We start from the raw sequence: 72089 nt of genomic DNA, 5'->3' as shown, positions 1-72089 counted from the left end.
CTGCAACTTCTCACTGCCGCTGTGTAGTGAACTTATTCTTTAGACTGTTTGTGTCAAGTCTGTTGGTCCTTTGGGGGCCCCCTGCTGGCTTAGGCACCCCCAGCAGCTGCCTGTCTTGCCTAATGGCAAGCTGCACCACTGATCATGCATGTGTCGAGGCCCAAAACGGAATCTGGCCCAATTCAGAATCGGGCCGGTCCAGAATGGAATTCTATTCTAGGCCAGCCTAGAATGGAATCCTGCTGCTATAATGTTATTTTTATACCATGTTTAATGCAAATGATCTAAATTATTACAAAAATCAATACATGGAATTTGCAAATATGTGAAAAAAAAATGAAACAAACAACATTTTAATTGTAAACTATAATACACTTTATAGAACCTAGTGGTACTCCCCACCAATATATGGTACAGTGAAATCGACTGAAATTGACAACAGTTACTCAAGGTATGTAAGACTGAAAATGTAAAATTATGACAAATTATGGAATTATGGATCATTTGCATTAAACATGGTATAAAAATAACATTATAGCAGCAGGATTCCATTCTAGGCCGGCCTAGAATAGAATTCCATTCTGGGCCGGCCCAATTCTGAATCGGGCCAGATTCCGTTTTGGGCCTCGACACATGCATCACACTGCATACTAGGAAATGGGGGGGGGGTTAAGTGCCTTGCTCAAGGGCACATCAGCCAACAACTCTCCGCCAGTCCAGGAATCAAACTTGGCAACCCATTGGTCACAAGGTACCTCTCCAGCCATCTAGGCCACGGCTGCCCCCCCCCCCCCCCCCATTATTTTGCAGGAAGCAGCTTATCAACAGTGTGATATCATTTGGCCCATGACTGAACTACCACGGCTTCACCTTCGAGGACAAAACCGCCATTTTATACTCCTCACATGGCTTAAGTGTGAACGTTGAAAAAAAGTGAAAGCGAGAGAGAGAGAGAGAGAGAGAGAGAGAGGTAGAGGTGAAATCAAATCCCTTTAGCAAACAGCAAAAAGGTCAGTGCTGACGCAGACCCGGGAACAGGCTGCCCTCCCTCAAGACTATATTCTTAAGTGGCTAGCTTCTATTTGTAGCATTTTTACCTGTTTACTGACTCACCGACTCCAAAACCAGGAAGGTGGGCAAACAAACTTGTGTCATCACAGGGGGTGGGGGTGTGTGGGGGGGGGGGTACATTTCAACTGCCTGCACTGTGTTGTCAGACCACAAAATGTAATATCATGGCAAAATGACTGCTTGAATACAGTGGGATGAGGGTTCAGCGTCCTCATTTTAATCACATGTTCATTTTAATATTCACAGTCGATGGATGTGACCTCCCTCCTAAACAGAACAAGATAGCAGTGTTTTGTTTGGTTTGTGATTTCAGTGAGCGATGCCAGTGTGGGCGCATAATCCCCCCCAACCAAATAAATTTTCATTTTAGCTTTTCGTTAAATAATAAATCTGGTTCCTTGGTCAACACGCTCTTATAGTAGCATTGACGATCATATACAGTGCTTACCTTGTCCCCCCAAGTCCCTCATCTTTTTTTGGGACGTGCCCACTCTACATGCAGCGATGCCCAGAACCCCCCAGAGTATTTTTATTTATTTCATCTCCCACTCTGTCTCGCTCTCACTCACACATACTGTCTACAGCAGAGGTTTCAAACATGAGGTCCGGGGTCCAAATCCTGGACCGCCAAAAGGGTCCAAAAAGGATTAATATTTATTAGGTTGACTGTGACAATTTTTATTTTCTAATTGTAAGTGTCAGGGAGAACTGGAATCATTCAAGTAAAATGAAATATGTCATTTGTTTGATAAATAAACTGTGTGGGAAGAGTAAGTTGTATTATGTATTTTGCACAAACTGTATTTTACACCAATTATTTTAATGTGTTTCTTCAAGTTTGTTTCATTTGTGGGTTATTTTGTTCTTGTTGATTATTTTTTCATTTTTTTATGAATTTTGCTCATTTTATTAATTACTGAGGCTGTTCTGGTTCATTTTGTTGGCTATTTAATGAACTTTTCTTAATTTTTAGCTATTTTTTTTTGCATATTTTGTTTATTTTTCTACATTTTTTTTTTTTTTTACCTATTTGGTTTTTTTTCTTCAATTTGTTCAGTTTGTGTCTCATTTTGTTCAAGTTACTGATTATTTGGTTGATTTATAATTCATTTTATTCAGTTTATTTTTTACTTTGGCTGTTTTTGTTAATTTCGTTGCTTATGTTAATGTTTTTTTTTTAATTTCTATTCAGTTAATTTTTTTGCTCTTTTATCATTTTATACATTTTTTTTATTCATTTTTGTTTTTTTTAATTTATTTTTTGATATAAAAGCAAACGTCTAAAATGCAACTCCCAATGTCCAAATGGGTCGTATCTGATGACCATGAAAAGATGACAAACTGCATTTTACATCAATTATGTTAACGTGTTTCTTCAAGTTTGTTTAATTTGTGGCTTATTTTGTTCTTGTTGATTATTTTTTCATTTCTTATTTATTTTGTTCATTTTATTGACTACTTTGGCTTTTCTGGTTCATTTTGTTGGCTATTTAATGAACTTTTCTTAATTTTTAGCAACATTTTTTGCATATTTTGTTCATTTTTCAACATTTTTTTGCCTATTTTATTTTATTTTTTTCTTCATTTTGTTCAGTTTGTGTTTCATTTTGTTCATGTTACTTTAACTTTGGCTGTTTTTGTTTACTTCATTGCTTATTTTAATGTTTGTTTGTTTTTTAATTGATTTCTATTCAGTAATTTTTTTTGCTTATTTATTATTTTGTAAATTTTTTTTCATTTTTGTTGATTTTATTTATTTTTTCATATAAAAGCGTCTACAATCCAACCCCAAATGTCCAAATGGGTCATATCTGATGACCATGAAAAGATGACAAACTGTATTTTACACCAATTATTTACATGTATAGATCATATTACTAAGTCAACAGGTATTAAACATATTAGATGAGTCGATGGTTTTGTTGGACGGTGGGTGTTTGGGTCTTTGTGGGTTAATGAATTTCATATATATTCAGATTTAAATGGTCTTGTCATCGGTGTGTGTACTCAGCCTGCCATGAGCGACAGGAGGGCTCCAGGCGAGCGTGGCTACAAGTCAGACGACTATTTTTGGTACGAGCGGAAAATTTCCACGAGAATTCTACGGTGGAGGGACCAACAGCAGAGGTTTCGGGGGCTAAGAAGAAAGTCTGTGAATGTAGTGGGACTGTGGGAAATGGTGACCCTCTGCCACACTCTGCTGGCACTGGACATATGACTGTGGGTTACCAACAAAACAGGAGGGGAGGGAGCCATGCCAAACCAACATTTGGATAGGGGATCGGTCTGTGTGTGTGTGTGTGTGTGTGTGTGTGTGTGTGGTATGGTGGGTGGGAGGTGTGCAGGTCTGGTGAAGCCAAAATTCACGATCCAGAAAAAGCTTTTACACGAAAAAAAATAAGGGTGTTTTCATGAAACAAGTAGTGCACTCTAGAAAGGAGGAAATCAGTTTATTCTCCAGTGAAGGAATATTCTGTATGTATGAACACAAAACACTGATCCTATCACCAGAGAATAGAATAGAATAGAATAGAACAGAGTAGTGTAGAGTAGAACAGAGTAGAGTAGAGTAGAGTAGAGTAGAATAGAATAGAATAGAATAGAATAGAATAGAATAGAATAGAATAGAATTAACTACATTAGAATAGAATAGTATAGAATAGGGTAGAGTAGAATAGAATAGAATAGAATAGAACAGAGTAGAGTAGAGTAGAATAGAATAGAATAGAAGGGAAGGGAAGAGATAGAATAGAATAGAATAGAACAGAATAGAGAACAGTAGAATAGAACAGAATTAACTACATTAGAATAGAATAGTATAGAATAGGGTAGAGTAGAATAGAATAGAATAGAATAGAGGAGAACAGAACAGAACAGAATAGAATAGAATAGAATAGAATAGAATAGAATAGAATAGAATAGAATCAAGGTTATTATCGTTAACGAAAACTAACAAAATGACGAAAACTAGAATTGTGAAAACATTTTCATTAAAACTGAAATAAATAAAAACTATAATTAAAAGAAAAAAACGATAACTAACTGAAACTGTATTGTGTGCTTACAGAACTTACTAAAACGTATAAAAATTATGGATAAAATTCCCTTGGTTTTCGTCTTTCTCAATGTCAGATTGATATAAAATCGATTTATTTCCCTCAAGCAATTTTAGCTGCTGGCACCATATGATATTTAACGGTCCGTCACTTGTCGTCACTTGTGGTTTAGTCGTCTTCTGGTCCACACTCTACCTGGAAACATGGAGACTAAAGTTGGGAGAAAGCAGCAGAGTCCTGTCTGGGATTTATTTGAATACGACGTCAAAGAAGAGAAAAGATATAAAGACACTAAAACTACACTAAAAGTTAGCATTTAGAAAATAACGAAAACTAATAAAAACTAGCAAACCTGCTCTGAAAACTAATTAAAACTAACTGAATTAGAGAAAAAAAGTCAAAACTAAATAAAACTACAATGAAAAATCCAAAACTATAACCTTTAATAGAATAGAATAGAATAGAATAGAATAGAATACCTTTATTGTCAGTATACATATGTACAATGAAATTAAAAGAGAACACTCTCTTTTGGTTCAAAGTGCAAAACAGTTTTAAAGAAAAAAAGTGTAAATATGAATATACAGAATAAAAAGTATGTCAACCAACCAAGAAATTGTGCATATACATACATATATATATATATATATATATATATATATATATATATATATATATATATATATATATATATATACATATATATATATATATATATATATATTATAGATATATATATATATATATATTTATATATATATATATACACACAGTACAGGCCAAAAGTTTGGACACACCTTCTCATTCTTTGCATTTTCTTTATTTTCATGACTATTTACATTGTAGATTCTCACTGAAGGCATCAAAACTATGAATGAACACATGTGGAATTATGTACTTAACAAAAAAGTGTGAAATAACTGAAAACATCTCTTATATTCTAGTTTCTTCAAAGTAGCCACCCTTAGCTCTGATGACTGCTTTGCACACTCTTGCCATTCTCTTGATGAGCTTCCAGAGGTAGTCACCTGAAATGGTTTCCTAACAGTCTTGAAGAAGTTCCCAGAGATGCTTAGCACTTGTTGGTCCTTTGCCTTCACTCTGCGGTCCAGCTCACCCCAAACCATCTCGATTGGGTTCAGGTCCGGTGACTGTGGAGGCCAGGTCATCTGGCGCAGCACTCCATCACTCTCCTTCTTGGTCAAATATCCCTCACACAGCCTGGAGGTGTGTTTGGGGTCATTGTCCTGTTGAAACATAAATGATGGTCCAACTAAACGCAAACCGGATGGAATGGCATGTCACTTCAGGATGCTGTGGTAGCCATGCTGATTCAGGTTGCCTTCAATCTTGAATAAATCCCCAACAGCGTCACCAGCAAAGCACCCCCACACCATCACACCTCCCCCTCCATGCTTCACGGTGGGAACCAGGCATGTAGCATCCATCCGTTCACCTTTTCTGCGTCGCACAAAGACACGGCGGTTGGATCCAAAGATCTGAAATTTGGACTCATCAGACCAAAGCACAGATTTCCACTGGTCTAATGTCCATTCCTTGGGTTTCTTGGCCCAAATAAATCTCTTCTGTTTGTTGCCTCTCCTGAGCAGTGGTTTCCTAGCAGCTGTTTGACCATGAAGGCCTGATTCACGCAGTCTCCTCTTAACAGTTGTTGTAGAGACGTGTCTGCTGCTAGAGCTCTGTGTGGTATTCATCTGGTCTCTAATCTGAGCTGCTGTTAATTTGCGATTTCTGAGGCTGGTGACTCAGATGAACTTATCTTCAGCATCAGAGGTGACTCTTGGTCTTCCTTTCCTGGGGCGGTCCTCATGTGAGCCAGTTTCGTTGTAGCGCTTGATGGTTTTTGCGACTGCACTTGGGGACACATTCAAAGTTTTTGAAATTTTCTAGACTGACTGACCTTCATTTCTTAAAGTAATGATGGCCACTCGTTTGTCTTTACTTAGCTGATTGGTTCTCGCCATAATATGCATTCTAACAGTTGTCCAATAGGGCTGTCAGCTGTGCATCAACCTGACTTCTGCACAACACAACTGATGGTCCCAACCCCATCAATAGGCAAGAAATTCCACTAAGTAACCCTGATGAGGCACAGCTATGAAGTGAAAACCATTTCAGGTGACTACCTCTGGAAGCTCATCAAGAGAATGCCAAGGGTGTGCAAGGCAGTCATCAGAGCTAAGGGTGGCTACTTTGAAGAAACTAGAATATAAGAGATGTTTTCAGTTATTTCACACTTTTTTGTTAAGTACATAATTCCACATGTGTTCATTCATAGTTTTGATGCCTTCAGTGAGAATCTACAATGTAAATAGTCATGAAAATAAAGAAAATGCGAAGAATGAGAAGGTGTGTCCAAACTTTGGCCTGTACTGTATATATACACACACACAACATTTCTGCAAAATTAGCCAATACATGGACCTTAATTAGGCGAAGATTGTTAAGATACACTATATGGACAAAAGCTTGTTGGACACATGAATTCAGGTGTTTCTTTTCTAACACGGGTCTGGGATACAAACTATATAGTTGATAATATAGTTTTATATTGGGATGAATATCATTGTATTGGTTAGTTTGGTTTAAATTGTTAGTTTGTTTCTGAATGCCTCAGAGATGGTTTCAACTAATTTCTCTCAACATTTTTTTAAATCCATGACTATGATTTTAAATGTTCTTCCTCTAAATGTATAAAATATTTTTCATGCTCTGACTGTAAATAATAATTTTCTTCCACAACTAACCCTCTACTTTCTTCACATCTCACTGTGGAAGAAAAATCTCCCATTAAACTTGAAGGAAATATTATTGTTTTTTATCTCAAATGATCATGAACAGGACATCTGACAGCTGTAGATATGATGTGTCCCAATATGTTTGTCAATATATCAATATTTCCTTAAAGTTTAATGGAAATTTTTTCTTCCTAAGTGAGATGTGAAGAAAGTAGTCCTAAGTTGTGGTAGAAAATGATGTATGTCTGAACACAAAACGCTGATCCTGTCACCAAAGTATGAACATTTCTGCAAAATTAGGACTTAGAGTTGTAAGGTTTTAGGTTTTTATTTAGCCAATACATGCACCTTAATTAGGCAAAGATTGCTGTCTGTTATAGATACACTATATGGACCAAAGTATGTGGACACATTGAATTCAAGTATTTCTTTTCTAATGGGGGTCTGGGATACAAAACAATAATGATAAATGTCATAATATAGTTTTATATTGAGATAAATATCATTGCATTGGTTAGTTGGTTTAAATTGTTATCTTTGCTTCTAAAATGCCTCATAGATGGTTTTTACTTAATTTCTATCAACATGGATTTTGTTCTTTTGTTTGTTTTTTTATCCATGACTATGATTTTAAATGTTCTATATTTAAATTTCTAAATGTTTTTCATGCTCTGACTGTAAATAATATTTTTCTACCACAACTAACCATCTACTTTCATCACATCTCATTTAGGAAGAAAAGAATCCCATTAAACTTTAAGGAAATATTGATGTTTATAAACTATATGGACAAAAATATTAGGCCATATCATGTCTGCAGCTGGAAGATGTCCTGTTCATGATGATTTGAGCTAAAAAAATAAAAAATAAATAAAAAATATATATATATCCCACTATAAACTATATTATGACGTTTGCCATTATTGTCTTGAGCATTTTGTTTCTGCAATAGCAGATGGTGATTGAGGAAGCAGAGGACTGAGTTGTAAGAGATATTTAGACTAATATTATTTAGAACTTTGTCTGAAATGATGTTAAGTGTCAAACTAAGACTCTACTCACCTCCTCTCCACTTCCTGGTTGAATGGTGGCAGAAAGGTGAATCTCAACCAATCAGCTGCTGAAGAGCCAATGGACTGAACCATGTTACCGGGGGAATCGGAATGGATGGATGGACGGATGGATGGAATGCCTAAAAGCACTGTTTTTGTCAGTACAATGCCACAGATATTGATGTAAGAACTGAAGTGATTTTGGTTTTTATCAAGAAAACATGGAAAAGGATAGATATCAGCTCTGAAATGAAACTACTATGAGCTATTTTTGTTGTTATCATTATATTTGTCCAAACAAATGGACCTTTAGTTGTACCAGGCATTAAAATGAACAAGAAATTAAAGAAACAAGGGGTGGTCTAATAATTTTTTCCGTCACTGTACATGAACCTGGACTCTTACAATAGATGATCTTCGGACTTTTGAGAAGCTTCCAGACCTGCGTTGTGTCATGAGAAACTAGACCGAAGCGGGATGTAGTTATAAATACACCTCAACTGACAGAAAACCCCCAAATGGCCAGATGATTGCCACGTTTCCCCACCAAAAACACAGCTGCTAACTATGTTTAAAATAATAACAACGTCTAAATCTATGAGCGGTGGAAGGGCTGAGAGGCGGAAATCCAACCACACACTCCGACCCCAACGCACGCATGCACGCACACACACACACACACACACACACACACACGACTTTTACTCTGTCCGCAGTAATTGTCAGCCCACATGCATGGTGTGTGTCCACCCAGGAGTTAACCACCTGAGCAGCCCGCCAGAAAGCATGAGAGTGATTGCCTGAGTCATATTTAGAAAGCGCCTCATTTCTCTACACGCAGAACCACACATTCACTCCTGAAGGTGTGTTCGTATAGAAACAAACGCGCGCACACACACACACATATAGATGCACACCGGTGGCCAGCTGCGTCCAAATTTCAAACATATCTCAAAAACCCTCATAATTGCTACATCCATTTGACATTTCTGTATTTTTCTGACCAACACACACAATCAAAAAGATTTTATCGCTAAAACTGGCAACAGAGGAGTGTGTTGTTACAGTTACACAAACACCAGCCTTGACTATTTATTCATTTACTATGAAAAGGCTCCATTTGCAGCTAAATGTTAAGGATTAAGTTTTCTAGGCCTGTAACTAGTGTTATTTAAAGAACCATGAGATGACAGTTATGACTTTAACCCCTTAAAACCCAAAGCTCCACCGGCGACCCAAACCATCTACTGGAATTAAACCGTTTCATACCTGTCGATCTACTAATCTGATCAATACATGTAAATAATTGGTGTAAAATGTAGTTTGTCATTTTTTTCATGGTCGTCAGATATGATTCATTTCAGAGGCTCCGTAGTTACTGTGGCAACACCGCCATCTTCTACAGCTTTGATTCACCAGTAAAACCCATGGAGTTTGTTGTAGACACTTGTCTTGATCTAAATTTTTATTATACAGACCTGATCAAAATCTTAAGACCAGTTGAAAAATAGCTAGAATTTACTTTTTGCACATTTGGATCTTAATGAGGTTTTAAGTAGAGCTACAGTATACAAAAGCAAGAAGGGGGAGTGAGACAAAAAGCACTTTGAAAAAGTAATTTATTGAAAACAACAAGTAAACTGAAATAGGCTGTTTATCAACTGATCAAAAGTTTAAGACCGCAGGCTATAAAAGCCAAAATCTGCTCAAAATTCTTATTTTCTGTCGGGCATTCACACGGTCATGCCCTCCTGATGGCTAAAGCTAAGAAGCTTTCTCTTCTTGAACGTGGTCAGATCGTCGAGCTGCATAAGCGAGGCCTCTCGCAGCGTGCCATTGCTGCTGAGGTTGGACGCAGTAAGACAGTCATTCTAAATTTTTTGACAGATCCTGAGCATTATGGAACAAAAAAGTCAAGTGGTAGACCCAAAAAAATTACACCTGCGCTGAGCCGGAGGATCCGATTGACTGTCCGTCAAGACACAGGGCGGTCCTCGACCCAAATTAAGGCCCTTACTGGTGCCGACTGCAGCGCAATAACCATCAGACGGCATCTGCGGGAAAAGGGTTTCAAAAACAAAAAAACAATTCAAAGACCTCGTCTCCTACAACGCCACAAAACTGCCCGTTTAGACTTTGCCAGGGAGCATCAAACATGGGACACTGAAAGGTGGAAAAAAGTTTTATTCTCTGATGAGAAAAAATTGAACCTTGACGGTCCAGATGGCTTCCAACGTTACTGGCATGACAAGGAGATCCCACCTGAGATGTTTTCTACCCGGCACAGTGGAGGGGGGTCCATCATGATCTGCGGTGCTTTTTCATTCAGTGGAGCACTGGAGCTTCAGGTGGTGCAGGGTCGTCAAACGGCGGCCGGTTACGTGCAGATGTTGCAGCGGGCATCCCTCATGACTGAGGGCCCTGGTCTGTGTGGTAACAGCTGGGTTTAAAAACAGGACAACGCTGCAGTTCACAATGCTCGCTTGACCAAGGACTTCTTCAGGGAGAAGAACATCACTCTTTTGGACCATCCCACATGTTCCCCTGATTTAAATCCCATAGAGAACATTTGGGGATGGATGGCAAGGGAAGTTTATAAAAATAGCCATCAGTTCCAGACAGTTGATGCCCTTTGTGAAACCATCTTCACCACTTGGAGCAATGTTCCCACCAGCCTCCTGGAAACACTCGCATCAAGCATGCCCAAACGAATTTTTGAAGTGATTAACAAGAACGGTGGAGCTACTCATTACTGAGTCCTACTGAGAAAAATTTTTTGTTCTGGTTTGGAGAGTTTTTTGTAATTTTTGAGCGATGGTCTTAAACTTTTGATCAGCTGATAAACAGCCTATTTCAGTTTACTTGTTGTTTTCAATAAATTACTTTTTCAAAGTGCTTTTTGTCTCACTCCCCCTTCTTGCTTTTGTATATTGTAGCTCTACTTAAAACCTCATTAAAATCCAAATGTGCAAAAGGTAAATTCTAGCTATTTTTCAACTGGTCTTAAGATTTTGATCAGGTCTGTATATGTATTTTTTAAAGTCACTTTTTCTTTAGTTTTCTCTGTTTTTGTATAACCTCTGAATTTACGCTGAACTTTTATGAACATCTACATGATGTTACATGAGGATTTTAACAGAAAAACAAAACAAACAGAGGACAATACTGCAATAAATGATGATAAATCTCTTAGTAAAGGTGTAAATGTAAAGAAAACTAATTGTACACATGTATTAAAGTACCAAAAGATAACCGTCAAACACCCAAACATCCATCACCGACCAAAACCATCTACTGATATAAACGTTTCATACCTGTTGATCCACGGAATTCTATCAATACATGTAAATAATTGGTGTAAAATGCAGTTTGTCTTCTTTTCATGGTCGTCAGATTTGATTCATTTGGACGTTCAGAGGTTTCGTAGTTACTGTGGCAACACCGCCATCTTCTACAACATTGATTCATCAGTAAAACCCATGGAGTTTGATCAATGACAGTGGATGGACACATTCCAATTAATGATATGTTTTAATGAAAAGTCATTTTTCTTCAGTTTTCTCTGTTTCTAATATAATAATCCTCAACTTTAATCTGAGTTTTTATGAACATCTACATGATCAGTGAATTAAATATCAAAAAATACCTGATTTTCACTGAAAAAATGCAAAATGCAGAGGATAATATTGTAATAAATGATGATAAAACTCACTTAAGAAAGGTTAAATCGAGAGAAAAAAATATTTGGAACTGCCACAGAAGTAGCACTGGGTCTTATGGGTTAAAATGTCACATTCACTGTCGATCCTGTAAATCGTAATTTCATTCTTCATGTCACATTTGATGATTATAAAGGATCTTGAATTTGAATCTGATGTGTTCTATAAAGCCGTCTTAACCCATCAAAGAGCCGGTGCTATTTTTCTGTCAGTTCCCAAATGAGTTTTTCTCTATATTTAACCATTATTAAGTGATTTATCATCATTTATTATATTATTATTCTCTGAATCATGTATTTTCCTATATTTAATTTAGATGCTCATGAAAACTCACAGTAAATTCAAAGGTTATTATATTAACCCTTTCATGGACAGTGGTCACTACGGTGGACAGTTCTTCTCCAGCTGTTCTCTTGTATATTTATGGGTTTGGTTGTTTTAGTTCCATATCAGCCAACACAGTGGACGCTTATGCACCATGCCATACACTGCAGTTCATACTGTTACTGTAACTTTGCTGTTCTTGATAAACCTAATCTGCACTAACATGTTTAAGTATTTTTTTAATATATTTTTTGTATTATCTCCATGAAGTGAGTAATAGCTAGTATTCAAGTATGACCCCTAAGGGTTAAAATGAGAGAAAACATCAGATTAGCTGCAATCAAATTATTTTTATTTCATAGATTTCACACAGTATGTCAGTTTTTGATATTGCGTTTTAAATACATGTTTCTTTGCTTCCAAAATTAAGCACATGGTGGACATTTTTGTAACTCTATGAAAAATAAATTCGTTAAAAAAAAAAAATTCAATCGCATTGTTTTTGTTGTTCAGGCCTAAAGAGGAATAAAACACTCAGGAAAAAAATGTGACTAAGGTTCTCATAATTCGTGCAAGAAAGGGTTAAAACAGAGAAAACATCTATGTTCAAAGGCAGCAGTGGAAATGCATCCTGGGAAACTGAGAGATTGAGGTCAATGATATAATAATCTTCAACTTTAATCTGAGTTTTAATGAACATCTACGATCAGGAATTAAATATAGGAAAATATGATTTGCGCTGAAAATATGTAAAATACAGAAAAAATTAGGATAAATGGTGACAAAATCACTCAAGAAAGGTTAAATAAAGGACAAAAAATTCATTTGGGAACTGCCACAGAAGTAGCACTGGGTCTTTATGGGTTAAGTGTAAATTATAGAACCGAGGTGGGGTTTAGTTGGGTTTGAGACTGAACAGTTTCAAAGTTTTGGCCCTGATGAAGATTCGCTGAAGCATTCGATGTATGCGGCGGCTTGCTGAGAAGTGTGGATTACAGAGCGGAGCGAACATTCTCTGACTCAGGGGGGCCTTTTTGAAGATGTGAGGTCGGATGCAGAGTTCAATAAAGGAAGGCCACGGGTCCAGAATTCCTCACACGACTTCCAGCCCCTTCAAACACAGTTACATCTACGATAGAACGCCTGCTTCACAGACTCAGAAGAGTTTAACCCATAAAGACACTAACATCCACTGGTAACCTAAACCATCTACTGAGCTAAACTGTTTAATACTGTTAGAATACTGCAGTCTCTGGTGGTGGTACACTACATCTGTATCCACAGCTGCTCTGGGGCAGACTGACGGAAGCATGGCTGACAATTTGCATCAAACAGCCCCTCCGACCACCAGCCTTTACTAACTATGCACCAAAGTTGTGGAATACAATTCCAAAAGACATTAGAGAAGCCAGTTCACTGAATATATTTAAAACCAAATTAAAAACATTTTTATCTCATTAGCCTTTGAAAGGAGATAAAAATGGGGTCACAATTCAGGAACCAGGAATGTGTGTTTTTTTTTTTTTATTTATTTTATTGTATTTCTGTTTTTATTTTTTATTTATTGTATTTCAAATTTCATCTTATTTCTTGCACTTCAAAATTCTATGCATAATCAAATATTTTAATGTGCGCTGTTTTTATATTTATTTTTATTTTATTGTATTTCTAATCAAATCTTAATGTATTTTAATATTGTATTTCTTTCAATCAATGTGAAGCACTTTGGGCTACAATTTCTGTATGAAAGGTGCTATACAAATAAAGTTTATTATTATTATTATCGAACATTCACGTGCATTCATACACCAGCGTGAGTGACACTGGAGGCAAGGTGGGTGAAGTGCCTTGCCCAAGGACACAACGGCACATGACTAGGACAGAGCAGGAATCGAACTTCCAACCCTTTGTTTGAGCCATGGCTGCCCCCATGGGCCAACAAAGCAAGTCCACTCACTGTTCATGCACAGGTGGACCTTACGGACCCTGTAGACCACATTGGACCTGTGATTATTCCCTCACTAGTCGCTTTTCCTTTGACCCTCACATTGCACAAATATACCTTGCACATAAAAGTTTCCCTGATGGAAAACAATTTTGACAAAACTCTTGTCTTTTGATGAAAAGTTTCATCAAAGCTCCATGAACTTTGCAAGAGGTGGCTTTTCAGGTGTAGCAAAATTGGTGTATCGTGCAATAATCTGTAATGTAAAGACCTTTTTGCACAACTAGAGTCACATGAACAAAATCACTGGATGCTGATGGATGTTATAACAAATGAAGAAGAACAAACAAATGAAACATAACAGTATGTGTGGACACCCGAGGAAACGGAATCATTTTTGAATTTAGTACAGGATAGAGGGGTAACGATATTTATGTCCGACACCATGTTTATGGAATGACTTCTCGTGACATCTTGAAAACACCATGAAAACTGAAGAAAAAGTGACTTTTTCATCAAAATCTCTCATTAATTGAACATAAACCCAGTGTGTCCATCCACTGTCATTGATCCAACTCCATGGGTTTTACTGGTGAATCAATGTTGTAGAAGATGACGGTGTTTCCATGGTAACTACAGAGCCTCTGAACGTCCAAATGGGTCATATCTGATGACCATGAAAAGACGAATAACTCTATTTTACACCAATTATTTCCATGGATTGATAGAATTAATGGATCAACAGGTTTAAAACAGTTTAGATCAGTAGATGGTTTTGGTTGACGGTGACTGTTTGGGTCTTTATGGGTTAATCCAGTGTTTTCCAGCCTTGGGTCGGGACCCCATGTGGGGTCACGTGGAATTCAAATGGGGTCGCCTGAAATTTCCAGTAATTGATAAAAAAAAAAAAAAAAAGTTACTAATAAAATATATATGGTGAGTTGACAGAGACAATCCCAATCCATAAAAGATATGACAAACTCTGAAGCTGAAACTGCAGCACTGTGGTTCTGCTTATCTGTCAAATGTTCATTGTGGTCGGTTTCAGATGCAGCTCTTTCATAATTCATAATTTGAGTTCTTGTTTGTTCAGTATTAATTGTCAGCCTTGGAAATCCAAGCTGGACTGACTGTGCATATCCTGACCAAGGAAAATCAAATTCTCACTTTGTGCAGGAATCTACACCTGGATTTACTGCCTCCATCCAGAATAATATACATTATAGACTAAATGTCATCTAAATTAACATTTATTTGCAACATAGTATAGCAAACTATTACATGATCAAAAACAAATTAATTTCAGCAACCGACCCCAAGGTTGAAAAACACTGCCTTATGAGCTGGTGAAGTGCATCTCCTGGACTCAAAAAAACTGGAATGACATTTGTCTCTTTTTTTGGTTTTTTTAACAATGTTAATCTGCTGTGAATTTACCTGTTCATTCCAAATAAAGATACAATAGAAAAAAAAAAAAAAAAAAAAAGCAAAAAGATAAAATGAAATAAAGTCTCTGTTTTGAATGTCTGGGGTCGCCAGAAATTTGTGATGTTAAAATGGGGTCACTCCATTTTTTTTTTTTTTTTTTTTTTTTACTTATCTGCTTTATTGATTCAACTTTTTTTTTTTTTACTTTCTTTTTCTTCCTTTCAGTGAGCATTATTAATACCCCTTTTTCTTTACAAAAAACCCCCAAAAAAAACAGTGCACTTTGTACTATTAATGTCCTGTATAATGTCTTACGAGACTGTTCAAAATTAAAATTTGAATAAAAAAAAAAAACAGGGGTCACGAGCCAAAAAACGTTGGGAACCACTGGGTTAATCTTTCACCAGAACAAAAAAAAGAAGCGAAAAGCCTGTCTTTAGTGGACGTTTGAGTGGGAACAGTGTAAAACCTGTGTGTGACTGACAGCTGTGCAGTGGGACTGACCTGTTTTTTCTGCCTTTAACGGCCTGTTTGTGTAAGTGGGGGGTTATTTGTCAGATCAAACTAACGGCCTGTCTGTCTTTAGGAGTTATGACGTACAAACTGAAATCTGTACAGGAGGAGTCGCTGTCTGCCAGGTCCAAAACAAAAAAACAACAACAAAAAAAAACACATGGCTTTGACGGCGCTGACTGACTGACTGGGTGACTGTTTGTGATTGACGGGCTGGCTAACTGACTGGGGCGGTTCACAGGGGTCCGGTGCCAATGGCCGCCTCCACAACAGGTTCCTGTGAATTTTAACAGTCCTACGATCTTGCTTTTCTTCTCCAGAGCCCTGGCCCAAACCCAGGTCCCATATTGAAATGTGGACCGTAGTTTGTGTATGTGGTATCTATACCGTACGTCTGGAGGCCGAGTTCACTTCACCTGCATCTGACGACTTAGTCTGAACAATAATATTTTTGTGCTATTTTGCACTTCTGATTGGATGCTAACTGCATTTCGTTACCCTGTATTTATACTGAGTAATGACAATAAAGTTGAATCTAATCTAATCTAATCAAATAGAACGGTGTGTTTTCGAAACTCTGTCCCCATCACATTTTATGTATCGAACAGTAAATACAGCAAGAGAGATGAGATGATAGAATAGAAAAGAAACAAATAGAAGAGAAGAGAAAGAAGAGAAAGAAGAGAGAGAAGAGAAAAGAGAAAAGTCAAGAAAAGAATGTAATAGCAAAGAATAGAATAAACAGAAAAGACAAGAACAGAAAAGAAAAAAAATAGAATAGAATAGAATAGAATAGAATAGAATAGAAAAAAAACAAAAGTCAAGAAAAGAAAAGACAGAATAAACAGAAAAGAATAGAATAGAGTAAAACAGAAAAGAACGAAAAGACAAGAACAGGAAACAAAGAATAGAAGAGAAAAGATAGAAAAGAAAAAAATAGAACAGAAGAGAAAAGAAAGAAAACAAAAGTCAAGAAAAGAAAAGAATACAACGGAAAAGAAACAAATAGAGTAGAATAGAATAGAATAGAATAGAATAGAAAACAAATGTCAAGAAATAATGTAATAGTAAAGAATAGAATAAAATAGAAAAACAAGACAGAGAAAACAAAAGAATAGAATAGAAAAGATAGAAAAAAAAAATAAACGGAATAGAAAAGAAAGAAAACAAAAGTCAAGAAAAGAAAAGAACAGAAAAGAAACAAATTGAATAGAACAGAATACAAAAGAAAATAATATAATAGAACAGAAAAGAAAGAAGAGAACAGAAAGAAGGAAAAGACAAGAAAAGAAAATAGAATAGAATAGAACAGATAGAAAAGAAAAAGTAAACAGAAGAGAAAAGAAAAAACAAAAGTCAAGAAAAGAATAGAAAAAAAGAAACAAATTGAATAAAATAGAATACAAAAGAAAGAAAAGAATAGAATAGAATGAAATAGAAAAGACAAGAACAGAAAGGAATAGATATAAAAGAAAGAAAAGACAAGACAAAAGAAAAGAATAGAATAGAAAAGATGGAAAAGGAAAAAAAATAGAACAGAAAAGAAAGAAAACAAAAGTCAAGAAAGAAAAGAATAGAAAAGAAACAAAGCAAATTGAACAGAAGCAAAAGGAAAGAAAGGATATTAATAGAACAGAAAAGAATAGAATAGAATAAAACAGAAAAGAAAGAAAAGACCAAGAATAGAAAACAAAAAGAATAGAACAGAAAAGATAGAAAGAAAAAAGTAGAACAGAAGAGAAAAGAAAGAAAAGTCAAGAAAAGAAAAGAACAGAACAGAAAGAAACAAATTGAATAGAATAGAATACAAAAGAAAGAATAGAATAGAAGAATAGAAAGACAAGACATAAAAGAATAGAATAGAAAAAAAGAAAAGACAAGAACAGAAAAGAACAGAATACAATACAATAGACAGCTAACTGCTTGAAATGTAAGGCATAGAAGTAAAATAAAATAACTAAACTAATAGAGTAAATAACTACTCCAGTAAAGTATAAATAACCCAAATGTCTACTTCAGTAAAGTAACTGAGTATTTGTCCTTTGTTAGTTCACACCTGTGTTCTGTGGTCTGTTCTACGTGGTCTACTTCTACATGTGTGCACTGTCCTGTGGGTTCAAGATGACTGACACGGATGTTTTCCACCACATCTGAGCCTTCATCTGAAAGGAAGCAGCAGAAATGCATCCTGGGAATCTGAGACACGGAGATCAGCTCCACACACAGCTGGTGTGTGTGTCTGCAGGGACAACAGTTCACTCTGCACTGACACGGAACTGAGTCTGCGCTAAAGAGACACGTCAGACACAAGACTGAAACTGGAGGAGAGGAGGTCCAGTACGAAAAGATTTCACTGAGTTTGGATCGATCTGATTTAGAAAATGTACAGGGTGGGGAAGCAAAATGTACAATGAACATTTAGTTGTTTTTCTCAGCAGGCACTACGTCAGTTGTTTTGAAACCAAACTATATTGACGTCATAATCATACCTAACACTATTATCCATACTTTTTCAGAAACTTTTGCCCATATGAGTAATCAGGAAAGCAAACGTCAAAGAGTGTGTGATTTGCTGAATGCACTCGTCACACCAAAGGAGATTTCAAAAATTGTTGGAGTGTCCATAAAGACTGTTTATAATGGAAAGAAGAGAATGACTATGAGCAAAACTATTACGAGAAAGTCTGGAAGATACTATTAAAGTCACTAAAACGTCATTCTTCCACCTCAGAAACATAGCCAAAGTAATACCGGTTATAAATCGAAAGGATGCTGAAAAACTGGTCCATGCTCTTATCTCCAGCAGACTGGACTACTGTAATGCACTCCTTACAGGTCTCCCAAAAAGCAGCACAGACAGACTTCAGCTGATTCAGAACTCTGCAGCTAGGTTATTAACCAAAACCAAGAAGAGAGAGCACATTACTCCAGTGTTGGTTTCCCTGCACTGGCTACCGGTAACCTACAGAATTGATTTTAAGATACTACTCCTCACGTATAAAGCTCTAAATGGAACCGGACCAAGTTACATTGCAAACTCACTGATCGATTATGTACAAACTAGAACACTGAGGTCATCAAACGCAGGGTTACTAGCGACTCCCAGAAATATTACGAAGAAAATGGGGGACGCAGCCTTTACTAACTATGCACCAAGTTATGGAATACAATTCCAAAAGACATTAGAGAAGCCAGTTCACTGAATATATTTAAAACCAAATTAAAAACATTTTTATTCTCATCAGCCTTTGAAAGGAGATAAAAATGGGGTCACAATTCAGGAACCAGGAATGTGTGGTTTTTATTTTTATTTTATTTTATTGTATTTCTGTTTTTATTTTTATTTTATTGTATTTCAAATTTCATCTTATTTCTTGCACTTCAAAATTCTATGTATAATCAATATTTTAATGTACGCTGTTTTATTTTTATTTTATTGTATTTCTCTCAAATTTCATTTTATTTCTTGATGTATAATCAAATCTTAATGTATTTTAATATTGTATTTTTTCAATCAATGTGAAGCACTTTGGGCTACAATTTCTGTATGAAAGGTGCTATACAAATAAAGTTTATTATTATTATTATTATTATTATTATTATTAAAGAAGAATGGGAGAAGTTGTCACCCGAATATTTGAGGAACACTTGCGCAAGTTTCAGGAAGCGTGTGAAGGCAGTTATTGAGAAAGAAGGAGGACACATAGAATAAAAATTTTCTATTATGTACATTTTCTTGTGGCAAATAAATTCTCATGACTTTCAATAAACTAATTGGTCATACACTGTCTTTCAATCCCTGCCTCAAAATATTGTAAATTTTGCTTCCCCACCCTGTATACGTATTCATTAGTGTGCACTCCTGTGAAAATAATAATTCTTAGTTTTCTAGAATCCTACAATACTGTGAATTAACCCTCTGGTATCCAGTCCAGCAAGGCCCTTACTAAGCACCAAGTGTACCTTTTTGGCACACTTGTGGAATAATGTCAAAAAAAATTTCATACAGTTTGTTTTTAATTCTTTTACACTTTTTTCTATTTCATCAACTTGAGCCGTGAATAAAAATACCAAATACTCAATAATTGTCACATTTTTTTAACCCTTTAAATGCCGTGTTTGTAATGTAAATAAACCATTTTTTGGATGCAAAAAACACAAAAAATTATTTTTTTTCAATATACTACATAAAAAGTGGATCACATATTATTTGATTTTTTCATCCTGACATATGTCAGTGATTAACAGCAACATCGGTTAATTTGCATTATTATTTTTGGCGCTAGGTAAAATGTTCAAAAATACTAGCATCTGCCACCAAGTGTGCGTAAAATGTAGGCACGTGCACACATGGGCCCGAAGGGGGCTTGAGCCCCTGCCCTTTTTGCCTTGTAGAAAAAGTGCCCTTTTGACTTTTAAAAATAAATAATAAATTCATTTTCTGCATAGGAATGTAAAAGAAAACGGCTGTATAAAATTGCCACAGTTTGACTCTCACTGAGGGTGGGGCTTATCTTCAACAATATACAGCCTGATAAGAAGCCAATGTTTTATTGCTTTTTAGAATTGCAGCTGAATCGCATGTCCTCCAAACCTCAGTATTATGATACATTTTGACAAAAATTTGTTGACACAACAGAAACAGCAATTGCATCACTCACAGCTACACATTATACACTACTATGTTGTTGTTGTTATCTATGGCTACTTTATTCATTTTACATTAAGCCACATTTGTGTTATTAAGGCCTGAAAAAAATTTGGTGCACACATACTGCCCTTTTGTGACTTTGAGCCCCTGCCCCTCTATAATCCTGTGCACGTCCCTGGTAAAATGCACACCTATAAATCAAACTATTAAATATTATATATCAATTTATTTTTCTGCTCTAATTTGATTTTATTTTTGTAAATCCAGGTCAGCCCTAATCATACAGATCAAATGGAAGAAATAGTGTGTTTCAGGCACACTTGGCAGACAGATGCTAGTCTGGTCATTTTCTTTTGTTTACAATGTGCAAATCTTACTTGGTGGCCAGAATTTAAAGATCATGCAAAAATGAGAAACTTTTGAATTCTAACCTTATTTGAATTGTGAAAAACAATATGAAGTTTTTTAACAGAAGTGGAAAGTGTGCCTAAAAGGCGCACCAGGATACCAGAGGGTTAATACTGGAATTGGTTTGTACAATAGATGTATAAAGGAATCTAAGATTTATGTAAAACAGTACATAGAGTGGTAAAGAATTAATGTAAATGAACCATAAGTATAACAGAAATAAGTCTAAGAGAAATACATACACAATGAGAAATATTTTATACTGTTTAAATACTTAGCATGTTCAAATTATTTAGGAATTTTGAATTGATGGTAGATTTGTTTTTGTTTATTTTTTTCTGTTTATAGAGTGAATGCTCGATGTGTGTTCAGAGGCGACAAGGGGATTTCTGTTTAAAATTCATATGTGATTCTATCAGATTATGTTTGGGTTTTGTCTGTGGGCTTTTTCTGACGATTCAATACATTTGTGTTGGCAAAAAGTGTTCTTAAATAAATACTGGATACTTTGGAAATGGTTTCTTATTTATTTTTTGTGAAAATGGAGGACACTTCCCTCTCTTTCTAATGTAGTGGATAAATTTTAGATTATACTGATGCTAATGTGTTTTGTTTTCCTATCATCATATGCAAGTGAGTGGCCTTGACAAGAGGCTATAGTGGTGCACCTGTAGTTCTACGAGCATTTACACATTTGTACATCAAAATGCATTTGATGATAATTACCTCCGCCAAGGAGGTTATGTTTTTGCCAGGTTTGTCTGTCTGTCTGTCTGTCAGTCTGTTAGTGTGCAACATAACTCAAAAAGTTATGGACAGATTTGGATGAATTTTCGGGGTTTGTTGGAAATGGGATAAGGAAAAAATGATTAATTTTTGGTGGTGATCGGGGGGGGGGGGGCCCACGGGGGGGGGCCCATTTCCAACAAACCCTGAAAATTTCATCCAAATCTGTCCATAACTTTTTGAGTTATGTTGCACACTAACGACAGACAAACAGACAGACAACCCTGGAAAAACATAACCTCCTTGGCGTGGGGGTGGGCGGGGACTGATCAGCCTGGCGGAGGTCTGCGCTCTCCGAGTGCTTCTAGTTAGATATTGAAGTATGGGGTATATTTACATATACTCCTGGAACTTATTCTGTATTTTTCCCAGATTATAGGGATCCTGGGGTTGTGATGATGGGCCCTTGAATATTATTGCCCAGGGTACAATGAAGTGTTACTCTGGCCCTGCATAAAAGACGTGACAAACTGTGAGTGTGAAACTGCAGCACTGTGCTTCTGTTTATCTGTCAGAGTTCATTGTGGTCAGTTTCAGATGCTGCAGCTCTTTCATAATTCATAGTTTGAGTTCTTGTTTTTCAGTATTAATTGTCAGCCTTGGAAATCCAAGCTGGACTGACTGTACATATCCTGACATTGGTTGGTGGTGTGTCATTTCATTGCTTACTTTCTCTTTTTCTTTCCAAACTTTTCTCCTGAATTACGATGTTCTCAGGATGGTTCTTATTTTAGCATTATAGAATGTTAAATACGAATTTTAACATCCTATAGTCCAGAAAATAATTTCTTATTTGATCCCCGAAGAAGATATTTGATATCAAAAAATTTGATTTGATCTATCTCCCCTTTATGTGAAGCACTTTGTAACATGTTGTTTTAAAAAGTGCTATATAAATAAAGCTTTACTTACTTACTTATTTAAAAATACTTGCTAAGTGTCTTTTTCTTACTGCACTGGCAGATAATATTACTTGAAATAAGACATTTTAACCCAATAAAGAGTTTAATATTTCTATTTTTGTGCACGCTTTTTTTATTTATTTATTTTTAACAAAGGTGAAAAAGAAAATACCATTTCAACATCGTGGTGGTTTTGTAATTTCATTGCTTACTTTTCTCTTTTTCTTTCCAAACTTTTCCCCTGAACTACGATGTTTCTCAGGATGATTCTTATTTTAGCATTATAGAATGTTAAATACTAATTTTAACATTCTATAGTCAATAGATATATTTCTTATTTTAAAAAATCTTGATAAGTGTCTTTTTCTTCCTGCACTGGCAGATAATATTACTTGAAATAAGACATTTTAACCCAATAAAGAGTTTAATATTCCTATTTTGTGCACGCTTTTTTTTTTTTTTTTTTACCAAAGGTGAAAAAGAAAATACCATTTCAACATCGTGGTGGTTTTGTAATTTCATTGCTTACTCTTTCTTTACAGTTTTCCCCTGAACTACGATGTTTCTCAGGATGATTCTTATTTTAGCATTATAGAATGTTAAAATACGAATTTTACATTCTATAGTCAATAATAATTTCTTATTTTAAAAATACTTGCTAAGTGTCTTTTTCTTACTGCACTGGCAGATAATATTACTTGAAATGAGACATTTTAACCCAATAAAGTTTAATATTTCTATTTTTGTGCATACCTTTTTTATTTATTTATTTTTTTTAACAAAGGTGAAAAAGAAAATACCATTTCAACATCGTGGTGGTTTTGTAATTTCATTGCTTACTCTTTCTTTACAGTTTTACCCTGAACTACGATGTTTCTCAGGATGATTCTTATTTTAGCATTATAGAATGTTAAAATACTAATTTTAACATTCTATAGTCAAGATAATAATTTCTTATTTTAAAAAATCTTGATAAGTGTCTTTTTTTTCCTGCACTGGCAGATAATATTACTTGAAATAAGACATTTTAACCCAATAAGAGTTTAATATTCCTATTTTGTGCACGCTTTTTTTTTTTTTTTTACCAAAGGTGAAAAAGAAAATACCATTTCAACATCGTGGTGGTTTTGTAATTTCATTGCTTGCTTTTCTCTTTTTCTTTCCAAACTTTTCCCCTGAACTACGATGTTTCTCAGATGATTCTTATTTTAGCATTATAGAATGTTAAAATACGAATTTTAACATTCTATAGTCAAGATAATAATTTCTTATTTTAAAAAATCTTGATAAGTGTCTTTTTCTTACTGCACTGGCAGATAATATTACTTGAAATGAGACATTTAACCCAATAAAGAGTTTAATATTCCTATTTTTGTGCATGCCTTTTTTTTTTTCTTTTTTTTTTTTTTGTACCAAAGGTGAAAAAGAAAATACCATTTCAACATCATGGTGGTTTTGTAATTTCATTGCTTACTTTTTCTTTACAGAGTTTTCCCCTGAACTATGATGTTTCTCAGGATGGTTTATTTAATTCCTAAAATGCAAAATAATAAATGTCAGTCTGACAGGTATTATTTTGGGCATTTGGCCACAGCACCTGAAAAAGTACAAAAATCCTAAACTGAATGGACGGGACATAAATAATGGAGCGTTGGTTTGGTGGGTGACGCTGACTGTTTCTGACTGAACTGACCGCTCATTTGCCATTTCCACTGTATTTGAAAGTCGACGGGCTGATAACATCTCCTCCTCCGACCCCCAAAAACAGGCAGCGTTGGCTTCCTCTGCGTTCCCTCGGTTCCTGGAAACACCCACCGCTTTCTAGAGAGAAACGTTACTCGAATGTTTGATCTGCAGCTGAATTTGAGATGTTGTTGAAACGTTAATGCCCAGAATTCCTCAGGATATCTGGATGCTGTGGAGACTGATATTAAAATAGTGCGGCCGCTCAGCCTGTACGTCTGCAACCATATGTCCGCAAAAACTGAAAACAAGTGCAATGCAATACAATGTCAACAAAGTCAGGGCTCTAACTTGGGTTTAGTGGGATTTAAGAGCTACAAACAGCACTGTGAAGGCTCTTTCTCCTGTCTTTATTCAGCACGTATGATGGAAAAACGACATTAAAAACAACAAACATATCAATTTAATCCCATGTGTTTTAATTATGATTCAGCATGCACATACCCGGCCTGCCAGGTTCATTTATATTTATATCAGTCTATTAACACAAGCTGGGAAATGCAGCATAAAATACAACGATATGTTACATACACAATTTACAAATGAGCGAATAACAGCAAATGGGGAAATTAGTGACAAAAATAAAAGGAGGAGAGACAAATATGCTTCGACCGCCCAAAGCTGTTCCTCCACCTACGACCACCGCTGACTGGACGGAAAATGTGTTAGAAACGTGAATAAAAAAGCAACAAGTCAGCATTCCATAAAGTGTAACATGTTATTTACAATAGAAGTATGTACAATCTATACAATCTGTATTTACCAGGATGGGAGGAAGGGGGGTCCAAACCAGACCAGACCAGACCAGACCGGATTAGACCAGACCGGCCAGGCTACACTAGACTAGGTCAGACTAGACCAGGCCAGGCCAGGCTACACTAGACTAGGTCAGACTAGACTAGACTAGACACCAGACCAGGCCAGGCCAGGCCAGGCCAGGCCAGGCTACACTAGACTAGGTCAGACTAGACTAGACTAGACCACCAGACCAGGCCAGGCCAGGCTACACTAGACTAGGTCAGACTAGACCAGGCCAGGCCAGGCTACACTAGACTAGGTCAGACTAGACTAGACTAGACCAGACCAGACCAGGCCAGGCCAGGCCAGGCAAGGCCAGGCCAGGCCAGGCCAGGCTACACTAGACTAGGTCAGACTAGACTAGACTAGACCAGATCAGACCAGGCCAGGCCAGGCCAGGCCAGGCTACACTAGACTAGGTCAGATTAGACTAGACCAGACCAGGCCAGGCCAGGCTACACTAGACTAGGTCAGACTAGACTAGACTAGACCAGACCAGACTAGACTAGACCAGACCAGGCCAGGCTACACTAGACTAGGTCAGACTAGACCAGACCAGACCAGACTAGACTAGATCAGACTAGACCAGACCAGGCCAGGCTACACTAGGCTAGACCAGACCAGGCCAGGCCAGGCTACACTAGACCAGGGCAGACTAGACTAGACCAGACCAGACCAAGCCAGGCTACACTAGACTAGACCAGACCAGGCCAGGCCAGGCCAGGCTACACTAGACTAGGTCAGACTAGACTAGACTAGATCAGACCAGGCCAGGCTACACTAGACTAGGTCAGACTAGACTAGACTAGATCAGCTAGACCAGACCAGACTACATCAGACCATACTATACTAGACTAGATCAGACCAGACCAGACAAGGCCAGACAAGGCCAGACTATCAGACCATACTATACTAGACTAGATCAGACCAGACCAGACAAGGCCAGACTACATCAGACCAGACTATACTAGACTATAGACAGACCAGACCAGACAAGGCCAGACAAGGCCAGACTACATCAGACCATACTATACTAGACTAGATCAGACCAGACCAGACAAGGCCAGACTACATCAGACCATACTATACTAGACTAGATCAGACTAGACCAGACTGCCCAGACTACATCAGATCAGACTACACCAGACCAGACTAGATCAGACCAGGCCAGACTAGACCAGGCCAGGCCAGGCTGGTCTGGTTGCTTGTTATTGAAGTGAAACGTGAGACATTGAGACACTTGGGAGCAAATATGGAAAATCAGACCCAAAATTCCTGCATAGAAATCATTCCATAAGCTGTTATCATGGATATATGAAACTAATTAGAAATAAAGTGATTCATACATGTATATTTCTTGACATATATTACAAATTGTACCTTTAATACAATAATAAAGCTCATTAGTTCACACATTTATGCAAACTACACAGGATTTTACCATAAAATCAGCTAATGTTAAATATGAAATGTTGATAATTACTGTATATAATGTACAAATTGCGACTTTTGGCAGTATTTTCCCCCTTTCTTATATTTTCCCCACAGGTCTGGTTTGGTCCCCCTTAGAAATACACAAAACTGTGAACAATAGTCGCTTTTCCATTGACCTTCAAATTGCGCGAATGTAACTTATGCATAAAAATTTGCCTAATGGAAAAACGACAATTTCGCACTCATTTTTTGATTAAAAATTTTTGCGCTGGAAAGAGGTGTTTTTTTTGTTTGTTTTTTTTTTGGTCGTAGCTCAATTAGCATATCATTCAAAACGGCAATGGAAAGACCTTTTTTTGCAACTGGACTCGCGTAAAAAAAAGAACAAAAAAACAAAAAACGGATGTTGACGAACGTTACAACAAGCGAAGAAGAGTTTTAAAAGAAACATGGCGCGGTAAGTGTGGAACCATTTTTCAATTTAGTACGAGATAGAGGGGTAATATATAATAATAATGACTATATCTGTAAATCAAGACGATGTTTACATTTGTAGCCATGTTTATGGAATGACTTCTCGTGTCATATCGCGATAATAAATAAACAAACCATCGCGTTTGTGATTTAATGGAAAAAAAACGACATTACGCACTTCTGTTTTTTCTACAATTAGTAAAAATCGGTAAAATTTTGCGCAGATGTCCAATGGAAAAGCGACTACTGATGGGCTGATTAAATTAAAATGAACTATATTTCACTATATGTTCCCGTTTTTTTTTTTACCTGGTAAAACTCCACCAGAGCATACGACTGTTCGTCTCTGAAACCTCTGATGTCACCGTTTAACCCTCACCTTGAGCGACTCTAAATTTGGCGCCGTTTATTCAGCTTCACGTGTTAAAAACCATGATGTCACGTCTGCAGCTCGGTTACGGTCAGCTCTATAAATTTTACAAAGACATAAAGCATTTACCAAATATCCTTCGCTATTATTAGACACTCGTGTCCGCTCTTAAAATGGAAGCCTCAGGTTAAATCATGATGCCGTTTTAGCCTCCGAGGCTAAAACTGAGTTATTCGCTGGAGGAATGAGGGTAATTACAGGTAGTGAGATGATAATCAGTGGGTTCTGTGTATGAGAAGTGGCCAAAGTTGACGGCGCTGTGTCCTTTGAGGGTGGTTTTTCAGATGACTGCAAACACTCTGAAGGCTTTTCCTGCCGTTGGGTTTAATAAGCTGAAAGGAGAGAACAGAGATGTGGTCAGAGAGGAGCAGATTTAACACAAATCACATTTCAGTATGTTATACTCTAGAGCAGGGGTTCCCAAAGTGGGGTATGTGCACCCACAGGGGCATTTGGAAGAAGCCCAGGGGGGTACTTGAAATGTTTTGGGAAAAATACATTAACCCTTAAGGACCCAGTGTAACTTTTGTGGCAGTTACCAAATTTTTTTCTCTCTATTTAAACTTTCCTAAGTGATTTATCACCATTTATTATAATATTATCCTCTGAATTTTGCATTTTTTCCTGTGGAAATCCTCTATTTTCCTATGTTTAATTGACTAATTATGTAGATGTTCATAAAATCTCAGTAAATAATAATATATAATAATAATAATAATAATAATAATACATTTTATTTAAAGGCAACTTTCTTGGCACTCAAGGACACTGTACAGTAAAACAGTAAAACAGGAGAGTTTAAAACAAGCAATAAAGCAGAGTAAAAATAAAAGGCAGGTTAAAAATTCAAAGATTATTGTATCAAAACAAAAAATAATGAAGAAATCAAGACTTTTTCAGCTAAATCTCTCATTAACTGAACATAAAACCCAGTGTGTCCATCCACTGTCATTGATCCAACTCCATGCGTTTTACTGATGAATCAATGTTGTAGAAGATGACAGTGTTTCCACGGTAACTACGGAACCTCTGAGCGTCCAAATGGGTCATATGTGATGACCATGAAAAGATGACAAACTGCATTTTACACCAATTATTTACATGTATTGATAGGATTAGTGGATCAACAGTTTAGATCAGTAGATGGTTTTGGTCGTCGGTGGACGTTTGGGTCTTTATCAGACAGTTTTGTGTGCACAATATAAACTGAAAAGTGCCCTTTTTCATTGGTAATAAAATAAAATTAAATGGGCGTTAATGAATAAACGAACCTTTCATCAACAAAAAATTATCACTTAATTACTCAAATAAACTCATCTTGAATAATAAAAAACAGAAATGTTCTTAACCCTTATGCCTCCCTCAAAATAATAATAATAAAAAAAAAAACAAACAAACCCTGGTCACGCTCATGGACAAAAAAGTACAAAAACACAAAAACTATAAAATCATCAAACGTCAACATTTTTTCTTGCTTTTTTTAAAATTTACTTATTCTTTAATAAATCTCTTAAACAACGTCCTCCATGCTCAAAACTGCCAAACATTCAACAGTTTTCAGGATTTTAACCCTTTAAATGCTACTTTAATCACTTGAATTCTGAGTGATTTATTATAAAAACAACACAAAAAATGGAATATTTTCCATAAAATAAATAGCAGGTGGATGAAACACTGGTGGTTAGTAGAGCCTTAGATAGGTCAAAGATTATCAACAAAATTGATTTGATTGCATTAGTGTTTTTTCTGTAGTGTCAAATACGCTCTCTGGTTTTCTACATGGTCAAAAATGTCCCATCGACTTCCATTAGAACCACATGTTTTAATCTCACTGCCGTTACACTTTAACACTGTACTTTCTCTAATGTCAACATCTTATTTAGAAGAAATCTGGTGATATTTGACATTTTTACTGTATTTTATCAGCTTCAACCATTTTCTTATTGTAGGCAGATGCATGAAACTCTTGAGCCTGACCCTGACACATCTGAGAGTAAAAGACACTGGATTTAAAAAAATATAACAAAAAAGCCAAATTTCATGCCAAAAGCTGCAACACAGCCAAAAAAATGATCAACAAATAAAAAAAAAAAAAGAGAAAAATGGACAAAAATGCCTGAGTGGGACCTAAGGGTTAATATGTTATCAAAGCTTAAACAAGATGATTGACAATAATATTAAAAATAGAATTGCATTGATTAACTGATTAATTCATTGATTGATTGTGCCTACGTTTCTGAGGTGATGCCGTTCTGGTAGCTGCCGTTGTATTGCTTCCTCTTGTCCACTGGCATCACATCGAGGTATCCTCCAGACTCGTTCTGGATCACTCCAGTGTGAATCGCTGCTCTGCAGATACTGGATTTCTGGAAACAACAGTTTTCATGATAGTTTTAAATCGACCTGGAATAATCTGTCAGCGTCCACCTGTAAAGCAGTCTGGTTTATGTCTATAAACGGTAATTTGCTGAAAATCCAGTTAAATTTTCCTTTACATTTGGGTGTAAACCTGCCCACTGCTGTGACTTACAGGAACTCCCATGAAAACAGAGAAACTTTTAACCCTTTCATGCAATTATGAGAACATTGGTCACAATATTTGTGTTTTTTATTGCTCTATAGGCATGAAAAAAACATGCAATTTAGTTTTTTTTTTTTTTTTTTTTTTTTTTTAAGGAGTTACAAAACTGTCCACTCAGCCGGACCCCATGCATTTAATTTTTCAAACAAAGAAACATGTACAGTCTACTCTCGTTAAACCGCCCGCCGTTATACCGCCATTTTCGCTCACCCGCCGACCAAACCATTGCACAAAATCCCAATGCATTATTCCATTAGCTACCGCCATTTCCGCCTATCGCCATCGCGCAGCCAGTTCCACGCACAAACAACACTTATACCATTGATTTCCCGACCGTGTATACCGCTAGCGTGATTGCCATCGAGTACACATAAATTTTAACAATGCACTGAAACAAACGCCCAGACGCTGATCGCGACAAGCTACGAGTAGGTCTACGGAACGGCCACCGTTCATTTATCGCAGAACACTCAGTAGGTCAGGATGTCGGGAAGAGGACGTGGGATTAAGCCAAAGCTCAAGATGATGGGGTCATTTCCGACACGGTATAATAATGCTTAAAATGTTTCCCCACTTTAAATGATCCCTTACAACAACATAACAGAATCAAGATTTATTTAGAAACGCATTAGAACGGGTTAACGGAGGCAGCATAGACATATATAGTAAAGACATGCACATTATGGACGCAACCCGTTGTAACGCCATTTTCGCTATACCGCCAATTTGGCCGTGAACGGAAGTTGGCGTATAACGAGAGTAGACTGTATTTAAAACCTAATATCAGAAAGTGATATGGAAAAGTATGCAATAAAAACATTTTTAATGTTGCTAATCAGATGTTTTCCTACATTTTAACATACTCTAATACTAGTTATTATTCATTTCATGGAGATAATTTGCACAAAAAAAAACCGTTTTGTTTGTTGATTTCCACTAAAACATGTCACTGCAGACTCCGTTTCAAGAACAGCATAGTTACAGTAATGGTATGAAATGCACTGTATGGGATGATGCTAAGTGTCCACTGTATTGGCTGGTATGGAACTAAAACAATAAAACCAATGAATTTACAAGAGAACAGCTGTAGAATAGCTGTCCACTGTAGTGACCTCTATGCATGAAAGGGTTAATATTATTAGTTCCACCGGTGTTTTACTAAATATTATCACACACTCATGCAACAACTTACATCCGAGTAATATTTTGTCCCGATGACTCGAGCTCGACTTTCATGGAGACAGTCCTGGGACAATACAACCTGGAAAAAGAAGGTGTTTTCATTGAACACATGTAGTCTGACAGTTGTACGTGTGGTATTATGTATTATTATTAGAGCCCATTCTCACCCCTAAGTCATTATAGACTAATGATAATGACCCTGTGGCATCAGTTTTCAATTTTATTTATTTATTTATTTATTTTTATTTTACCTTTATTTAACCAGGTAGCTCATTAAGTAACATTTTTATACAATGACCACACACACGTCAATTTGTGGGTGCATCAGGTTTTGAGGCGCAGGACTGTGCAATAGTAGTAAATTCAATTCCTTAAGTTTTGGAAATTTATGATAAGGACTAGCTGACAAAAAACAATTATCGACGCCATATTTTTACACAGAAGTTCAGAGTAATGTATGGGAACCAGGGTATTTTTGGAGCAGCATCTAGTGGTTGTCAGTGGTATTACACAAGATATAAAATAAAAAAATATGAAAAGATGAGTCACTCTGTTGTAAATATATATAGAATCGCTAGAGTTTTATTAGTTATTGCTATAATAATAATAATAATAATAATAATAATAATAATAATAATAATAATAATAGTATAATAACAATAATAATATAATAATAATAATAATATAATAATAATAATAATAATAACATAATAGTAATAATAACTAATAATAATAATAATATTATTATTATTATTATTATTATTATCATTATTATTATTATTATTTATGATAAGGACTAGCTGACAAAAAACAATTATCGATGCATTATTTTTACACAAAAGTTCAGAGTAAATGTATGGGAACCAGGGTATTATTGGAGCAGCATCTAGTGGTTGTCAGTGGTATTACACAAGATATAAAATAAAAAAAATACGAAAAGATGAGTCACTCTGTTGTAAATATATATAGAATCGCTAGAGTTTTATTAGTTATTGCTATAATAATAATAATAATAACAACAACAACAACAACAATAATAATAATAATAATAATAATAATAATAATAATATATTATTATTATTATATATTATTTTATATTGTCTTTTACACGCTCTTTATGCATGCACATTTTTCATGCACTTAAGCTGTTGCTGCTTTAGCCATTGAATTTCCCCACTGTGGGATCAATAAAGTCTGATCTAATCAAATCAAACTGAATCGAATCAAATCAAAGTCTATCAATGTGTTTTTCCTCTTTGTCTTTCTTATTTTAACACTACCCTGACCCTTTTCCTAACCCTAACAAAGCTTTTTTTTTTTGTTTTTATTCCTAAACATAACCATGTTTTTCAGACCTTGCACATAAGAAAATGAGGCTGTAAAAGCTACCCAATAAAAAAATAAATAAATAAATAAAAAAGCTAATATCTTGACAAAGGATCAGTAAGTGTCAAACTGGGTGTGAGAATCTATAGAACAAAACAGCATCGATATAATATTTTCCCATGAAAAATCTGCGTTTGTTAAGTTATACGACAGCTGTCTTATGGATTGAAATTAACAGAATAACCTATACTAAGAAAAAATGTCATCGATATTTCAGAAAGTTAAGCTAGCTAAAAGTTTTGTAGTCTATTCAGTTTATGAAATTTCCTAACATTCACTGACAGACACATAGATCATGTATAAATATGCATCAAACTCTTGGGGCTCTTTTGTTCAGACCTTCGATTCTGCCATAATATATTAAAAATAGAACGTTACCTGGGACAGTGTCGCACAGGTTTCTTGAAAGGGCAGAAAAGTGCAACAGTGGTGTCACATGTCACAGCCTTAACTGAGAGAAAAAACACAAAAATTATACTATGGTGGAGTTTTTTTTTCAGTGTACAGGGTGAGTCAGAAAAAACGCTCTTTTCATTTAAAGAAATTGTACCACTGAAATGGAAATGCTTATTTTTCTTTTGATTATACAGTCATATTGATGTGGTCATTGAGCATGTCTGGCAATTGAATCATTGATTTATGGCATAGCATAACAGAGGGAATGTCCACTGTTTATTGTGCACCGAAATATCTGCCAACACTGTTTATGCCACCGTGAATGAAATTGAAATTGTCAACCATTACAGCATGTTTACTCGCCATCAAAATGTTTTGTCTCAACGAAGTCGTCCGGCACGACCTTCAACCTGGCTACCATTCAGATTGATGCAAATCTGTGCTCGTTGTCGCATCTCTAACACAGCTCTTCTCGCCATTCGTGTTCGTCGTAGGGCTTGGATTTCAGCCGTGATGCGATTTCGGAGTTCCTGAAGAGTTTGTGGAACAGTCTGATACACACGGTTTTTAAGATACCCCCAAGAAAAAATCAAGGGGGGTCAAGTCCGGGAATCTAGGTGGCCACTCTCTCTCCTGACCCAAACAGACAACTGATGAGGAAATAATACCTGCAATCGCTGTGGTCTTGCCATGATGAAAACTCCCTGGGCACTGTCATGTAGGCCTATGTCCTGAGTGTGAAAGCAAAGCCCCGACTCCTGTAATTGTTGTCAATTTCAAGTTTGTTCACTGTGGCATACATTGTGTTGGCAGGTATTTCAGTGCCCAATAAACAATGGACCTTCTCTCTCTTATGCAATGCAATAAATCTATGACTACATCACCAGACATGCTCAATAACCACATCAATATGACTGTATGGTCAAAAGAAAAATCAGTGTTTCTGTTTTAGCGGTACAATTTCTTTAAATGGAAAGAGCGTTTTTTCTGACTCACCCTGTACAATGTAGATATCAGTGCACAGCAGCGGTTTGTAACAATTTACGCCCATATTTACAAGAATTCACCGTGAAAATCCATAATGTCAACAATGATAAAAGTCTTCGTCTTCTAAACAATGAATTTCATGAATTACATGCATTATGAGTGAATCTCAGAACTTCAACCTCAGACATAAAGACAACAACAACAATAAAGTTCAGTATTGGCAGCATCTAACCACAAAAAGAAATATACACAAACTAACATGACAGCCTTAATTTTTTTTTTTTTGAAAGCCGATATTTGATCAGTAGTAAAAATGTTATAAAATATTTGACCAGGCACCTGTGTGGGCAGCACTTGAAGTTCAATAAATATTAAAAGAGTTCTATGCGTACGTGTATTAATAATTTCATTTATATTGCTGCATTAAAATCTTAATTATCAATTGCATTTTATGTTAAAAAAACAAAAACAAAAACATGACAATTATTGAGCATTTGGTATTTTTGTTTACGGCTCAAGTTGATGAAATACAAAAAAATGCTAAAGAGTTAAAAACAGACAGCACTAATTTATTTTATTTTATTTTTTACATTATTCTATGACTGTGCCTATTATACTCACCTAGTGGTTAGGAAGGGCCACTCTGGACAGGACACCAGAGGATTTAAGTAGAAGTAGACCAATATATACTGAACAACAAAAGAAACACAAGTATGTTTCGGTATTGGTTTATATGGGAGTTTTATTATGAATATTGGTTTCATATGAGATATTTATATCCAGATGTGAAATTTACAGTGGGTCTCTCTTGCTGTCCTTGTAGCGCTGAGTTTACGGTCACGAAGATGGGCCAAGCGAATATGGCGATCCTGATTACAGGTGGTCACTCGTGGTCTTCCGGATCTTGGTCTGTCCCGAGTGGTCCCTGTGTCATGGAATCGTGTCCTCAGCCTACTGATGGTGGACTCGTGCACTTGCAGACGTCTGGCAACGTTGCGAGCCGTTAAACCAGCATCAAGCATACCAATGGCGCGTTCTCTCAGATTATCGTTAAGGCGAGGCATCGTGGTAAGCAGTAACTTTTGAATCTTACCATTTCTTTTTATAGCCCCCGGATAAACAAAGGGAATTGCCACTCCCATTTGTTGCTCCCACTACCATATCACTCAAAACGTACCGCGCCTCCAATACTTTGTACACGTGCTCAACACCACTCGTGGTCGTGTTTGCCTGCAAACACACGCTCCAATGGTTACAACTCACTTATTGTAATGTGTATCTCAGTTGACAACTCAACAGGACAGCTGAACTCTAGCCTAAATTAACGACCAAAACTTGCATTTCTTTTGTTGTTCAGTATATCTACCGGCTGATATATTGGGCCGATATATTGACTTTTTTCAACTTCAACCTCAGACATAAAGACAACAACAACAATAAAGTTCAGTATTGGCAGCATCTAACCACAAAAAGAAATATACACAAACTAACATGACAGCCTTAATTTTTTTTTTTGAAAGCCGATATTTGATCAGTAGTAAAAATGTTATAAGGTATTTGACCAGGCACCTGTGTGGGCAGCACTTGAAGTTCAATAAATATTAAAAGAGTTCTATGTATACATTTATTAATAATTTCATTTATATTGCTGCATAAAAATATTTGATTATAAATTGTATTTTACGGTCAATGTGCTCAAAAACCCCCAAAGCAAAACAAACAAAAAAATTGGCCAAATAAATCGCCTGTAGATATCGACCATCGGCTGACTTTGTAAAATTGGTATCAGCCTTAGAAAAACCCATATCAGTCGACCTCGAGGCTTTTCTGCTAAAATGCTCTTTTGCGTCATTTTCATCTTGTTACAACAGACAATAGTCGTTTTTCCATTGACCCTCAAATTGCATGAATATAAATTGTGCATAAAAATTTGCCCAATGGAAAAACGACAATTTCACCAAAACTCTTGTTTTTGATTTAAAAGGTTTTTACCGCTGGCAAAGAGGTGGTTTTTCGGGCGTAGCGCAAATGGATATCACACAAAACTGCAATGGAAAGACCTTTTTCTGCAACTACAGTCATGTGAATTTAAAAAAAAAAAAAAAAAAAAGGGTGTTGACGGATGTTACAGGAGAAGACGAAGAGATTTAAAGGAAACATGGTATGTGTGGACACACCAGGAACCTAATCATTTTTCCACTTTATTATAAGATAGGAGGGGTAATATATAATAATAATGAATATATCTGTAAATCAACATGACTTTAAGTTCGTTGCCATGTTTATGGAATGACTTCTCGTGTCATCTCACGATAATAAATAAACAAATCATTGCACTTGTGATTTACTAGAAAAACTGACATTACGCACTTCTATTTTTACGACATTTAGTAAATATCGGTAAATTTTTGCGCAGATGTCCAATGGAAAAGCCACTACTGTTATTGTCTTATATCCTCTACATCAGGGTGTCAAACTCATTTTCTTCCAGGGGCCACATTCAGCCCAATTTCATCTGAAGTGGGCCGGACCAGTACAATAATAGCATGATAGCCAATAAATAATGACAACTCCAAATTGTTTCAGTGCAAACAATTATATTCAATTATGCCAATATTTACATTTACAAACTATCCAAACAAAAAGAATGTGAATAACCTGAAAAAAATGGAATTTGTTAAGAAATATAAGTACAATTTTATCAATATTATGCCTCGACTTAGTATTTATACATATGCACAAAACATTTAGTAACAGGCAGAATATTGTTAAAATTGCACTTAATTTTCTACAAACATTTCTGGTTGTTCATATTTGTTCAAGTTATTCACATTGTAAAGGAGAGTTTGTTAATGTAAACATTTTTTTATAATTTAATGTTTTTTGCACTAAATCAAAGAGGAAAAATTGGTGTGGTCATTATTTAAAGGTTATTATGATATTATTTTTGACTTTGATGCCCTAACTTGCACTTTGCCATTCATCCCGGGGGCCGGATTGGACCCTTTGTGTGGGCCGGTTTTGGCTCCCGGGCCACGTGTTTGACACCTGTGCTCTACATCATTTTTTGTCTTATGCTGTTTTAAGTACAATGTCTCCATGAAAAGTAAATGTAAAAAAAAAAAAAAAAAAAGAAAAGTAAATGTAAAGTAAAATGTGTTCTTACCTGGCACTGTGTCTACTTTGAAGGAATTTGCACCTCCTGTTTTTTCTGTAAATTTAAAAAACAGTGTGAGTTTATTATACATAACCACCTAATTTTAACATTCTGTCCTTCATCAAAACTAAATATGAACACTTCTTCTTACCTATTGATTGGATCCCGTTCTTATAGGATTGGTAAAGTGTTGTTTTCTTCCCAGTCTGGTCACGTCCAACCATCCTCCATCATTATCGATGACTCCTGAGTGAAGCCCCACCCCACACACACTGGATTGCTGGTGTAACGTTCAAAGACACATGCACAAATCATATATAAATCAACACCAAACATGACATTTTAACCCCTGTGTATATGTGTTCTAATGGTTTACCATGTCATAGTGTCCGGTTCCAACGACTTTCCCAGGACTGTCCAGGCATCCAGGTGGACATTCATATCTGAGGAAAGAGTCAGTGTTAATCAGATTAGATCAAATACAGGGGTTGGACAAAATAATGGAAACACCTTCACCTCAAGATGATAATGCCCCAATCCATACAGCTAGAATTGTTCAAGAATGGCATGAGGAACATTCTAATGAAGTTGAGCATCTCGTATGGCCGGCACAGTCCCCAGACCTCAACATTATTGAGCATTTATGGTCAGTTTTAGAGATTCAAGTAAGACGTCGATTTCCACCGCCATCGTCTCTAAAGAGGTGGAGGGTATTCTAACTGAAGAATGGCTTAAAATTCCTTTGGAAACAATTCACAAGTTGTATGAATCAATACCCTCGGAGAATTGAGGCTGTAATACCATATTAAATTATATTTTGTTGATTTTTTAAGGTGTCCATTATTTTGTCCAACCCCTGTAGAACTTTATTCATCATTTGGGCAGAGGAATCAATTAAGGAAGCTAAAGTGCGGGAGACTTTCATCACCAATTTTTCATCAAATCTGTCAAACCTCAGTCATAGCCTCAGTATCTCCAATCTGTCAGTCTTTCCGTCATTACTCACCTGAATCTCTTCCCTCACGGTGAACAGTTTCTTAGTGCCATCCACCAGAAACAAACCATGTGTTTACAAAAAGAGCCGGGAGGGAACTTGGGCATCTTCGGAATTTTGTCGTGATGTGCACTGTGGGAAGCAGAGGTTCATGCAGCCGCCTGACAGCAGCGGCAGCAGCAGTGCAGCCATATGGTAGTATACGGGTGACACAAACACGACGCGGAAACGGCTGAAGTGCAGAAGTGGAGCAAGTGGAGCTCCGTCTGGCAGCAGCAGCTACAACAAACAGGACGTGGAAACGGCTGGAGGTCTGCTTCCCTCCAGCCGTTTCTGCATTTCAGCCGTTTCCGCGTCATGTTTGTTTCATCCGTATAATATCATATGGCTGTACTGCTGCTGTCAGGCGGCTACGTGAACCTCTGCTTCCCACAATGCATGTTGCGACAAAATTCCGAAGATGCCCGAGTTCCCTCCCGTCTCTGTTTGTAAACACATGGTTTGTTTATAGTGGATGGCACTAAGAAACTGTTCACTGTGAGGGAAGAGATTCAGGTGAGTAATGACAGAAAGACTGACAGAGTCATGATACTGAGGATGTGACTGAGGTTTGACAGGTCTGATGAAAAATTGGTGACGAAAGTCTCCCGCACCTTTAAGGTTCCAGCAGAGCACAACACCGAATATATACGTAAAAGAAATATTAAAAGACAAAAGGAAAGAAAATAGAAACAATAACTATATAAACAGCAGTGAAAAACAGGCAACATTAGAAAGTATTAGTGAACATAAATAATACATTAACAAAAACATTAAGTATCTATCTATCTATCGATCGATCGATCGTAGTCATAACAATGATTTCTAAGTAATAAGTTGGTAAAAGTAATAGTAATAACAATAACGATAACGCAAGAATAATAATAGTAATAACAACACTACTACTACTACTACTACTAATAATAATAATAATAATAATAATAATGATAATAATAATAAGTAATGAGAAAACTAAAAAATTAACAACAAACACACATGCACACTGGATACAATAAACAACACAACTGCACAATCCCACTGTTTTGTTTACGTTGCTTTATGTTTGGAATGAAAATAATAATAAAATCAATTATTAAAACAGCAGTGAAAAACAGGGAACATTAGAGAGTATTAGTAGAAAAAAGTAACAAATTAGCAATAATAATAAGTAATTATGTTATAATATTATAAAATGATCTGTCTGTCTGTCTGTCTAGTAGTTGTAATAACAATTTATAAGTAAGTAATAAGTAATATAAGTATGTAAGTAATAGTAATAATGATAACAAAAATAATAACAGTGGTAGTAATAGTAATATTACTACTACTACTACTACTACTACTAATAATAATAATAGTAAGGAATAATAAACTGTATTAACAACAACAAACAAACTTTTTATTTTTTATTTTCCGTCACATTGTCGTCTTTTTCTGCTTTTACCTGTTACAAGTCGTTCCTTTGCACTGATCTCTCAGCTTGGTCTCACAGTCGACCTGCTGACCTGTAACACACACACACAAAGGCCTTAATATTCACCATACACTGGTCAGGTCATTGTCAGGTTGATAGAAGTGGTGCATTGTGGGAGCAGTCCTTACTCATCTGCTCAGTGCTGACAACCTGGTTTCTCTCTAGGTTGTCATTGGGGGAGGGGTTTGGCGACTGGGCCCTGGGTTGGGGATCCCGGTCCCTCACTGGATCCGGTTCAGGTTCGATGTAGTTTGTCTCCTCGATCTCAGGAGCCGGACGCCGGTCCACACCGCCGTCTGGAAACGCGGTTCAGTTACTGACCACATTCTTACATTCATGAGGTTGAACTGTTTGGGACTGTGCTGTATATACTTAAAATAGTGTCCTGGTCCTTTTTTTACCTCGACTGCAGAAGGTAACACACCTTTATCTGAAGAAGGCAGGCCTTTATTTATAACTTTATTGGGTTGTAAATGTGATATATTCATATTTAATACAGAACCCCATTTTGAAAAAAAAAGATTTTAAAAATTCATAAAAAATTTTTAACTTTGATCTACTTTTCCCAGAATGTAATCAGATCTATTCTGGGTCACTGGCAATCTATAAAGCAAATTTGGTATGAATTCAACCAATAGTTTTGCTGCTAAAGTGTTAACGAACAAACAAACAAACCCCTTGTCTCCCCTTCAGGGGGCAGGGTGATCATAACAATAACAACAAAAACAGAACTAAAAACAGGCCATTTCACAATAGAAATACTAGTAGTAGTAAATAACAAAAGTATTACTAGTTTCTGAGGTACATTAAAGGACAATTTCAAGCATTTTACACATTTCAGCGATGTGTATTGGTAAATAAATCGCACTTATGCAGAGTTAATTTGTGCAACTGCTGAAACTTTTGGCCACGACTCTATTATGTGCTTTTCTACAAGCACAGCCCTTCCTTAACTGTTAAAAAATAAAAGTATGCAATTGAGTTGAATCTATTAATTGCTAAACAGTGATTTAACTGTGTGTTGTCATCCTGTTGTGCTTGTAAGTTTCTACAAATGATAGCGTCACTCTGGGGTGCCGTTAAGGGGGGGGTAAATATGACAAGAAGCCAAAAGTTGGACAACCAAAGTTAAGTTTCCCTTTCGGCTTCACGCCAGTTACGGTGGAACCCCCACCCACCATCCACCCCCACGTATATACCTCCCACCCCTACACCACGTAGACAATCCCACCCCCCCACTCTGACGACAAATTTACAGATACTTTATTTTATGAAGGGCCCACAACGTTTACCTTTCAGGGGGCCCACAATTGCTACCCCAGGTGTTGCTTAAAAGGACACACACCTGCAGTGGCCAAAACCGTACAACACAACAACACTTCAGATGGGAGATCTAGAACTGCAAAGTATTGAAAACAGATCATATATTGTTGAATGTATTAAATGGAACTGGTTTAAGTTTACATTATCCTTAAATGGCAGCACATTTCATGATAGTTATCAGAAGTATATCTGTATTATTTATCACCTGGCCTTCAGTCAAGATCCAGCTTTTACTTCTTCATGTCACCCTTAACGCCCTCTATTTTCAGAGACTCGACTTGTAATCGACACCTGGTTTTCATTTGATGGAAATAAGGCATACATACAGTATAAAAACCCACCTTTGTAGCAGAGATTGTCCCTGCAGCCTCCGGCATAACTAGATGGACAGGCAGAGCACGGAGCTCCATATTTATAAGGTGCATGACCCCACCAGTTCCCTCTGAAAAAGAACAGAAGGACACTTACCAAAGTTAGAAAAAGGCAGACAACAGGCAAACACAAAACTGGGCATTATTATTATTATTATTATTATTATTATTATTATTATTATCATTATCATTATCATTATTATTATTATTATTATTATCATTATTATTATTATTATTATTATTATTATTATTATTATTATTATTATTATTATCATTATTATTATTATTATTATTATTATTATTATTATTATTATTATTATTATTATTATTATCATTATCATTATTATTATTATTATTATTATCATCATCATTATTATTATTATCATCATTATTATTATTATTATTATTATCACCATCATCACATCATTATTATTATTCTGCTTAAATATATTTATTAAATTAAATTTCAAATACAGAATACACAGGTATTCAAACATAAAAAAAAGGAAAAAAAATCAAACAAAACCCCCTTAACCACTTATTATTATTATTATTATTATTATTATTATTATTATTATTATTATTATTATTATTATCCACAAATAGCAAGAAATTCTTGTAAAAATAATCACCATATCTCACTGAAAGAAGAAGAAACTTACGGTGGAGAGTAGTTGCAAACCAGATAAACAGCTTTAGCCCAGATCATCCCCCAGACGTTCATGTTGTAGCACACGTTGATGGCACAGCCGATACGGTTACTGGTCGCCCACACCAACTGAGAATTCAAATACGCACAAAATATAGGAACGTTTGGTAAGAGTTTAGTCTTTGTCATGATTGACCTGGTCCTCGCCATTTGTTTTTTTTTTGTTTTGCAGGTTGTTTTGGAGTTAAAAGGTCATTTTCACTTCTGGATTTTAGTCTCTCATGTTATTTCTGATTATGTGTAACAAGAAAATACTCGCATTGAAATTATTTTAACCTTGATTCACTAATCACAAAACCCCCAAGAGCCTGCATCTTGTGAACTGAAAACTCATCTACGTGAAACAGTTTGCCCATACATGTTTCAATACTAAATGTCTCTGGTTACACTTTTAAAAGATAAATATACTTTTTAAAAGATTCCCAGAACCAAAGAAACACTTCCATCTTAAACAAAAAAAAAAAGCATCTTTAGGATGCCTTCATATTAACAACAAAAAATTAATACGATTACCAGTACAGTAGGTAGGTATGATGATAATACTATAGCTTTTTCCATCGCTGCTCCAACCCTCTGGAACTCCCTCCAGCCTACCACCCGACACTGCTCCAACCTCAACACCTTTAAATCCCTTATAAAAACTCACTTATTTAAGATTGCTTTTAATGTTTTAATGCTTTTAATGTGTTGTTCAATGTTTAATGTTTTAATGTTTGTATATCTGCCTTTTGCACCTGCTTTTATCTGTTTTTAATGTGTTTGGTTTCTGTTTTTATCTGCTTTATGTAAAGTGTCTGAGTTCCATGAAAAGCGCTACAAAAATAAAATGTATTATTATTATTATTATTATTATTATTATTATTATTATTATTATTATTATTATTATTATTATTATTATTATTATTATTATTATTATTATTATGTTCCCCATTGTCAGAGGCTTTAGAACTCACAAATGTCTCCAATTCAGTCCAATTCAATTTGGTCTTCTTTGTTCATTTAACTTTTTTTTTTTTTTTTTTTGCTGTTTGTTTTGGTATTAAAAGGTCATTTTCATCTCTAGATTTTATTTATTTATTTATTTTATTTATTTATTTAATTAATAGGGACAGTGCATACTAATGAACATCTACAACAATTGCAGCTGTAAATATGCCAGATTGTAGCAGCAGTGCTAATTTCCATCTGTAGTCCCTAGGCAGGTGACAAGAAAGACAGTTGACAAAAAGGCAAAATATTGTAAAAGACATCATAAAAAGACAGTAGACAGAAATGCAAAACACCCTAAAAACACACAGAACAACACAGTGAGGATGATCTACTGATGGTCACAGGCTTGGTTTTCCTTCATCCAATGTTTAAGTTGTGATTTGAAGGAGGCATATGATTGTGAGTCTCTTATGTTGAGTGGTAAACTGTTCCAATATTCAGTTCCAGTGACTGAAAGTGCAGTTTGTCCAAAAGTAGTGCACCTGCGTGGCACCTCACAGTCTCCTGGAGCTGTGGCCCTGGTGACCATCCCACTGACAGAGTGGGATTTGATAAAATCTGTCAAGGGAAGAAGGGCAAGTCCATGCAAGACTTTATATATCAGGCAAGCATTTTTAAAATTCACAAAATTATTAAAATTAAGAAATTTATATTTATCTAAAACAATGCAGTGGTGAAAATTAAATGTTTTTTTTATCAAATATTTTATGGCTTTTTAAAAAGTGATTCTATGGGTTTGAGGGATGTGCCAGCAGCAAGTGACCAGGAAGTTCTACAGTATTCAATATGAGAGAAAATCATGGAGTGTAAAAACATCTTAGCAGCATGTAGGGTCAAGAAGGGTCTGACTTGTTTAAAATTTTGTACATTAAAATTTACTGTCTTCTTCAGTCGCTTTATGTGTTGATTTTAGATTTTAGTCTCTCATGTTTTTTCTGAGGATTTGTGACAAGAAAATACCATGTTCCACATCTTCAGAGGCTTTAGAACCCACAGACGTCTCCAATTCGTCCACCTTCATTGTCCGCACTTTTCTGAAAGTTTGTTTTTTTCGGACATTTTCAGTGTTGTTGTGAGTAAAGTTTCTGTTAACCCAAAAAGACCCAATACTACTTTTGTGATAGTCCGCAAATGATTTTTTCCTCTATATTTAACCTTTCTGAAGTGATTTATCACCATTAATTGTAATAATATATTCTGTGTTTTGCATTTTTTTTTGTGAACACCTGGTATTTTCCTGTGTTGAATTCAGTGATCATGTAGATGTTCATAAAAACTCAGATTAAAATTCAGGGTTATTAAATCAAAAAACAGAGAAAACTGAAGAAAAAGGTACTTTTAAAGCAAAATCTATCGTTTACTGAACATAATTCAAGTGTCTCCATCCACTGTCACTGATCCAACTCCATGGTTTTACTGGTGAATCAATGTTGTAGAAGATGATGACGTTTCCATGGTAACTACAGAGCCTCTGAACATCCAAATGGGTCATATCTGATGACCATGGAAAGATGACAAACCGTATTTTGCAACCAATTATTTACATGTATTGATAGGATTAGTGGATCAATAGGTGTTAAACAGTTTATATCAGTAGATGGTTTGTGTCACCGGTGGCTGTTTGGGTTTTCATGGGTTAAAGTTGCCTCCTTCCGCTGTTCCCTACCACTGAACAATGTGATTGGTGGCCTCGTGTCACTTCTAAATTCTGATTGGCTCACAGATAGAACCTTATAAAACCAAGATAGAGTTTTCTTTTGCAGATTGAACTTCTCTTTCTGTTTTAAAACAAAGTAAAAAATGCAAAAACAAACAAAATACACATCAAATATTGAAAATAACCCATCTGATATAAGAATATGTGAATAACCTTGAACCTTACAGAACCTTATAATTCCAAGGGGACAATAAATCCTCAGTTTCTGATTTAGTTTATTTATTTTTTTATTTAATTTTTGTGCCTACTGTGTTGTTGTTTTAGCTGTTTGGCCTCTATAAATACAGAAAATAACTATTCTTTATTCCAATCTTAAAAGTCCAACATGCGTGGATTGGACTTGGAACTTTCCCTCACATTAAAACCTCTTGACTCGTTTGTATTATAACCACTAAGACATACAATATGACTGTGTTGTATTAGCTCTTACCTGAGTGTAATGAGTGCAGACGGGTCCTGAACATCTGAACGGGCAGTGTGGGTTACACTCCTGCGAGTACGGAAAGCTGTAGTACCTCACCTCATCATACCAGGCCTGGACGTGGAAGGTAGGGGGGCGGTCCCTAAGGTAATGGATAAACAAATGGTAATAGTACGGTGGCCCTGAAGGGCAAACCACAACGACTAATCGCAAAGCACACAAGAAAAAGAAAATCACACAAACTAGAAAAAAAACACAAGAAAAAGAAAATCACACAAACTAGAAAAAAAAAACACAAGAAAAAGAAAATCACACAAACTAGAAAAAAAACACAAGAAAAAGAAAATCACACAAACTAGAAAAAAAACACACAAGAAAAAGAAAATCACACAAACTAGAAAAAAAAAACACACAAGAAAAAGAAAATCACACAAACTAGAAAAAAAAACCACACAAGAAAAAGAAAATCACACAAACTAGAAAAAAAAAACACACAAGAAAAAGAAAATCACACAAACTAGAAAAAAAACACACAAGAAAAAGAAAATCACACAAACTAGAAAAAAAACCACACAAGAAAAAGAAAATCACACAAACTAGAAAAAAACACACAAGAAAAAGAAAATCACACAAAGAAAAAAAAAACACAAGAAAAAGAAAATCACACAAAGAAAAAAAACACAAACAAGAAAAAAAAACACACAAGAAAAAGAAAATCACACAAACTAGAAAAAAACACACAAGAAAAAGAAAATCACACAAAGAAAAAAAACACAAACAAGAAAAAAAAAACACACAAGAAAAAGAAAATCACACAAAGAAAAAAAACACAAACAAGAAAAAAAAACACACAAGAAAAAGAAAATCAAAGAAAAAAAAACACAAGAAAAAAAACACACAAGAAAAAGAAAATCACAGAAAGAAAAAAACGCAAACAAGAAAAAAAAAGAAAATCACACAAACTAGAAAAAAAAAGACACACAAGAAAAAGAAAATCACGTAAACAAGAAAAGCAAAGATGAAAAAAAAAATCACGCAAACGAAAAAAACGTAATGAAAAGAAAATCATGCAAACAAGACAAAAAAAACACAAAAAAGAAAATTACGCAAATAAAAAAAACACATAAGAAAATCACACAAACAAGGAAAAAAGCACAAGAAAATCGCAACATGATTTTCTTTTACTTCTGTGGTTTTTTTTTCTTGTTTGCGTGATATGTATATAATATATATATATATATATGTGTGTGTGTTATATATATATATATATATATATATATATATATATATATATATATATATATATATATATATATATATATTTATTTATTTATTTATTTATTTATTTATTTATTTTCTTGTGTGCGTTGCCATTTGTCTTTGTGGTTTGCCCTTCAGGGCCACCGTATAATGGTATCGGTAACGCTGTGTTTTAACATTCATTTTAACACACTATTGTTTTTTTTGTTTCATATTTTTATTGATGTGCATACAAGAAAACAAAGGGTACATGCCAACACCATGGCACACTGATGTCAACATTAACCAGGTTTGTAAACACCATTACTTTCAGATTTGTATATTTTTTTTAGTAACAAACAACAATGAAACCAGACAAACAATACAATGAAAGGAATACTAAGACATTGTCTGGATAAAATAATTAAACTAGTGACATAAACATAAGAAAAGAAATAAATAAATAACCTGTTTAACCCTGACCATATTTTCAGGGGGAAAAATGCCTAAACAGACATACCCAAAGTAAATGAAGAATGACTTCACAATAATAAGGTTCATATGGATGTTCTTGGTGTCTATGGACATTTACAGACCTCACAGAATCTATTCCCATTGTCTAAAATATTGTATCTATTACTATGCCTGAGTAAACTGTAACAAACTAAAAGAGAAATTCGAATTTTTTATCCTCGCCTGTTTTTTTTCGGCTGGATTGACGATGATATGCATAAATTAATTGTTCGTGTCAGAGATTTTTAATAGCGTATATTTCACCCCACAAAGATTAAAAACCATATCTGAACATTAAAGTTTGCACTAAAATACACTTTTGATGTACTTTTATTAACATTAGGGTCTAAACTTTGAGCAAAAGTTGAAAAAAACATCCTTCATTGTCCTGATTTATTATATTTTTGTAGTAGATGACTATTAATATAATTTTTTTAGACCCGCCGGCGGGCCGATAGGGCTAAAGAAAGAGGGAAAAAAAAAAAAAAAAGAGGGGAGGGGGAAGGGAATTATATTGTCTCAAAAAAATCCATAAACGCTTGCCATTTATTATAGAATTTGTTCAAGTTTTCTCGCTTCAAATATCTAATTTCCCTACTTTTAAAAAAAAGACATTACCTCATTAATCCATTGTGTACTGGAAGGGGCTATCGTAGATTTCCAGTTAAAGAGGAAGTGGTGTTTAGCAATTAGGGACGTAAAAGCTATTACTTCTAACTCTTTTTCACAGTATTGGGTGAACTCATCCGGGAGAGCAAAAATAGCAATGTGTGTGAAATGTCAATAGTTTTTGAAAAATACCTTGGGACATGGTGTTGAAATAAATTAACCAAAAATTTGTCAGGGCTGGACAAGAAAAAACGTGTGTGAGATTGCAGGGTGAGCCTCCACATCTGTCCCACATATCTACTGTATTTTGGAAAATCTGAGCCAGCCTTGTCTTTGAATAGTGACATCTAAACTAGGGCTGAACGATATGGACAAAATTTCATATCTCGATATTCATGCCAGATATCTCGATAGCGATACGATACGATACAGGGTGGGGAAGCAAAATTTACAATATTTTGAGGCAGGGATTGAAAGACAGTGTATGACCAATGAGTTTATTGAAAGTCATGAGAATTTATTTGCCACAAGAAAATGTACATAATAGAAAATGTTTTTATTCTATGTGTCCTCCTTCTTTCTCAATAACTGCCTTCACACGCTTCCTGAAACTTGCGCAAGTGTTCCTCAAATATTGGGGTGACAACTTCTCCCATTCTTCTGTAATAGTATCTTCCAGACTTTCTCGTAATAGTTTTGCTCATAGTCATTCTCTTCTTTCCATTATAAACAGTCTTTATGGACACTCCAACTATTTTTGAAATCTCCTTTGGTGTGACGAGTGCGTTCAGCAAATCACACACTCTTTGACGTTTGCTTTCCTGATTACTCATATGGGCAAAAGTTTCTGAAAAGGTATGGATAATAGTGTTAGGTATGATTATGACATCAATATATGTTTGGTTTCAAAACAATTGATGTAGTGCCTGTTGAGAAAAAACAACTAAATGTTCATTGTAAATTTTGCTTCCCCACCCTGTATGACTATGGGTTCGGTGAAAACCAAGCATTTTTCAGAAAAATACTAACATTATAATACAAAAGAATGTGGAAAGTGCAGTTTTATTTATAAGAACTCACTGCCAGTCATCAACATTAACATAAAGTACAAATAAATTAAATTTGTTGTGACTTCCAGAGCTGTACATGCAGGGCGAGCATGGGGGAAATCTATATCGTTTATATCGTTGCTTTTTCGATATTAATATCTTGAATGTTCATATCTCGATATCGATACGATAACGATATATCTTTCAGCCCTAATCTACACTGAACAAAAATATAAACGCACCACTTTTGTTTTTGCTCCCATTTGTCATGAGCTGAACTCAAAGATCTAAAACTTTTTCTATGTACACAAAAGGCCTATTTCTCTCAAATATTGTTCATAAATTTGTCTAAATCTGTGTTAGCGAGCACTTCTCCTTTGTCCTTTGCTGAGATAATCCATCCACCTCACAGGTGTGGCAGATCAAGATGCTGATTAGACAGCAGGATTATTGCACAGGTGTGACTTAGGCTGGCCACAATAAAAGGCCACTCTAAAATGTGCACTTTCACTGTATTGGGTGGTCCAGGGGGGTCAGAAAACCAGTCAGTATTTAGTGTGACCACCATTTTCCTCCCACAGTCTTCCTCATGAATTCTCTGAAACAGCTTTGGAGATGGCTTATGGTAGAGAAATGAACATTCAATTCACAGGCAAAAGCTCTGGTGGAGATTCCTGAAGTCAGCATGCCAACTGCATATTCCCTCAAAACTTGTGACATCTGTGGTATTGTGCTGTGTGATAAACTGCACATTTTAGAGTGGCCTTTTATTGTGGCCAGCCTAAGTCACACCTGTGCAAAAATCATGCTGTCTAATCAGCATCTTGATATGCCACACCTGTGAGGTGGATGGATTATCTCAGCAAAGAAGAAGTGTTCACTAACACAAATGTAGACAGATTTGTGAACAATATTTGAGAGAAATAAACCTTGTGTGTACACAGAAAAAGTTTTAGATCTTTGAGTTCAGCTCATGAAAAATGGGAGCAAAAACAAAAGTGGTGCGTTTATATTTTTGTTCAGTGTAGTTACAAAAATGTCCATGCATTTAATTTTTGAAGTAAAGAAACGTGTTTAAAACCCAATATAAGAAAGTGAGATAAAAACAGTGAAATAAAAACATTTTAATCCTGCTAATCTGTTCCTTTCTCACATTTTAACATATTCTAATGCTAGTTATTACTCACTTCATGCAGATAATATGCAAAAAAAAAAAACTAAAACTTTTTGTCTTACAAATAACAATTGATTTACACTCAAACATGTTAGTGCAGATCAGGTTTATCTAGAACAGCAAAGTTACAGTAATGGTCTGAATGTCAGTGTATGGGATGGTGCAAAAGTGTCCACTGTGTTGGCTGATATGGAACTAAAACAACAAAAGCTGTGAATATACAAGAGAACAGCTGGAGAAGAACTGTCCACTGTAGTGACCACTATGCATGAAAGGGTTAACCTACTATAAAAACATAAAAGGACAGAAAACACACACACACACACACACAAAAAAAATCTGATTTGAAAAATGTATATAATTTATTGCATAAATAACACACAGATGCTTAACGAACCTTTTCAAAGACTTTAAAAGTGAATATTGGTTCCAAATATTAGATATATACAATTAAAATTGTAATAAATTAAAACTATACTCAAATATTTGATTACTGCACTTTTCTGGAGAAAACGCCTATGTAAAGATCTGCTTTTATGTCAAACACGATTATCATAATTATTAGAATTTAAATGGTAATACTAACCGTCTGCAATTTTACCGCGGTTTATCATTATACCGGTAATCGTTACATCCCTAGTGCAGACAGACGTTTCCTATCTTAACAAGCTTAACCTACTGACAACAGAGTACTACATAAATCCTGGTTACAAAGAACTCACTATTAACATTACTGAAATAAAACAGAATCCTATGTTAAATCAATAACCACTTAATACTAAAACAATTCATCCTAAAACTTTAACATCTAAATGAAAATTACATTCCGCTATATTAAATTAAAGCCGAGAACATTTACATATTATCACCTAATGTTTATCCAGAAGAAATGAACCCATATAGACCTAGTGCTACTTTTGTGTCAGTTCCCAAATTGATTTTTCTGTCTATTTCACCTTTCTTAAGTGATTTATCACCATTTATTATATTATTATCCTCTGCATTTTACACTGTAAATTATGTATTTTCATATATTTAATTTGGATGTTCACGAAAACTCAGTAAGTTCAAAGGTTATTATATCAAAACTTTGCATCAAAAATTTAAAAATAAGTGACTTTTAAGGCAAATATATGAATAACTGAACAATAAACAAGTGTGTCCATCCACTGTCATTGATCCAAATCCATGGCTTTTACTGGTGAATCAATGTTGTAGAAGATGATGGGGTTTCCACGGTAACTACGGAGCCTCTGAACGTCCAAATGGGTCATATCTGATGACCATGAAAAGACGACAAACTGTATTTTACACCAGTTATTTACATGTATTGATAGAATTAATGGATCAACAGGTATTAAACAGTTTAGGTCAGTAGATGCCAGTGGAAGTTTGGGTTTTTATGGGTTAACTGTGAGCTGTAGAACACATTCAATACATGGTGCTTTAACATGTCAACATAATCTGTGATCTGCAAGAATAAAAACTAGTGCTTTGTCCTTTTTTTTTGTCTCAAATTTATGAACTGACCTAACAAATCTTACAAAAATCAAATGTTTGTCATTGTTAATTTTTTTTTTTTTTTTTTTTTTTTTTAACCAGTAAATCATTTGTCTGAAAGGAAACATTTATCTTAAGACACGCCACGGTGAGGAGTCCTGCTGAACTGGGAGAAGATTTGTAAAGATGTTAAAATGCTTTGTCACTGAATCAGCTCCTAATATAAAACATACCACTCTGCAGCTAAAGGCGGAAGATTTGAAGATTTTTTTTTTTTATTATTGAGTAAATGTATCCCTGCTCTGACACTGATCTAAGTTCTTTGAGTTTAGTTTGTAGACATGTTCATACCTGCCCCAGTGTGCTCCAAGGTTTTGTCCAATCTGTGTCAACATGTGACTGGGTCCATGTTCCCATCGGCAGGTATGAGCCCAATGCTCCGCACTCCTCTCTAAATCATAATCCCAAACCTGTGGAACAAAGACAAAACACACACAGTTATTGATTAAACAGGTAGATTTATCTGTTTCAAGGGTAGCATTTCTTCTTCTTCTTCTTCTTCTTCTTCTTCTCATTTAATTAGCAGATTACAACCAACATTCAAAGGTGTATACCACCTACTGTACCGGAGTGTGCACCAGCAGGGTTTAGTATGTCAGGTTACAATCTAGCAGGCCTGTAACGGTACACAAAGTTTTCGGTTCGGTACGTTTTCGGTTTTCAAAGCCACGGTTCGGTTTTTTCGGTTCGGTACGGGAAGAAAGAAAACCCCTCAAAATGTCTGTTAATGCATTTATGAATTTTTTTAAAAACATTTTTCCCCCAATTTTTGGAGACAATAGAATATAGAAAAACAGGAGTAATATAATTCTGCTGCTACAAATCAAATAGAAAATAAAATAAGTTATTAACCCTCCAGTATCCGGGTGCGCCTTTTAGGCACACTTTGCACTTCATTTTAAAAAACTTCATATTATTTTTCACAATTTAAATAAGGTTAGAATTCAAAAGTTGTTCATTTTTGCATGATCTTTAAAATTCTGAACCACCAACTAAAATTTGCACGTTGTAAACAAAAGAAATTACCAGACTAGCATCTGTCTCCCAAGTGTGCCTAAAACGCACTATTTCTTCCGTTTGATCTGTATGATTAGGGCTGACCTTGATTTACAAAAATAAAATCAAATTAGAGCAGAAAAATAAATCAATATACAATATTTAATAGTTTGATTTATAGGTGTGCATTTTTGGCACACTTGGTGACAGATGCTAGTATTTTTGAACATTTGATCTAGCGCCAAAAATAATTATGCAAATTAACCAGTGTTGCTGTAAATCATTGACATATGCCAGGATGAAAAAATCAAATAATATGTGAGCCACTTTTTATGTAGAATATTCAAAAAAAATATTTTTTTGTGTTTTTTGCATCCAAAAAAATGGTTTGTTTACATTACAAACACGGCATTTAAAGGGTTAAAAAATGTGACAATTATTGAGTATTTGGTATTTTTATTTACGGCTCAAGTTGATGAAATAGAAAAAAGTGTAAAAGAATTAAAAATAAACAGTGTGAAATTTTTTTTGACATTATTCCACAAGTGTGCCAAAAAGGCACACTTAGTGCTTAGTAAGGGCCTTGCTGGACGGGATACCGGAGGGTTAATATTACTAAATGTATTTTAAAACATTAGTATTGCACTTTTTCCCCGAAAGGTAGTTTCGAACAAACAAGACAAATCTAATCACAGTTCTGTCAGTTCACACTCTGCCTAAAAATAACAAAAAAATTCCACATGAAGTGCAACATTAACAAGAGGACAAACTGGTATTCTGTTGAAACAAACTGAGGAGAAACACTGACAACACAATGAACCAAATGATTTATTTTAGGACAGAGAACAAACTGTTTAGGACACTGTGTGTATTTGTGTGTGCCTGTGTGCCGATTATGGGGACAAATTCACTCTTAACACACCTCAGACCACAGGAGAATCTGATAAGACAATCTTAGAAAACACAAAATAATTTAGCTTTTGCCGTCCTTGGTCGGGACAGGGGAAAATCAGGACAAAAACAGCCTGATTATCTTTAAGTGTCTACCCTGCCTAAGTTTCTTTAGTTGATACGCTTTTGTTGTTATTATTTTAGTTTTACTTTAGTTTATTTCAGACACAAACATAATACAAAACATAGGAGAAAAAAATAAAACAAAACAAAAATAAAAAATAGAATAAGAGACAAAAGAACAAAAATTTTGAGTACAGTTACAATGACTTTACATTTATGCATTTGGCAGACGCTTTTTTTCAAAGCAACTTACAGGGGAAAAATAAAATAAAAATACAAGAATAGATTAAAAAACATAAAACAGCTGTACAATTAAAACAGTGTCGTACAGAAGAATAAAAAGCAAAATGACAGACTAAAATACAATACAAGAATAGACTAAAAAGACATAAAAGCAGCTGTACAAGTAAAAACAGTGAAATAAAAACACTAGTACAAATATACTTTATCTCTTTTATTCTATTTTTGGGTCTGTATTGTCTGTATCTCCTCGTTACTTTACTCCTTAACGCTTAACATTCTTGCACTGCAAAAACTATACATCTAATTCTGCTTCTGATGACCAACTAACTCAATCAAACTGGTTCTCCCTACCTCCGACAGATGTTTGCAGACCTGAAATTCCACGCTGGATAACCCTGGTGATTTAAGTGGGATAAGTGGCCACTTACTGCAGTTGTAAGTGCTTTTTAATTGCTGCTCATTACATTTTTCAGATATCTCAGCATCAAAAGAAACTAAGGACCATAAATTCCATCCAAACTAATCTGAAGGTAACTAAACATACTGGGGGGGGGCAAAGTGAACCTGAAAGATGAACCAGCTCTTTACTTTAAAAGGACTGTGGCTGGACACATGCCTCTCGCAAATTTAGCACATTATAGTCAAAAGTAGGCCTCTCCTATTAAACTCGCACACACACACACACACGTTCATTCACTTATACACCGACACGTACATGAGAAAGAAAAAGGGAAACAGAGAAGTATCACCGCATCAGCTTGCAGCTTTGTGCCACTATTCCTTGCGGTGTTTCATAGCTTGTTTCCAGTAAGTTTTGGTCTCATAAAACAAGCTTCAAGAAAAAAAAAAAAAAACTGTTTTTTTTTTTTTTTTTTTAAGTTACCACAGTTACCAAACAGAGAGTCTCTGTTTGGAGGCTTAATGACATCTCCACTGTGAGAACCTGACCTGTTTTGTGTGATGACTCGTGACAATCCGAATACCTGAAAACCACTCGCACACATATTTCTGAACAAAACACAACGCAGACTACAGGTACAGAACGGAGCAGACGCAGCAGTGTTCGTTTAGGCTACGTTTAGACGGTAATGATCTGAACCGAAAACGCAAAAGTGGAGCTGCGTTCTCACTTTTAACCCATAAACACCCAAACATCCACCTTCAACCTAAACCATCTACTGATCTGAACTGTTTAATACCTGCTGATCCATTAATTCTATCAATAGATGTAAATAAATTAAATAAAGAACATATTTTGGACTGTATATTTTCCAAAGAAGCTTTATTTTCATAATTTTTTATGACCTGTAACATTAAATTCAGTGGTTTTATCGTGAAGAAGGTCTCATCTTTGAGACTTTCTATATTTATTGAGGCTCCATTTCAGGAAATTTGCAGGTTTAACCCATAAAGACCCAAACATCCACTGGTGACCAAAAGCATCTACTGATCTAAACTGTTTAATACCTGTTGATCCACTAATCCTATCAATACATGTAATAATTGGTGTAAAATGCAGTTTTTTATCTTTTCATGGTCATCAGATATGACCCATTTGGACGTTCAGAGGCTCCGTAGTTACCGTGGAAACCCCGTCATCTTCTACAACATCGATACACCAGTAAAACCCATGGAGTTGGATCAATGACGGTGAATGGACACACTTGGTTTATGTTCAATTATTGATAGATTTTACTGAAAAAGTGACTTTTTCTTCAGTTTTCTCTCTTTTGATTTAATAACCTTTGAATTTACTCTGAGTGTTCATGAACATCTACTTGCTAATTAAATACAGGGGAAAAGGCATGATTTACACTGAAAAATGCTAAATACAGAGAATAATATTACAATAAATAAACAGTAAACAATAAACAAATACTAACCCTCAACTTTAATCTGAGTTTTTATGAACATCTACATGATCAGTCAATTAAATATAGGAAAATATATGATTTTCACTGAAAAAACACAAAATACAGAGGATAATATTATAATAAATGGCGATAGATCACTTAAGAAAGGGTAAATATAGAGGAAATACTGCTTTGGAAGTGCCACAAAAGTAGCTCTGGGTCTTTATGGGTTAATTATAAGTTTAGATGTGTGTTTTGGGGGTAAAATCTGTATGCAGACAGACACACAAAAGTGTGAGAAATTTCCTATTTATTGATGTAGTATGTACGACAGGTGGCATCACCATCACCAAGACTAAGCGCCTGCGTAGAACCTTTCTACTTCTCTTCCTGTTCTCTCCTAGCACAAAGTACAGTCACAAAACATGATGATTTGTGTCAATTGCTGAAACAGCTCTTGGATGTAAATTACAGCGGCTAGGGCAACTTAAAGGTCCATCACAGGGAAATAATTTCACATGTTGCCTGTTTCCTGGCTGTTATCATGTGAATTAATGTACCGCTATATTTACTGTCCACTTCCGCATCTGTTTTTTGTAAAACGGCGGGTCACACAGACAACTCTCTGACCAATCAGTGGTCTGAAGTGTGTACACATCACGTTTTAGTATCTGGTCCCCAGTCCTGGAACCTCGGCGGAGGTGGTACCAAAAAAGTAGTACCGGATAGGGCTGCTCGATTATTGAAAAAAAAAAAAAAAATCACGATTATTTTAGCAATAACTGAAATCATGATTATTAAAAACGATTATTTGTTAACCTTAAAGTTGTTTATTTTTTTCTTGCAAAACAATGTAAAATATACTCTTTAAACATAAATAAAGCTTTTAACCACTAAAACAAAGTATGTTCACTTTTGTACGAAACAAAAAAATCTTTTAATGCAATTAAGTGTACTGTAAATTCAAGTATGTGTCCTTTTGTAAATAAATAGTGCACTGGAATTAAACTGCTATAGACTTGCCATAGAACTGTAGCAATAAAAAAAAAAACAAAACAAAAAAAACAAAAAAAAAAGCTCACGTAAAGTGCAAATTATAAATTCAAGTATGTTCAATGTAGTATGAAACAGTAAATTCAGTGGCGTGCCGTGAGGTTTCAGTTCAGGCCTTCTGTATACATCAGCCATCTAGAATACGTACGTTAGGGTTATACGGGTTAGGGTTAGGTTAATACGGGAGCTGCAGCGTAAAGAGATTTGGAAACTGAAGATTGCATTGCGGACGAAGTTGTTTTTATGTGTTTTAGTTTTTCATAAGATTATGATAAAGGTGGCGGTGGTTAAACTTTAGATGGTTAAAAAGGTTTGTTGTGTTAGCGGTCGGTGCGGACACAACTACGAAACACTTTTTGCACGTGATGTGTTTTTGCTCTTCGTCTTCTTCATCAAACCCAAAGTGATTCCATACAATTGAATTTGACTTGCCTTTTTTGTTTACCAAGCACTTCTGCTGTGATTCTCCTGCCGTTTTTCCAGACCGCTAGGTACAACTTTCCTCTTGGGGTGGACCTGCCGGCTAGCTGGCAGGAGTAGCTTAGAGGGGGGCGGGGCAGAGCAGCTCATGGTAGCTTGTGTACGCGTGAATTAAAACGACTCAAAATTAATAATCGTTTTTTCTCGATTACATCATTTTTGTAATCGTTGCGTGTAATAATTGAAATCGTAATTGAATTTCGATTAATTGCACAGCCCTACCGGGTACCAGGTTCCAGGTCCTTTTTCATAATGGAAACGCAAAAAAGGCCGAGCAGAGTCAAGTCGAGTCGAGCCGATACCACGTAGTGGAAACGAGGCAATACTGGTACTCGGTCTGGAAAAAAGTGGTATTGGTGTATCCCTACGTCCACACAGTCCACACAGTTCGAACCTAGGACTACCTCCTCAGCTGGACTCAGGTACGGTACTCGAGTATGGAACGGTTGCATTCATACTGATAAAATTAAGCGGACTTTGGGGTCCAACGGACTCTGGAAAATGGTTTCACTTTTTTGCGTTTTCAACCCCCCAAAACACTGTTGCCATCTAAACAAAAGGCACATCTGATCAAATATTTAGTCGTTTTCACCATAGTGCGTTGTCGTGTAAACTGGGCCTCAGTGTTAACACCATCGGGGATGTAGAAGAATAGGTGCTGTGTGCTCTGCTGTTGGCAAACTGTTTGGTCCTATTCCGGCTATCACACATCCAGACTAATAGGATAATGCTTCAGTGTGGGTTTAGAACTGCTCTGATTGACCAACATAATGTCTTCCATATGTTTAGTAACGCTTACACACTACGCTCACTGTTGTCCGTTCACTACGCCACTGCTTACTGTTCAGGTCTGATTGGAGAGCTGATATTTCGACTCAGTAGTTCTCTGGACACCATCCAGCTGAAGCCGATCCAACACATTCTCTGCTCTAAACACTACTCTACATTATATTACAGTCCTAAAGTTAAACCCTTCCAATTTGGGTGATTTTATTGTTTTCATACGGTTCACTCTTTAAGGCTTGAGTAAATTATCAAAAGTATCCAGATCTGACATTTTTGCTAAAGGACGCATTTTTACATCTGACATAATTACGACTCTAAGCAGCGGTCTCTCTCTCTCTTTTTTTTTTTCTTTCTTCGTTCTGTTGTTGATCTGAACGCCAAATGCTAAAGGGTTGTAAAACGTGTTAGGCCTTGAGACCAAGGTTCATGTTCTGTCTGTTTACAAAAGGACAATTTTAGACAATTTTGGTTTCTTTTCACCATAGTAGTAGTAGTGTTTGCTTTACCTTAAACCAGTGTTTCTCAAACTGTGGTTCAGGTCCCCTAAGGGGGGGCGTGAAGGCTTGCCAGGGTGGTCATGGGATCACTCTTGGGTGTTTTTTTTTTCTTTAGGTTAGAACATGTAGCAGGTGGAACTAATGTTTTAGCGTTTGAGCACTCTGGACTCATTTTAGGGACGTACAACAAACCAATCCACTGTCATGGTGATCTGTCACTGGACTGGACAAAGACTTTAGGTTTAGGTCACTTATATTCACTATTTACAGGTTCAAAACATCTACAAAATCTGCCTGAATCACAGTATATTTTTAGAAAAGCAAATAAAACAACATGCTTCTGGAACTCACTGAGGCACGGGATTGGCCCCATATTTAACGTTTGAGGAAATTACCCAAAATAGTCACTTGCCCGATCAAGGGTTAAGTGTGATGAGATATTTGGACTAGAAATGAGAAAAATACACTTGATAAGATTTTTAGTTTTTTCCAGTGCATTTCCACCAAGGTTATTATCGTTAACGAAAACTAACAAAATGACGAAAACTAGAATTGAAAAAACATTTCATTAACTGAAATAAATAAAAAAAACTATAATTAAAAGAAAAAACGATAAATAACTGAAACTGTATTGCGTGCTTACAAAACTAACTAAAACATATAAAAATTATGGATAAAATTCCCTTCGTTTTCGTATTTGTCAATGTCGGATTGATACGAATTCGATTTATTTCACTCGAGCAATTTTAGCTAGCGGTACTTCACGGTCCGTCACTTCTGGTCGCTTGTGGTTTAGAGTCGTCTTCTGGTCCACACTCTACCTGGAAACATGGAGACTAAAGTTGGGAGAAAGCAGCAGAGTCCTGTCTGGGATTTATTTGAATACGACGGCGAAAAAGATAAAAGATATGACAAAACTAAAACTAAACTAAAACTAAGCATTTAGAAAAAAATTTAAACTAATAAAAACTAGCAAACCTGCTGTAAAAACAAATTAAAACTGAATTAGAGAAAAAAAAGTCAAAACTAAATTAAACTAAACTACAATGAAAAATCCAAAACAATTAAAACCTTGGTCCAGTGTAGTGCACTTATCGCAATTTTTTTTTTTTTTTTACTGAATTAGTGCCTCTCTTACTTACTCTACAAAGCACAATTAACCCATAATGACTCAAACATCCACCATCTACCAAAATAATCTACTGATATAAACTGTTCAATACCTGTTGGTTCATTAATCATCAGTCTTAGACGCACGGTGGAGGTGATACCAAAAAACTAGTACCGGGTACAGGCTACCAGATTCCAGGTCCTTTTTCGTAATGGAAACGCAAAAAGGCCAAGTCGAGTCGAGCTGGTACCATGTAGTGGAAACCAAGGTTATAATAGTTTTGGATTTTTCATTATAGTTTAGTTTTATTTAGTTTTGGCTTTTTTTTTTTTCTCTAATTCCGTTAGTTTTAATTCGTTTTTAGAGCAGGTTTGCTAGTTTTTATTAGTTTTCGTTTTTTTTTCTAAATGCTTAGTTTTAGTTTGGTTTTAGTATTAGTTTTTTCATATCTTTTATCTTCCATTCAGAACTTTCTCCCAGCCTTAGTATCCATGTTTCCAGGTAGAGCAGGGAGAGAAGTGTCAGACCGTGAAGTGCCGTATGGTGCCGCTAGCTAAAATTGCTCGAGTCATTTTGTTTTCGTTACCGATAATAACCTTGGTGGAAACGCGGCACAATTTGGATGTACCTTACATTGCTAGAGCAACAATACTTCAATCCCTGACCAAGGTTATTATCATTAACGAAAACTAACGAAATGATGAAAACTAGAATTGAAAGAACATTTTCGGTAACGGAAATAAATAAAAACTATAATTATAAGAAAAAACAATAACTAACTGAAACTGTATTGTGTGCTTACAAAACTAACTAAAACGGATAAAAATTATGGATAAAATTCCCTTCGTTTTCATCTTTGTCAATGTCGGATTGATATGAAATCAATTTATTTCCCTCAAGCAATTTTAGCTAGCGGCACCATACGGTACTTCACGGTCCGTCACTTGTCGTCGCTTGTGGTTTAGAGTCGTCTTTTGGTCCTCACTCTACCTGGAAACATGGAGACTAAAGTTGGGAGAAAGCAGCAGAGTCCTGTCTGGGATTTATTTGAATACGACGGCAAAAAAGATAAAAGATATGACAAAACTAAAACTAAAACTAAGCATTTAGAAAAAAATTAATACTAATAAAAACTAGGAAACCTGCTCTAAAAACGAATTAAAACTGAATTAGAGAAAAAAAAAGTCAAAACTAAATTAAACTAAACTATAATGAAAAATCCAAAACTATTATAACCTTGGTCCGGAAATGGAAACAAATAAAAATTATAATTAAAAGAAAAAACAATAACTAACTGAAACTGTATCATGTGGTTACGAAACTAACTAAAACGGATAAAAATTATGGATAAAATTCCCTTCGTTTTCGTATTTGTCAATGTCAGATTGATACGAATTCGCTCTAGCAATTTTAGCTAGCAGCACCATACGGTAATTCACGGTCCGTCACTTGTCGTCGCTTGTGGTTTAGAGTCGTCTTTTGGTCCTCACTCTACCTGGAAACATGGAGACTAAAGTTGGGAGAAAGCAGCAGAGTCCTGTCTGGGATTTATTTGAATACGACGGCGAAGAAGAGAAAAGATATAAATAAACTAAAACTAAGCATTTAGAAAAAAATGAAAATAAAAACTAGCAAACCTGCTCTAAAAACTAATTAAAACAAACTGAATTAGAGAAAAAAAAAAGTCAAAACTAAATTAAACTATAATGAAAAATCCAAAACTATTTTAACCTTGTCCCTGGCTCATAACTTTAATCGCATTCTTCAGTGTGTGTAACGTTATCAAATGAGCTCTGAATCCTTATCCCCCTCCTGCTTCCACATGTTAAAATAACAGCAGCGGCATCCAATAATTTTTGTGGCTCAAATGCTAAACTGATCTGACAAGCACACACACTTCATGCAGAGATTTGATTTGCCACGTGCATAGAGGTCTTTCAAGCTGACATTATGTAGAGCCAAGAACAACAGCGTTAGTGTCTTTCTGCAGCCTTGGAGCTTGTATGATTATCCTTATTTACACGATTTATCGGTGCCTCCGCTGTCTGACACCAAGCTTGTACCTGCTGTTTGTCTTTAGGTGAGTATGTAAGACTATCATATGCTTTAGGGATCCTGAAGTGAACCCTAAAAAACCTCCACCTGTGCACAACATGAGCGACTACCTCCACAGGCTATAAAGAAATTCATGCTTTCAGTGCAAAAAAAAAAAAATCTCCAGCGGACAGTAATTGTCTTTGCCAGCTCATTATTCTCTCCATGTTCCTGTTATTCTTCACCTTTAATTATCCAGAAAAATGGAAGATAGACTGCCCGCCTGACTCTGGAGAGAGGTCAGAGTAACAACTAACAACTTTAGCATTCCGTAGAGTATTAAGTTTCCAAAATACAGGCCTGTTTCCAGCCATCTGCCAGGACCACCTCAGCTGCAAAGGCAAGTGTAAGATGTGCAGGTTTACAGAAAGAAGAAACAACAAAAAGATTAAAGAATAAAACAAAAGACATGTTTTATTTTATGCTATGTCAGTGGTTCCCAACCTTTTTTGGCTCGTGACCCCATTTTAACCCTTTCATGCATTGTGGTCACTACAGTGGACAGTTATTCTCCAGCTGTTCTCTTGTATATTTATAGGTTTTGTTGTTTTAGTTCCATATCAGCCAACACAGTGGACACTTATGCAACATCCCATAATACACTGCAATTCATACCATTACTGTAACTTTGCTGTTCTTGATAAACCTGATCTGCAGTAACATGTTTAAATGTAAATCAGTTATTTGTTAGACAAAAAGAGTTGTTTTTTTGTATATTATGAGGTAATAACTTGCATTAGAGTTTGTTAAAATGTGAGAAAACATCAAATTAGCAGCCTTAAAAATGTTTTTATTTCATTGTTTTCATTTTACTTTCTGATATTGGGTTTTAAATACATGTTTCTTTACTTAAAAAATTAAATGCATGGACATTTTTGTAACTCCATGAAAAAAAAAAAAACTCGATCGCAATTTTTTTATGCTTAAGGTGGTATAAAAACACTCCAGAAAAAAAAAAATCTTGACTAAGGTTCTCATAATTCATGCATGAAAGGGTTAATATCACAAATTTCTGGTGACCCCAAAATGGAGACATTTTGTTTGCTAAAATTAATTTGTTTTTGATCATGTAATAGTTTGCTATACTACATTGCAAATAAACGTTAATTTTAGACAACATTTAGTTTATATAATGTATATTGAAAAATACTTAAATCGAGATTATTCCTCTGGAAACATTTCATAGTCTACAAAAATCCAAAATGCAACCTGTTTGTTTCTCGTACTAAATTACTTGTTGATATGTTTTTCCGGTCACATGAGATATTTTTAGTAAAGACAGTGTTTTTATGATGTTTTGTCATCAGTTTATGGAGACAGAAAACAGTTAGAATCCTAAATTATCCACAACAGTGATTCAGTTTTGTGGCCATAGCGCTGAGCAGTGGGCCAAATTACCCATAGTCCTCTGGCACTGTTTTATTTGTGAAGTAATACCTTAAGAAAAGTCAAGTTAGTAGGGGGGGAGGGGGTCTGACTGAGCTTATATATGTTGCATAGGTAGTTTTGTTTTGTTTTTTTGCTAAAATTAATTTGTTTTTGATCATGTAATAGTTTGCTATACTATGCTGCAAATAAATGCTAATTTTAGACCACATTTAGTCTATATAATGTATATTATTCTGGACGGAGGCAGAAAAGCCAGGTGTAGATTACTGCACAAAGTGAGAATTTGATTTTCCTTGGTCAGGATACTGTATGTACAGTCAGTCCAGCTTGGATTCACAAGGCTGATAAATTAATACTGAACAAACAAGAACTCAAACTATGAATTATGAAAGAGCTGCAGCATCTGAAACCGACCACAATGAACATCTGACAGATAAACAGAACCACAGTGCTGCAGTTTCAGACTCACAGTTTGTCATGTCTGTTATGGACTGGGATTGTCTCTGTCAACTCACCACATATTAAGATAAAGTAAACACCGAAGGTGCTTTGCTACAAGCAAAGACTGGAGTAGCAACTAAGGATGTTGTGGTTCGAGCTGGCGGTGTGTAGCGGTGTTCCAAGGGACCCCTTCTGCATCCTCAGCAGGTATCTCAGGGTCACAGGTGTTTCGCCCCTTAACCTGTACACCTCTCCTGAGTGGGGCAGCAAAGGCTGAGTTAGCCTTCACCTGCAGAAGGGGTCCAGCTACGATCCCTTGACAGCCACAGCCACCTAGAACTGGTTTCGGCTACTGTGGCTATCTCCCTGATGGCCTTCTGCAGTTGCTTGGGATTAAGCCCAATCTTCTGCAGAAAACTGCGCATAGATGTGGCGGGAAAACCCCGAGCGCCGACCTCGACTGGGTAGAGGGTGGCATGCCACCCCGCGAGGGTCACCTCTTCCACTATGTCCTGGTACTTAGCCTTCTTTGCCTGGTGAGATATGGCTAGCCTGTCTTCCCAGGGAACAGTGAGTTCGGCTAGAATGATGGACTTTGAGCGCTTAGAAAGAAGGATCATATCCAGTCGGAGAGTAGTTGCCACTACCTCCTGAGGAAAGACCAGCTTCTTCTTGAGGTCCACGTGCAACTCCCAATCCGTTGCGCGGTGTAGAATAGATGGTAGACTGTAAGATCTTCTTCCCTTCGGGACCTTACTGCCCTCTGGATGGAAGCTTATGACCCTTGGTGGTGCTGGTGGCTGTTTGTTGGTAATGTTTCTCTGCAGTTCGACCCACTTGGCGACCTCAGTGAGGACTTTGTCATGTCTCCACCTATAGCGCCCGTCTGCAAGAGCTTTTGGGCAGCTGGTCAGAATGTGGTTCAGCGTGCAGAGGTTGGCGCCACACTGACTACAGGATGCTTCTTGCTCCTTGCCCCAGATCTTCAGATTGCTTGGTGTGGGTAGGAGATCAGCCACAGCACGCAGCAGGAAGTTCAGCTTGCCTTGGTCAGTAATCCAGAGCTCTCTCCAAGACAGTGGTCTCTCGAGCGCCTCTTCCCACTGCGTCCAGCGTGCCTGGGAACCCAGCCCCGCCGCTTTAATTCGACGGTCTTCTTCAGCTGTCTCCCGCACCCTTTGCACCACCAAGTCCCTTCTGCCTTGTCTGTTGCTTTTTGACCAGCTCTTGGCGCTGTAGTTGCCAAGCCCTAGCCGTCCCCGACACACAGTGCCCACGATTTCTTGATGCCTCCAGTAGGCTTCTGCTTCCTTCACCGCTTCAAGGGGTTTCCACTTCCTGCCGCAATTAATGGCAGAGCTTGCATGCCTAACTTTTGCGTCCCTGGAGATTAAAAGCGTGCACGCTGCCCTTGCTTTGGTGGCCTTAAATTCTTCGATGACAGAGGAGCATGGTAACTGGAGTACTGATGACTTGCTGTATAAGTTGACTGAGCTGAAAGCTGGAGGGACGCCCAGCCATTTCCGGATAAACCTGCTACAGACTCTCCAATCTCTCCACATATTTTTTATTAGTAATTTTTTCATTTTTTTTTATCAATTACTAGAAATTTCCGGCGACCCCATTTGAATTCCAGGTGACCCCACGTGGGGTCCCGACCCCAAGGTTGAAAAACACTGCTCTGAAAGTTGTTTCTTAATGGATCTCATCCCATCTGGTCACTTTCTGATGCTTTGGTAATACAACCCTGTGAGTGACTCACTACTCCCTCTAGTGTTCACATAAATCCCTGACCCATCACTGTAAATAAATTCAGTTCATATCTTTTTTACCTCCGCCAAGGAACAGAAGAGGTTATGTTTTCATCGGGGTTTGTCTGTCTGTCTGTCTGTTTGTTTGTCTGTTAGCAAGATAACTCAAAAAGTTATGGATGGATTTTGATGAAATTTTCAAGAAATGTTGATACTGGCAAAACGAACAAATGATTAAATTTTGGTGCCGATGGGGGGGGGGGGGGGGGCAGATTTTTTGTTTGTTTGTCTGTTAGCAATATCACTCAAAAAGTTATGGACAGATTTGGATGGAATTTTCAGGAAATGTTGACACTGGCACAAGGAGCAAATAAAAAATTTTGGTGGGGGTCGTGGTGGTGGTGGGGGGGACTGATCTGCCTTGGTGGAGGTCTGAGCTCCCTGAGTGCTTTTCTAGTTTGTTTGTTACCTCCGCCAAGGAGGTTATGTTTTTGCCAGGGTTTGTTTGTTGGTGAGTTAGCAAGATAACTCAAAAAGTTATGGATGGATTTTCATGAAATTTTCTGGAAATGTTGATACTGGCACAAGGAACAAATGATTAAATTTTGGTGGTGATGGGGGGGGGGGGGGGGGGGGGGGGGGGCGACAGATCTGCTTTGGCAGAGGTCTGCGCTCTCCGAGTACTTTTCTAGTTTGTTTGTTTGTCTGTTAGCAAGATAACTCAAAAAGTTATGGACGGATTTTGATAAAATTTTCAGGAAATGTTGATGCTGGCGCGAAGAACAAATGATTCAATTTTGGTGGTGATCGGGAGGGGGGGCTGGGAGGACTGATCTACCTTGGCGGAGGTCTGTGCTTTCCGAGGCACACCGAAATATAAGCTACACTTGACTATAAGCCACAGGTGTCCACGTTGTGACATGAGAAGTTTACACAGAAAGATGTTAAACAGAAAGATTATTTAAACATTTATTTCCATACCTTCACTGCTTTTTTCCCAAACAGTGCCTGTAACACGGCAGTAAAATGGCTTTTTAAAAAACCCAGAAAAGTCATTGATCTGTAGCTTCATCTTCCTTCTGCTCATTAAACCACTGCACTCGTCTTCTTCAGTGTCGGAGTTGAACAGCCTCAGCTCTGTCACACACCTTCTCAGTCTCTCCTCCGTTGTTGCTCAATGGCACTTCCGTGCTGCAGCTCTATTTCCTTCTTAGACAGACGCATCCATTGGTTTTAACTTCAAAGCTGCATCATATGCATTTCTTCGTGTGTTTTCCATGATGAGCATTTGTGCATGACACTCAAAATGATTGTTAAAAGTTAAGATTAAAGCTTCTCCTCTCCGCATCACCTCTTCCACCTGTCTGTCTCACTTTTGTTCTTCCTGCTAGATCGCCCCTGGTGGCCGTTAGCCCGTATAAATCTATACTCGAGCTGCATCGCTGTATAAGCCGCAGGGTTCAAAACGAGAAAAAAGTAGCGGCTTATAGTCCGGAAAGTACGGTACTTTTCTAGTTCTGTTTATTCCCCTACGATGATTTCAGGTTATCTTTAATATTAAAAGGTGTTAATGCTACATTTAGCGCCTTTAAAGAGGTCTCAGAAAAAGCAGCTACTGTTGTTTTAGATCAGAGGTGTCAAACTCATTTTAGTTCAGGGGCCACATTCAGCCTAATATGATCTAAAGTGGGCCAGACCAGTGAAATAATATAAATAATAGGATAAGAACTGATAAATAATGTCAACTCCAATGTTTTCTCTATGTTTTTGAGTGAAAAAAGCAAAATTCCTTAATGAAAATGTTTACATGTACGAGCTGCACTTAAACGTAACATCAACAAATATGAACCTGAAAATTCTTAAGAAAATAATTGCAATTTTAACAATATTTATGCCTTAGTTTTGTCATTTATAGATGTGAATCACAACTTACAGATCTACAAATACACAAAACATTGAATAACAGGCAGAATATTGTTAAAATTCCACATACTTAAGACATTTTTGTTCAGGTTATTCACATTTTTTGTGAAAGGCTACTCTGTAAATATAAACACTTGTGTAATTTTTCTGTTTTTGCACTAAACCAAAGGGGGAAAAAAAATAGTTTTCATTATTTATAGGTTATTATGATAGTATTTTACTGGTCTGACCCACTTTAGATTGAATGGACCTAAAATGATTTTAACATCCTTGAATGTTAATATCTTCCGTGTAGTTTTTGCATTTCACAAATTTGTCCCAGGGCCGGATTGGAGTCTTTAGCGGGCCGGTTTTGGCCCCTGGGCCGCATGTTTGACACATGTGTTTTAGATGAACAAACACAGCGCTGCGGAACAGCTTTGTCAAATCTACAGTGAAGTGCAGTCCCTTTGGCCTCCAAGTCCTGCAATCTGAAATCCAAATAGTTGGCCCTCATCAGTTCCCTGCCTTACCACATCATTATCATCAGTAATAGTATCCCTCACTGAAGAAACACTGGATTAGTGTACATAACATACATTTACACTACTGTACCCCGCACTTCAAACGCTGAGGCTCAACATGTTTGAAATAGATTCACCGCTGTGGCACCCAAAATGAGATGCGTGGAGGATCAAATAAAAGATAACATTGGCCTCTGCCAGGGTTTGAGTGAGCTGCAAAGGATGGGGGGGGGGGGGTTGGGGGGGGGTGAAAGTGGAGCAGGGTGAAGAAAAAGCCTGAGGGGAAGCTTGTGAGGATCGAGAAAGCCAAGGAGCGAGGCAGGAGGAGGAGACATGGAGTGATGGAGTGGGAGACGGAGGGCAGGAAGGGAGGGAGGGGAGGGGAGGGTGAGGGGAGGGTGAGGGGAGGGGGGGGTGGTTGAGGTAAAGGGCAGGACAACACTGCGGGGGTGAACGCTGGCTTCGGGCCAGGGTCAGCGAGGGCGGGCGAACGTGAGGCCGGAGCCGGAGCTACTCAAACGGTGGCTTCGACTTCTAACTGATCAAATCTTTTCTTTTTCTGACTTATTTGACTTTCTTCAGCTGATTTTGGTCAAAGAGGAGCCAAGGTTTTAAATTTCAGAGACTCAATCGCAGAGAGTAGTTTCTTCATGCACAAAAACACATGTTGTTCAAATCCACATCCTGTTTATCAGCTTAAATAACACAAGTGGAGGCAGGTTTATTCTAGGGTTAGAGCGAATGGACGTTAAGACTAAAACTAAAACAGCAAAACTACATCATCACCTTCTTATAATAATTGCCAAAGTAGTTTTTTTGAGATTTTTCAGGAAACACAAAACTTGAGTATTTGATGATTTAGGCAAAAAGTCATTTTTGCCCCCCCTCCCCAAAAACAAAGACATAGGCAATTATTTTAGTGAGATTATACATAAAAGATTACACTAAACAATGCAACACAAACTAAAATATAAGATAAAATCAACTTTGTACTTCATATTTGATGTAATTTATGGTTTTATCCAACTTTTTTTAGCTTATATAGCTGTGGCCAAAGGTTTATTCTAGGGTTAGAGCGAATGAATATCAAGACTAAAACTAAAACACCAAAACTACATCTTCACCTTCTCATAATAATTGCCTAAGTAGGTTTTTCAGATTTTTCAGGAAACACAAAAGTTGAGTATTTGATGATTTAGGCGAAAAAACTCTTTTGTCCCAAAAAACTGACATGAAGAATTATTTTAGTGAGATTATACATAAACACACACATATATGTGGTTAACAGTTTAGATTAGAGCAAATGAACATTAAGACTAAAACTAAAACAGCAACACTACATCTTTACCTTCCTATAATAATTGCTTAAGTAGTTTTTTTTCTGATTTTTCAGGAAACACAAAATTTGAGTATTTGATGATTTTGGCAAAAAAAAGTCATTTTTGTCAAAAAAAATTAGGCAATATATTTTAGTGAAGTGACAATATGAAAAATGACACTAAACAATGCAACACAACCTAAAATAAAAGATAAAATCAACTTTGTTGCTTTGTAGAACTGAAATATATGACCTTTAAAAAAACAATGGTTTTGTGATTCATATTTGAAGTAATTTCTTATTTTATCCAACTTTTTTACCTTATATAGTTGTGGTCAAAGGTTTTCAGAAGCATATCTGCTTCAGGTTTTGGTTGATTTTATTTCCCTGCATTTGTGATGAACGCTGAAGAATGATTCAAAGCATTTTTATACAGTAAATAAATCACATTAATCCAAAGAGTGTTACAAGTTTGGTCCGTGACTGTATAAATAAGTAAAATACAGACACTACCAAAGTGAATCAAAAGTAAAATTGACTCAATATAAGAAGAACTGAATGCACTTGTACAACTAAATACAAACTAAACAAGTGTTCAGAGAACGCAAACCTCCGCCAAGCACCCCAAACAGTGCATGTGTGGATCGACTATTTCTTTTTAAATTAAACAGTTTCCAGGTTGTTCCATACAGCAGAACAAGTTGAAGCTTGGCACCAGTCATGTGTATGTCCAATTCTATTAAATTCCAATCAATATTTGTTGAGTTATAATGAAAAATGTGTCGTAAATGGGATTTTCAGTGTTACATGTAAATGTCCACAGAGTCCACATTCCACAGTGGATGTGGACAATTTTGTGCCAGATTCAACATATTGTTATGAGCTACAGGTGGATCAAATTGGAGGCTAATCGGCGTCGTTTTGAATTTTCGAAAATTGCTCAAAGATGAGAGATAGGAAAATTGTAGATTTTGTGACCTTGCTGTGACCTTGAACTTTGGCCTACTTGGCCCAAAATTTAATGGGTTGGTCCCAGGGCCTAGGCCTATCTGTGGGTACAATTTGGTAAAGATGGTTGGAATAGTTTTCCCGTAAAGTTGCTAACAAAGAAGCACACAAACAAACAAAGCAAAGTGATCACAATAGCTCCTGGTGGAGGTAATGAAACTCCCATGAAGTGAATCCCTCAGAGCTGCAGCGGCTGTGCTTTGTTCTTACCATGTACTCCATGTTGGCAGCTGGAGGGTGGACCTGTCCTCGCAGCTTGTTGTGCAGGTCCAGGATGAGGTGCATGTCTCCTTCGCTGATGGCTCTCCTCCCTCTCGACCTGGCCTTCCACCACTCCTCGTCCTTGTCCCTGTACTGATCCAGGATGGACTCCAGCCTGGTGGAGTTGGTGAGGACCGCCGAGAGGACGGTCTGGGTCAAACACAGGAGCAGACCGGCCAATCCGAGCCAGCCGTGCACAGGAAGAGGCTGCTTCATGGTGGAGGAAATGCCAAACGCTGATGCTGGATAAGTGCAGCTGGAAGTATGAACCCCTGGAATATGATGCAGAAACATACACTTACATAGAATAGAATTAAAAGAAGGCATGAGTATTTACATTTACTATAAAAAAGGAACCAAAAACCAGGTTTAATGGTATTTTAAGGAAGGTCCTTAGAATTCTATCCCCTCTGTGATATCTAATTTTAAGTAGACCAGGTTCACTTTGAGCCCTGTTTCTGTTTCAGTTTAACCTCCAAAGACCCAGCTATGAGTTTCACAGCTTTATATAAAAAATAAATAAAGTAAATTAAATTTAAAAAAAAAATGTAAAAAAACAACTAAAAAAATAAGTGCACGGCAAAAGACATTCCATTAAAAAAAAAGCATCTGAAAAACTGTTGCATCATGATGTTTCCAATATAGGCATTTAACCTCCTAAGAACCAGCTATGAGTTTCACAGCTGTATACAAAACAAACTAACAAACAAACCAAAAATCAAAAACAACCGAAAAAAAAAAAAAAAGTGCACCGCAAAACACATTCCATTAAAAAAAATGCATCTGAAAAACTGTTGCATCATGATGTTTCCAATATAGGCAATAAACCTCCTAAGACATATGAGTTCTCAAATTTATACAAACAAACAAACAAACAAAAAATAAAAAAATAACTAAAAAAAAAAAAGTGCACCACAAAAGACATTCCATTAAAAAAATGCATCTGAAAAACTGTTGCATCATGATGTTTCCAATATAGGCAATTATTAATTAAAAAATATATTAAAAAAAAAAAAAAAAAAAAAGCCAAAAATCCAGACTTGTACTTTTCTGGGTCTCAGGAGGTTAAAAATGCTGTAACTCCACAGACCTTCAGTCCAAACAACCGGTTCTTGCAGGCTGAGTGCATGTGCAGGTCACTGCATCTAAACCCACAGTGGCACCAGTGTACAGTCAGCTTTCATCCCTCCTGTTGCAGAGCGTGAAGTTGGATTAAGTGCGCATGCGCGGGCTACTGTACTGTATGTGCTCACATACTGTACCGGGCAGGCAGGGAGGTCTGGATGTGGAGACCTGGACTCAAACCAGGGGGGCTAGTTTGCTCTTTTGTTCACACTTGGAGTCTCTATTCTATCGCAAAAACTACTTTAGAACAATTTAATGAAACCAAATCAAAGTCTAGAACATTATTTCCTCAGTAGAAGTACTTAGTAAAGTGTTATTCCTACCTTTAAAATGTGTCAAAGTGATAAAAAATAAATAAAATACAAAGCAGAAATATTCCAGTTGTATACAGATTATTCTGGGATGCTAGTTTTCCAGTCCAAGGCTCCTCTAGTTCCATCCATCCCAGACCCAGTGCAGTTGGTCCATGCAGGCTGCAGCTGCAGCTGTGAGCTCCCAGATGTCTGCAGGACCTGTGGAATTCCGCAGGTCCGTCTGTGAGCTGTGGGCTGTGCGGACCACTGCTCATTTGCGTTTATATGCCAAATCTGCGTTTAGCAACGCGCGACGCATGGACCACGCCTCCGCGCGCGCGCGTGACACACACACACACACACACACACACACACAAGCCTTTGGCACCGGTACCTCCACCTATGCGTCTCGCGCACACATGGTTACGCACGGGGCGGCTCGGATGTGTTTGAGGAGCGCACCTGATGGTAGGAGAAGTGACGTGAGGGTAAACTTGTGGATGTTATGAGAACAGCCCACTTGTGTTACAAATACTATATGCTGTTTCCAGTGTGTGTGTGTGTGTGTGTGTGTGTGTGTGTGTGT

The 72089-nt window shown here is 36.4% G+C and overlaps 1 protein-coding gene across 1 annotated transcript; it reads right to left on the bottom strand.

Annotated features, from left to right (window-relative positions):
* Window positions 1–27287: 27287 nt before the first annotated feature.
* On the bottom strand, window positions 27288–70409 carry LOC115436667 (cysteine-rich secretory protein LCCL domain-containing 1). The gene is given in 16 exon segments (XM_075353525.1): window positions 27288–27825; window positions 29726–29859; window positions 31267–31319; window positions 31322–31335; window positions 33021–33093; window positions 37192–37224; window positions 37322–37363; window positions 37366–37462; window positions 37559–37625; window positions 39660–39720; window positions 39818–39985; window positions 41354–41454; window positions 42046–42161; window positions 45230–45362; window positions 51656–51774; window positions 70035–70409. Coding segments are annotated over 16 exon segments (1608 nt in total). The 5' UTR covers window positions 70380–70409; the 3' UTR covers window positions 27288–27773.
* Window positions 70410–72089: the final 1680 nt, after the last annotated feature.

This window comes from Sphaeramia orbicularis, chromosome 17 (assembly GCF_902148855.1).
Source record: "Sphaeramia orbicularis chromosome 17, fSphaOr1.1, whole genome shotgun sequence".
Classification (NCBI taxonomy): domain Eukaryota; kingdom Metazoa; phylum Chordata; class Actinopteri; order Kurtiformes; family Apogonidae; genus Sphaeramia; species Sphaeramia orbicularis.
The sequence above is the reverse complement of the archived record's forward strand: the minus strand, read 5'-3'. Positions and strand labels throughout refer to the sequence as shown.